General features: G+C 36.0%; 2 protein-coding genes and 1 long non-coding RNA gene across 4 annotated transcripts; all 3 read right to left on the bottom strand.

Annotated features, from left to right (window-relative positions):
• Positions 1-18,558: 18,558 nt before the first annotated feature.
• Positions 18,559-19,930, bottom strand: LOC110010679 (uncharacterized). Its single transcript, XR_002285670.3, has 2 exons — positions 18,857-19,930; positions 18,559-18,788 (listed from the first exon to the last, which is right to left on the bottom strand). It is a non-coding gene; the product is annotated as an uncharacterized LOC110010679 (long non-coding RNA).
• Positions 19,931-21,837: 1,907 nt separating this feature from the next.
• Positions 21,838-26,239, bottom strand: LOC105645357 (E3 ubiquitin-protein ligase SINAT5). The gene is made up of 3 exons (XM_037641249.2): positions 25,636-26,239; positions 23,402-23,788; positions 21,838-22,328 (listed from the first exon to the last, which is right to left on the bottom strand). Exons 1-3 carry the CDS (start codon positions 25,882-25,884, stop codon positions 21,966-21,968), a joined length of 999 nt encoding a protein of 332 aa, XP_037497177.1. The 5' UTR covers positions 25,885-26,239; the 3' UTR covers positions 21,838-21,965.
• A 2,586-nt stretch (positions 26,240-28,825) lies between these two features.
• CLPX (CLP protease regulatory subunit X) lies at positions 28,826-40,249 on the bottom strand. Of its 2 annotated transcripts, XM_089722111.1 has the most exons (16): positions 39,419-40,249; positions 38,625-38,686; positions 36,410-36,510; positions 35,769-35,852; positions 35,453-35,499; positions 33,361-33,378; positions 32,239-32,313; positions 32,038-32,115; positions 31,755-31,811; positions 31,427-31,497; positions 31,228-31,327; positions 30,992-31,096; positions 30,376-30,438; positions 30,063-30,185; positions 29,171-29,326; positions 28,826-29,082 (listed from the first exon to the last, which is right to left on the bottom strand). In XM_089722111.1, the coding sequence occupies exons 1-16, from the start codon at positions 39,965-39,967 to the stop codon at positions 29,011-29,013; spliced, it is 1,761 nt and encodes a 586-aa protein (XP_089578237.1). In that variant the 5' UTR covers positions 39,968-40,249; the 3' UTR covers positions 28,826-29,010. The 2 variants fall into 2 exon arrangements, with proteins under 2 accessions (XP_089578237.1, XP_089578238.1); XM_089722112.1 differs by lacking the exon at positions 33,361-33,378 and having other exon boundaries at positions 39,419-40,247.
• Between the last annotated feature and the right edge of the window lie 31,840 nt (positions 40,250-72,089).

Consider the following 72,089-nt stretch of genomic DNA (forward strand, 5'->3'; position numbering starts at 1 on the left):
TTTTTTTGCCCCAGTGTGTTATTTGGTTGCTTATTATCCATGCTTTACTACTGCAGCAGCAATGCAGCAAGCACGTTAGGAGGGGTTCTACATTTACTTTCTTATCTGCGAGTAAGGGACTGCCCGTGCAAGGCATGCAGGAGATGCACACAATGAGCCCATACCGGATGTTTCCATCTGGCTGCACTCACGTAAGTCTGATCTTCTTCTTTGGAAATTGTCGTTTTCCCTTTATTAGCTTTCGCTCTTGACGAATGTCCTTGTCTTATTTTTCAGATGTTTCTTAAAGACTATAATGAGGTAAGCCAGCTATTTAAAGCCACGAGGCTCAAGCTTGTTGTGGCGAGGCTATACGATGAGCATATATCTGTAAGAATAAATAAAATAGAAAAAGAATATGCCATGAATGTTATGTATTTGTGATATGCAATACGAATGAGCTTAAATGAATGCAGAGAGCTAGCATGACACCGAGAGCCAGGATCGGGATGACCGTGCAGGTGGAAGAGCTAGCTGCGGTGTCAGACGCAATCGCTGATCGGTTGTGATTGGAGAGGCCAGTGATGATGAGAGTGAGGAGTCGGAGGAGACGGCCTCATACATATTGTAGAGCGATAACGCTTTGTCTTCTCTTCTCTCACTTGTATTTTCCTTTTCCTTCTTCTTTTTTCTTTTTAGATAAGACATGGATTTGGAGTTTTGTTATTATTTTATAAAGAAATTCGCACATTCTTATTTCTATTAAAGTAGATATTGATTTTCCACTTAATAAATAATGTTGAAGTTGCTTATGAGCTTCGTGAATCAAAAATAGAGTAGAAATCCAAAAGCCATCATTGTCAAAACTGAAGTGGTGCATGCCACTATCACTGTGGCTAGCGCCATACGTAGTGGCGTGCACCACTATCAGTACATTGGTTAACAGTTGTCAATTTCGTCCTTTTTTTTTTTTGCTATAAAAGCCTATAAGGTACAAACATGATTTAAAATCCCATTTCTTTTAAGAAAACACAACTCTAACTCAGAAAATACCCCAAATACTCCATTTCTTCTTTGTTTCTTCATGGATCAGACTCTAGCACCCATGGACAAAGCATTGTTTAGTAGTTTCACTCGACGAGACTGGGATACACTCTCACCCTTTGAGTTGAATAGGTGGAGTTATTATCGAAATATTCGAGTCCAACCCGGATTATTGCAATGGTTAATTAACCATTTTGATTATTTAGACACCTTATTTAGGCATAATGACTTCAAGATCTGTCCATTATTTAAAGAGTTCAGCATTATTTTTGGGAGGATACTCGTGATTGAAGAAATTCCTGTGGTGCCTCGGCTCAATATTGACCCTTCTTCACTTATTCTTCCAGTATTTGGCTTCTCAGCTTACGAGATACCCACTTATGAGCTAGGAGATGATGTTGTGACCCTACGACCATTGGAGCGTGCTTTGGAGATGGACTGTGCTAATCCATACTAGCTCCTCTTGTCTATTTTTGCATTTTGAGCCAATATTTGTTGTTGAGTGGCATTAAGGGCTATGGCAGCCTTTGACTAGTTCTCGTAGTCGATAAAATGGCTAGGTGATGCACACCATTTCCACTTATTATTGTTGAGACGCTGACTTGGTTAAGAGACAGTGCTCGGCATCTAGACTCAGAGCTTGTTCCAATTGGGAGTCCGCTTGTACTACAGGTAAATTCATTTCCCTTTTTTCATGCTCTAACTTTTGTTTAGGTCACCCATGTGGGTTTTCAACTTAATGAGCTTTCCTTTTATTTTATTATATTATTATTTTTACTTACTCTAACTTTTTCTTAAGCCGCCCTTGTGAGTTTTCGACTTAACAATATTTTTCTTTTTCTTTTTGTTTGTTTTGTTTGTTTCTCTTCTTCTTTTTTTTATGCATTTGCAGTTATGAGCTTATGAGAAGCTTCAAGTGATGACCCACTATCAGACCATTTGATGTATGACTACAGGCCGAGGGTCTATGTTCGGCACCACCATCGCTTGACTGAAGATACCGTCAAGGACTGGACAGCCATTTTCCAAGATATCACAACTGAAGGCGTCAGATGATATTGCCCCTGGTGGTACACAGAGCGAGTCACGGTCTCTTCATATATGCTTTGCGTGCCCCTGTGTGGACTGACTATGGCAGTTGCTTATTACCCCAGTCGCGTGGCTAGGCATTATGGTTGTCACTAGGCTGTTCTTGATTACGCTTGGTTTGAGGGTGGACTAATTACCAGAGGTTTCTATCTCATTGTATTGCCACTTGGTCCAGCCATACCATTGTCCCCATTTCTTATGCATCTAACACTTCATCTTCTTCTCTGTACTGCTTGTGGCTGTAGGCATATTCTGACATTGGAGCTGATTCTGAGTCGACTGATCTTTTAACTACTAGATATTTATTAGGACCTGGCAAATAGGTGCCTTTATCCTTCTTTTCAATAATATGAAATAGACAGTTATTAATAGTGCAATTTATTCACAAATGTTTGCACTAAGTATGAATGAATGCCTTTTGCTTGAAAATGTTTGAAATATTTCCTTTTAGTCCATACCAGCTATGTAAATTAACATCATTTTCATGATGACTAAAACTTAGCACGACATGCTTTAAAGTTAATAAAAACACAAAAGGTGAATTTAATTAATTGGGCTTTGCCATAAATGTTTCATTTTACACATAAAATCTCTTCAACCTATCTAAATTGACTGGCTTTGTAAACTAATTGCCTTCTAAATTTGATAGCTTCACTGCACCTTTTGATAACATCTTCTTGATCATGAACAAACCTTCCTAGTTAGGCTTGAACTTTCCTCTCGGACCATGAATGTTTGGCCTCATCTGTTTCAGAACCAAAACCCCTACTCTCAATAGCTTTGGATTGACTCTTTTATTGAAGTGTTTAGCCATTCTCTTTTTATACAGCTAATACATAAATCTGGCGCTAAGCCACTTTTCCGTCTGGGAGAGCTAATTCTTAGTAAAGGCTTCGACACATTAAAATTCTAGAACTTTGGATTCCATCATTATATGCAAGGACTGCACTTGTATCTTGATCGGTAGCATGACTTCCATTCCATAACCAAAGAATAAGGAGTTGCTCCATTCGCGGACTTAGTGGTGGTCCTGTAGCCCCACAAAGCATACTGCAATTTCTCAACCCAATCCCGATGATTCTCGGCCATTTTCCTCAAAATTTTTTTGATATTGTTGTTTACCACTTCTACTATCCCATTCGCCTGTGGATGATATGGTATAGACTTATAATGTTCAATTCCATATTTTGCTAACAACGTTTTCACTTTTGCCTGAAACTAAACTCCATTATTGTGATTATATGATGGGGGATCCCGTATTTGCAACTATGATTCTTCTCAATGAATTCGACCATTAACTATGTTCTTAAAAGATTTTGCCTCAACCCATCTTGAGAAATAATCTACTGCCACCACTATGAATTCGTGTCTGTTGGACACAGGTGGTGAGATTTTGCCAAGGATGTCTATTTCTCAAGCTGCAAATGCCCATGGTGAAATAGAAGAATGTAATTCTGATGGTGGAATATGACTCAGGTCTCCATGAATTTGACACTCGAAGCACCTTTTCACGGAAGAAATACAATCCTTTTCTATTGTCAACCAGAAGAACCCTTACCTGAGAACCTTCTTTGCTAAAGCTTTTCCGCTCATGTGGGTGTCGTAAACTCCCGCGTGGATCTGTTCCATTATTTTCTAAGCTTCTTTCATCGATACACATCTCAACAATACCTCGTATAGGATTCTCTTATAGAGCTGGCCATTTAGTATTGAAAACTATAATGCCAAGCATTGTAAAGCTCGTTTGTCATCTCTAGTACTTGATTAAGGATAAACTCTTTTGGTCATTCATTGCAGAATATCATGAAATCATGGCTGATCATCTTCCTCAATATCCGTAATCCGTTCTCCTTCAAAACACAGGATGCTACCCGAACACATTTAAAAGGCTTCTTTGGCATAGACGATATCTCTTCCTAAGCTAATGCTAAATTTGACAAAGCATCTGTACCCCGACTCCAACCACCAGAGGAATTTTCCCCTTTGGATTAAGCCAAATCCATCCCATACTGAATTGGCAAGTCCTACAAGGTTTTGTCCAGCAGGTGAAGTGGAAAACTTCCCAGGAGGTCACCCATCCTAAGATTTTTGTTAAGCAAGCATGCTTAACCTTAGAGTTCTTTCAACTCTCCAATCCATTCCACCAAAAGGCGCCTCTGATGATTAGATTCCCCCTTTTTGATATATGATTCGATTCATTCCTGTGTCCCGCATTCCGCTACCCATAGCTATCCTGCCATCCTAGAAGCTTTCCAGGAGCTTTGCTCTACACGCCCTCTTTGGATTGCTTTGTCGGGTCAGGATGTCACAACATCTGGAACTTTGTTATTTACTCTGCTAGTATGTGTGAAGGTTACTTTCTTGAAGTTCTAAATAACAACATATAGGTAGTCAATGTATGGCTTCAACCTGTCTTCTTTACTTCCCAATTCCCATTAGCACGCTCGATTACCAACTTTGAATCACCAATGACTTCAACTTCTTTAGCCTTGATAGCAATCAGAGCTTCTAATCCAAACAGGTAAACTTCATTCTCTGCCATGTTATTCATAACTGCAAATCACAACATTTTTAACATCGGGATAACTTCACCCTATGGAGACTCTAGCAAGACGCCTACTCCTGCTCCCTTACTGTGAGCTGACCCATCAAAGTAGAGCTTCCATCCTTTTTTTCTATTAAGTTCAAATGTTCATCAGGAAATTCGATTTCCCATTATTCATCATCTTTGACTGGATGAGCTGCTAGAAAATCTACAACCACTCGTCCTTTGACAGTCTTTTTTGTAGCATACTCAATGTCAAATTCAGATAATAGGATTAACCACCTTGCTAATTTTTCCACCAATGCTGGTGTTCCATATAAATACTTGATCAGATTCATTTTAGAAACCGCTATAACCTTATAAGACTGAAAGTAACGATGAAGTTTTCTGGTTGCTCAAACCATATCTAAACAAGTTCTTTCAATCAAGTTATACTTCTGCTTATTACGAAGAAGCTTCTTGCTCAAATAATAGATTGCCTTTTCAAGACTTGCATCATCAGCTTGTACTGATATGGCGCCAATTTTAGCATCTTCCACTGTCAAGTATAGGAGTAATGGATTCCCTAGTTTTGGTGGGCACAAAACCGAGGACTTGTCATATAGTTCTTAATCTTATCGAAAGCTATTTGACAGTGATCATTCCATTTGACTAGCTGATCTTTCCTTAGTAGCTTGAAAATCGGGTCACAAATAATAGACAACTTTAATATGAACCTGCTGACATATTGAATCCTACTCAGAAAACACCTTACTTGCTTCTCTATCTTAGGAGGGTCCATTTCTTGAATTGTCTTTATCTTATCCTAATCAATTTCTAATCAATTTGAGAATGAAGACCAGCAAGCTGCTCAGAAAGAAGAGGGGGAGAATAAGAAGGAAAGCACTGTCGAAGAAGTTGAAGATCCTATAGATCAAGTCTTGAAGGCAATCAGGGCATCCATTGAGGAGAGCATTGAGGAGGCTGAGTTCCCGTCTTTTATTTTTATGTTTGATTTTGATTTTGATTATGACAATCGTAATGAACTAGCCATGCTTTTTAATGAAATGAAGGATCGAAGTTAGAGAACCTCCTTTGTTGCATATTTGCAACTTGCAAATCCAGAGTAGCCGTGGTAGCGGTCTTGTTAGAACTGGTAGACTTTTCGAAAGAACCCAATCCCTAGAACCCTGACCTATTAAAGTTTCTCGGTAAGGTGCCCTTTATGAAAATCTTGATTTGTTCCTTAGTGTCAGTTCTGCTTCTCATTTGAGTGACTTTGGCTCTCCATCTGGCCATATAATTAGAAAAGGACTCGTCACTCTTTTGCACAATGGTCTCAAGATCTCTTAAGTTGACACTCATTTGGAGGTTATAAGTATATTCCTTCAAGAACACAGTGTTGAGCTCATTCTAATCTTTCCTCACCCTCTTCTCCAAATTATAGAACCATGTCTGGGCTGACCCAGTTAGCGACATGGGGAACATCCTCAAGATTTCTTTGCACGGTAGGCCCACCAACTCCATAATAGCTTTGTGCTACATTACATGTAGTTTGGGATCACTGGTGCCATCATATTTGGAAACCTTAGGCATCTTGTAGGTCAGGGAATGGTGCTTTTCAACTCAAGCTCTTCGTCCTCATCGTCATTCATATCTAGATACTGGTCTAACCCCTTAGATTTCACAAAGACATTGATCTTCTTAATCTTCTTGTCCATCCTTTCCAACTTATCGAGTTCTCAAAAGGGACTGCCTCAAACTCGATTTTCTTGTCGGTCACCTTCTTGGCAAAGAACTCCTCGTTTTGCCATTTCTCATTAGCTTGTTCTTTCTTTTTTGACTCCCCTTTCTTCTCATTGTCTTCAACGTAACATGCTCTTTCCGCTTATCAGAGCAAAGGAGTTTCTCTAAACTGGCAGCAACTATCCTCTCAACCAGTTTCTCAAGTTCAAAAGCGGGAATACTTCATTACCCATTTTCTGGATAGACGAAGAATAAGTAGAAGAGAAATAGAATCAACAGTAGAGAGTCCTCTAATGCAGAACAGGAGCCTGAGAGACCAACAGAATTTGGTTCCCGCTGATTAGAAGGGATTGGAGTTTCTTCAATTCTAACCAATCTGCTATCCATCCTCAGCCAGTTGATGTCTTGAGGTGCTTTATCTTTTCTCAGCGCTATCTTGACTACAAAAAACAAAGGTTAGGAATGAAAGACATGATGCATGAATGCATGAAAATGGAAATGTCACGCAAAATGCAACACTCAACACAACATCGTGAAGTGCAATTAATGTTATATCTTGTCATAACTTGGTCAGGACTGTTAAATATGAAGACTAGAGAAAGACTTTTGAGAATTGTGGAAATCAAAACGTGTCTTATTTTGCAACCAAATATTTAAAATGTCTCTTTCTTTATTTTCTTTTATATCCCTTTTTTTTTTTACTCAAACAGAGTTTGAGCAGGGTCTTCTATTTATACACAGTTGAGATTTTTCTTTGTTTCTTCTTTTCTTTTTTTAAGGACATTAGAAATATTTGGTTCAAAATAGATAACTTCATATATTATTCCAAAGTTTGACTTTTTTAAAATAATTTTTAGGTCCTATCTAGATATTTACAATACTTAAAACTCAAGACCTAAGACCATTGATATGGTCTTATATCCTCTAAGATGAGGTACCCTATTTCCACAAGGAAGAAAGTCATGGCTTCAAGTTGTGCTTGTTTAATTTCGAACAAGAGTTGATGAGCCTCTTCTAGGGGATCTTCATTCATCGATGATTGAACCAGAGGAGTTTCATTCTTAGGCACTTGAATTTTGTCCTTGATAAGAGTGTAAGCATTAGAGAGAGCTCCTTTAGCTCGCTCTGATTCAAGTACTTCTCTTAAGTCTCTCGCTCTTCGACGTTTTGAACGGCGGTATCGAGACATGACATAATACTCATATATGGATTCAAAAGAAAACATGTTACATGATGTATGAAGAAAAGCATAAATCAATACAAATGTATACAAACAAGGGGATGAGAGTTGGGAAATGCATGAACTCTACCCTTATATCTCCCACACACGATTCATGGTAAAAAGTCTATCTAAAATCCTAGGACAAAAATGGTTGGGCCCATAAACCATGATGGGATTTTGGACCAATGTCTCTCGCATTTATTGGATAAATGACACATCATTATTTTATTACAGTAACCCTAAGGGAAGGAACTCGGTTTATTTAAATGAGCTTTGGTCAGTTTAAACAAGTCTTGGATTCCATAAGCGAGAATTGGTTTATTTCCTCCCATGTAGCTTTGGGTCTTATCCAATGGTGACATCGAATTGTGTCAATTCTTTTGATATACTAAAAGGTACAACGCTTACAGGTGGTGTATATTAGTGGCGGATCCCAACAGTCGAGTAGAGTAAAAGCCCCCAATATTACCTTTAGGGTTTTGGGTAGAAAAGAGATTAAGAAGAGAATAATGCATGAATGACATTTATATATATAGAAAATGTAAACTCAATTTCAAGTTAATAATGTTATCAACAAGTGTGAATAATAGGACAACACCGGAGTCAACTCCTTACTTGAACCCGAAATCGAAAAATCAGAGATTTTGTGTTCGATCCCCAACAGAGTTGCCAGACTAAGGATATGATTTTTTTTTTTTTTTTTTTTTTTTTGCAAATGAAAATATAAGATGGGCTTAGTTCATTTTATCTTATTAAATTGGTTTTCCTTTTTAGACCCATTTATTGATCCTTAGAAAGGCAACCCTTTTTCAAAACGGGTTTTTGTAAAATAGCTATTACTTTGATAAAATATTTTATTTGGAGTCACCATCCTCTTTAGGGAAAACATCACGAATTAATTATTTCCTTGGAAATAATTAACTCGGTTTTAACTAAAGATTGGATAAGGGAGTCAAGTACGATCTCAGGAAGGTGTTAGGCACCCGAACCGCCTGGTTAGAAACCAGCCTCCTTCATTGCGCATTCACTCACAATTATGACAAGATTACTAACTTTAATTAAGGTGTAAAACATTTGTGTGCAATTTTTAAAACCATGGCAAATGAGCACATTAATTATTCAAACATAACATGTCAAACAAATAAAGAAAAGGGGGGAGGAGGAGAAAAGAATACAATTTATCTCTTAATTATACAATCTACCCTTAATCCTTATATAATTTCCCAACACCTAATAATTATTATAAATAAGAAATTTGATAGGATCCATTAAGGTCCTTTACACAATGCCAATAATAAGAAAGTAATAAATGCTAAAAGAAACAAACACAAGTAAATATCCATATTCACAGAATACTAATAACAGCAACATTTAATGACAACTTTCAATATGATGAAAATGTAAACTTTAGGATAACTAACACTAGATTTAGGTGGGCTAGCATAGTAATAGTTAAGGAACATAAATGTAAAATGCACAAAAAGTAAAGAACATGAATTTAAAGAGCATAAAAGTAAAGACAGTAAATTAAAAGCATTTATTTAAAGATCATATCAAGATTTAGGTTCAAGACTTTGATGTTCATCATGAATGATGAAAAAATTTGTCTATCACCACCTATTTCTTGTTATTTATTTATTATTCAGGCAATAATGAGCCATTTATGTGATACCAAGCAAGATTGCTCAGTGCTTGACTCAAAAGAGATCATGAATCAGATAGTTTTATTCACTTTCATTTTCTGAGCTTCTAAACAAAGTCTTTGCGCCACTTCTAGTGGCATGCATTCCTTTCCCTGATTAGAAATCTCAGGATGAGATTACAAAGTTGTCTAACTTGGCATTGTGCCACTCCTCTATGGCGTGCGCCACTTCTTACACAATTAGAAGCTTTTGGTTGATCCCACATTTCTATCACAACCAATGCAACGGAGGTGTTTTTATACATCAAAAGAAAAAAAAAAGATGAAAAAGGTTAGGACTCTCAAGAGTTACCTTATTTTGAAGAAAATCCAAAGATTTTGGGGAAAATGAATCAAGAAACCCAAAAGCTTTGATCTTGGATGAACAATCCGACTTTAAGTTAAGTGAGTGTGTTTATGGATCTTTGATCACAAAGTTTACGGGCGTTTTTCTCAAATCAATGAATAAACTTCAAGATCTAAGTTAGCAACACAAGTTTTAACTTAACTTGAAGATTAAGTAGTAAAAAAGCCCATTAGCAATCAAAAACCTCCCCTCATCTCTTAAACCATTGCCCTAATTATAGGCAAATGGGGAGAAGAGGTGGGCCTTATCTAGGGCTTATTTAGCAAGTGTCGCTAGTGGGCCTAAAATTGGCTCGGGCCCATTTTCACTAAATCGGTTCGAGTAACATGCAAAACGAGGCGGCGCACTGAGATGCGCACCGAGCAAACCTAAGGGGCTTCTTGAGCCCCGTTTTATTGCGAAATCCTTGAAAACCCGAAGAAGTAAAAATATTCAAACAACTCAACTTTGTTAGACACGTACTATCAACCCGATAATTAGATGATCGGATGTCTCGATCCCATTTTATGCAAAGAAAAAAAAAAGATTATCATCACTAAATCCTTTAAAAGAAAAAATTGAGCATACCTCCCCTCATCTCTTAAACCATTGCCCTAATTATAGGCAAATGGGGAGAAGAGGTGGGCCTTATCTAGGGCTTATTTAGCAAGTGTCGCTAGTGGGCGTAAAATTGGCTCGGGCCCATTTTCACTAAATCGGTTCGAGTAACATGCAAAATGAGGCGGCGCACTGAGATGCGCACCGAGCAAACTTAAGGGGCTTCTTGAGCCCCGTTTTATTGCGAAATCCTTGAAAACCCGAAGAAGTAAAAATATTCAAACAACTCAACTTTGTTAGACACGTACTATCAGCCTGATAATTAGATGATCGGATGTCTCGATCCCATTTTATGCAAAGAAAAAAAAAAGATTATCATCACTAAATCCTTTAAAAGAAAAAATTGAGCATACCACCCCTCATCTCTTAAACCATTGCCCTAATTATAGGCAAATGGGGAGAAGAGGTGGGCCTTATCTAGGGCTTATTTAGCAAGTGTCGCTAGTGGGCCTAAAATTGGCTCGGGCCCATTTTCACTAAATCAGTTCGAGTAACATGCAAAATGAGGCGGCGCACTGAGATGCGCACCGAGCAAACCTAAGGGGCTTCTTGAGCCCCGTTTTATTGCGAAATCCTTGAAAACCCGAAGAAGTAAAAGTATTCAAACAACTCAACTTTGTTAGACACGTACTATCAGCCCAATAATTAGATGATTGGATGTCTCGATCCCATTTTATGCAAAGAAAAAAAAAAGATTATCATCACTAAATCCTTTAAAAGAAAAAATTGAGCGTACCTCCCCTCATCTCTTAAACCATTGCCCTAATTATAGGCAAATGGGGAGAAGAGGTGGGCCTTATCTAGGGCTTATTTAGCAAGTGTCGCTAGTGGGCCTAAAATTGGCTCGGGCCCATTTTCACTAAATCGGTTCGAGTAACATGCAAAACGAGGCGGCGCACTGAAATGCGCACTGACCAAACCTAAGGGGCTTCTTGAGCCTCGTTTTATTGCGAAATCCTTGAAAACCCGAAGAAGTAAAAATATTCAAACAACTCAACTTTGTTAGACACGTACTATCAGCCCGATAATTAGATGATCGGATGTCTCGATCCCATTTTATGCAAAGAAAAAAAAAAGATTATCATCACTAAATCCTTTAAAAGAAAAAATTGAGCGTACCTCCCCTCATCTCTTAAACCATTGCCCTAATTATAGGCAAATGGGGAGAAGAGGTGGGCCTTATCTAGGGCTTATTTAGCAAGTGTCGCTAGTGGGCCTAAAATTGGCTCAGGCCCATTTTCACTAAATCGGTTCGAGTAACATGCAAAACGAGGCGGCGCACTGAAATGCGCACTTAGCAAACCTAAGGGGCTTCTTGAGCCTCGTTTTATTGCGAAATCCTTGAAAACCCGAAGAAGTAAAAATATTCAAACAACTCAACTTTGTTAGACACGTACTATCAGCCCGATAATTAGATGATCGGATGTCTCGATCCCATTTTATGCAAAGAAAAAAAAAAGATTATCATCATTAAATCCTTTAAAAGAAAAAATTGAGCGTACCTCCCCTCATCTCTTAAACCATTGCCCTAATTATAGGCAAATGGGGAGAAGAGGTGGGCCTTATCTAGGGCTTATTTAGCAAGTGTTGCTGGTGGGCCTAAAATTGGCCCGGGCCCATTTTCACGAATTTTGTCCAAGAAACATGCAAAATGAGGTGGCGCACTTAGATGCGCACCGAGCGAACCTAAGGGGCTTCTTGAGCCCCGTTTTATTGCGAAATCCCTAAAACCCGAAGAAGTAAAAATATTCAAACAACTCAATTTTGTTAGACACGTACTATCAGTCCGATAATTAGATGATCGGATGTCTCGATCCCATTTTATGCAAAGGAAAAAAAAAAGATTATCATCACTAAATCCTTTAGGAGAAAAAATTGAGCATCTACACTTGATAATGTCTTAATAGCAACAATTAATCAAATTAAAGTAATTTATTTTGGATAATTTTGAATTTTTTATTAAATAATTATTATTTGTGAAAATTTTATTTTTAGTTGCCTTTTCTATAGTCATGTTGGTTGGCAATTGATAAGAGTACTGTTTTGTTTTCCTTTTTTATGATACGTCAAGAGTACTATTAGATTTGCAGAATTAAACCGTTATTGTCACAGTTAACATAAAAAATAGTTGTACAAAATAATAACAAAGGACAACTTAATAATCATATGATTTTGAGTAGCAATTCAACAGGAATATTAAGCATAAAATGGACCATAATTCTAGAAGATTACGCTTGGAAAAAGGAAACGAATAAATAAATTTATATATTATTTACTTTTATTTATTATTAATTAATTTTCCTTTCCATATATGAATTTTCAATTAAAAAATTCTTTTTGTATTGGTTTTAGCCTTTGCCTTTGCATGTGTGAATTCAAATTTTTGCTTCTATTATGGATGTTGTTTCTTGTTTGTAAGTGATAGTAACTCTTCTTTACTACTCCGAATGATTAAAATTATTATTTGGGAGATAAACAGTCCAAAAAACTCAATTTACACAATTAATTACTATTTTATATGTTATTTACCCTTTTAGTTAATTTTAATATTACTGGAATGTAATTTCAAATTATCTACCATATAGATATTTAATTAATATTTTTTTGCAGTTTATTGATGGATTTTGACGAAACATTTAGCCTTCATGAGTCCTTTGATGGATGTTCCTCTAAAGCAAATAAAGATTCTATACTAATCCAATAGACTAAACATCATTTGGAACTACCACTTCTAAATCAATTCAAGTATCTACATCTGTTGAGAGGTTTATTTCAAATATTGACTCAAATGTGAAGTAAAGAGAACAATGAAATGTATTTTGAACCATTTTACAAAAAAGAAAATTAATGGAGTAGATAAAGCAGAATGTAATTATTGTCATAAGTTTCTGGTAGGTTCTTCAAAGCATGGAACAAATCATTTACATCAACATCTGAAATCATGTCCAAATCAAGGAACAAAAAAGATATGAGGCAAATGTTGATCATACTGGGTTGTAAAAAGTTTGTCAACGCATTTCAACCAATTTTCAAATGCCCATCTCAAAATACAATAAAAGGTGATATTGTGAAGATATATGATTATAGAAGAAGTCAAATGATGAAAATATTAGAAAACAATGATAACAAAGTTGCCATAACAGCTGATATGTGGACATCATCAACTCAAAAGAAGGATTTTATGGCCATTACTACACATTTCATTGATAATTCATGCACTTTACGGAGCCAAATTTTAAGGTATTTACAAATGTTTTCTTATTATATCTTTCATAATTTTTTTCATAATTATATTATTGTAAGATATTTAGAGTCCGGATCTAGCTTCAGAGCCAAACACTTCATATCGGGGGGATATAGCTTATTTTGTTTTAGTGTATGTATTAGATATGTCATGTTCATATTAGAGATTATATCTAATTAGAGATTTATGTATTAACTTAAGTCTTAAGAAGATTATGTATTATGACTTAGAATCTTTTATGATAAATGTCTATCATATTATGGATTTCAATTAAGAATGTTGTATGGAATCATGTGTGGATATTATATAAGGCTTAATGTTAATGATGAGTTGTTATTGAAATATCTTGATCTAGATTTGATTACTGGAGTTGATGGATTGTTGAATTTGGTTTATACGTGTTTTCTTATTTCACAAGTTGTTAGTTAAGTAAAACTATGGACTTGTGAGACTCATATAAGATATAAATCTATATCTTAGAAAGGTGCCTTCAACATCGAATGTGGCATCCGCTATCTATTCCTCCGAGACTAGGCGATGGGTGTTACAAATTTACTATTTAATTACTCACTCATGCTCAAATACACTAAATAATCGAATATTTTAATTTAACCTCTATCTAGGATTTTGATTCATTATCTCAAACAATTTAAAATTCAAATTTTATTGCTGATTTTAGTCAAAGTATCATTATTTATTAGACTATTTTTTATAATGGAAGCCATTGGATAGGAAAAAGGTTGATTTTGCCCCTTCTACTTGGGCTAAAAATTAAAAATACCCATTTTTTAACTTTTTAGCCAAAAGACCCCATAACTTAATAAAAATAGTCCCAAAAGCCCATACATTGTGCTGGTCAGCTAGCATGCAGTTGTGAGAAGAGGGCACGCGAGTGAGATTATAGAATTGACTTCTTTTCCTCAATTGATTACTCTCTCTCTCACTTCGACGCAATTTTTTTTTTTTTTGTGTGTCTCTCATTCTTTCTTTGATCTCCAAATCCCTCTCAAGCTCATCTTCATCTTCATCACTGATCTCTCTCTGTCTCTCTTTGCTTTTCCTCATTTATGACTTTTGTGTTTAACAGAGTTTGCTATAGCATATTGTGCATAGATATCTAAAGTTAACTATGTCCTATGAAATCAATCCAAATTTAAGCCTTTTCTAATTCGAGTGCCCTAACCTGCAACTAAAGGTTTCGTTTATTTTTTATTTTTTAATTTTTAATTTCTGTTTATTAAATTTATCATATGTGTGGATAGCTAATTGATTTTAATAATTTTATCGATTTCTTTTTTAAGTTTACATTTTAATTAATTGAATAAACAAAACAAAATCTCAAAATAAGAAAATTGTTTTGAGCTTCTCTTTCTCTCTCAGTTTTAGCTTTTATGTAATTATTTATGGGTTCTAGGTATGTAATTGTTTGGGTAAAGTCTTAATTTCTTATGTAATTGATTTGGGTTTTATACCTGTATCTAACTACATTTTAACAAGAAAAAATAAATTCACCTCAATCCTGTAAAAAAAATATGGCATAGGCATCAAAACCAAGTTTATTGTTTAGTGAATGTTATAAACATGCACTAACGATCACGCCAAGATATAAAGATGCATACATTTTCATTCCCAAATCTGAAAGGTTCTGTAATTTGTTATGGCAATTTTTATCATCTCATCTTTGGACTATATCTAAGATATTTAATAGGTCATAGATATGTAATGTTGATGGGAACATGTCTTAATTTCTTATGTAATTAATTTAGATTTTATGTATAAGCTTCAGTGATTTTGCAAATTGTGAAAATTATTTTCTTATTCCCCATTTGTTTATTGAGTTTCAGATGGTTTTTGAGTGGCGGAGGCAGAAGGACCTCAAAGTAATGGTGTTTTTTTGTCCTTAACTTCACATTAATTTGAAAAAGGATTTTTTTTTTCTGTTGACTAAGTATGCTTCACGCATCTTCTTCGGTCCAACAAATGGGCTATTTGAACTATTTTTTAGAAATTATAAGGTTTTTGAGCAAAACAAAATTAAAAAATGAGTATTTTGAATTTCTAGTCGAAGTCAAGGGTTCAAAATGAACTTTCTTCCCCATTGAATATAATGTATTTAACGTTCCATTTTTAATATAATTATGAAACATAATTTTGAATCATATTTTTCTTTTACCATTTACTATACATAACTTATATATATAATTTAAAATTTGATAAATATCCAAATTGTTATAAATAATATATTATATAATGGATGTCTTCTACATAAGTTTTGTCCTTCGGAATATAGGCTATGTCCTTTGGAATGATTGGTTATTTCCTTTGCAATGTAAGGTTGTGTCCTTTAAACTGTATTTTGTATCTTATAAATAGTTTTTTAATTCTATGGATTGGGTAACCAAGATTCGAATACTAAAAACTCTCTTTCTCTCTACTATCTCTATATTCTCTCTATTTCTTATATATGATAATAAATTATCGGTACAAGACTCTATCATTTTGAGCATCTATTTTGAAATAACCTTAAGGTAAAATAAATTCCACTTCCTTCTTTCTTCTCTATGACAAACCTTGCAAAGCTTGAATTTATTGCCCTTGATATTTCGGGCAAAAATTATTTATCATGGATTTTGGATGCTGAAATTCACCTAGATGCAAATAATCTTGGAGACACCATCAAAAATGAAAATTGAGCATCAAAACAAGACCGTGTCAAAGCAATGACTTTCCTTCGCCACCACCTCGGTGAAGGATTGAAAATTGAATACTTAAATGTTAAGAATCATCTGTCCTATGGAATAATCTAAAGAGAGGTATGATCATCAAAAAATGGTTGTTCTTCCAAAAGCAAGGTACGACTGGATGCACTTAAGGCTACAAGATTGAATTCAAATCAATCAGTGAGTATAATTCTACTATATTTAGAATAGCTCTCAATTAAAACTATGCGGAGAAAATATTACTGATAAAGATATGTTCAAGAAAATGTTCTCCACTTTTCATGCCTCGAATTTGCTCTTGCTGCAACAATGGGGTAGTTTTTTTGAGATTGATATAACATATCTGGATGTGGCAAATTTTTTTGACATCCTAATGGCAAGATTGACCATTTAATTGAGGATAAAATTGCTAGTTAAAATTATTTAAATATTTTATGTGTGTTTAGCTTTTTGTTAATATTTTCAAGTTATTTCTCAAATTTCACTCTTATCATGTAGTATAAATAATGTTATATGTTTAATTTTATTATGTTAAATTTTGTATATAGTTTTACTTTATATAATTTTCATATTGTGTATCTTCTTTCTTTTGAAGATAATATGGATATTCCAAAATTTTCCTTTGTATTAAAATTCAATGATAAAAATGTGTCTAATTCATAATGCAACTATGCATACTATATTGAAAAATAGACAATATTTTCTCATTTGCTTATGAAAAAGTGAATGTTAATACAATATTTGGTAGTACAAATTTAATTAAAAGTCAGGAAGAGCCATCATATTTCTACCTGAGGGAACAATATTTGTTATACATAATGCATTGTTTTTTTTTTATATCTCGAAGAAATTTATTGAGTTTCAAAAATATCTGCTGAAATGGATACCATATTAAGACAACAAATGAAATGAATGTTGAATATTTTTACATTACTGGTAATGTCTCGGGAAAAAAAATATGTATTGAAAAAAACTACCAATTTTATCCTCTAGCTTGTATTATACAAAAAATTAGTGCAATTGAGATACATTCTATTGTAAACCAAAAGTTTACTGATCCGAACATGTTTATACTTTGGCATAATCAATTGGAACATCCCGAACCCATAATGATGAAAAGAATAATTAACAATTCATATGGTCATCGTTTAAAGAACTGGAATATTCTTACAAATGACAATTTTTCTTATGCTACTTGTTATCAAGGCAAATTAATCATTAGACCATCACCAACCAAGGTTGGAAAGCAATCACCTGCGTTTTCAGAACATATCCATGGGAATATTTGTGGACCTATACATCCACCTAGTGGACAATTCAGATACTTTATGGTCCTAATAAATGCATCTTCAATATGGTCACATGTGCTTATTATCAACTCGCAACCTGATGTTTGTGAGATTACTTACACAAATAATATGATTACGGGCTTAGTTTACAGATCATGTAATTAAATCTATTCGCCTTGAAAATGCTGCAAAATTCTCATCTTGTGCTTTTAATGAATGTTTTTATCAATTGGAATAACTATGAACATCTTGTAGCACATGTTCATACACAATGGTATAACAGAGTCATTTATTAAACGTCTCCAATTGATAGCAAGACCATTGCTTATGGTAACAAAGTTGCCACTTCTATTTGGGATTAGCTATTCTTCATGTAGTAACACTTGTTCATCTTAGGCCAAAAAATTATCATCAATTCTCCCCATTACAATTGGCTTTTGGTCATGAACCGAATGTCTCTCATCTAAGAATTTTTAAGTGTGTTGTATCTGTACCAATAGCATCACCACAACATACCAAAATGGATCCTCAGAGAATGTTAGGAACATATGTTGGGTATGAATCACACTCTATTATTCGTTACCTCGAATGGTTGATAAGAGATTTATTTACGGCTCATTTTGTATGAAACAATCTTTCTAGAATTAGGGGGAGAGAAAAAGGAAATGAAAAGGGAACTTGAATGGAAAACTTCATCCTTATATCATCTTGATCCTTGTGTAGCTATATGTGAGCAATAGGGATGGCAATGGGTAGGGTTCGGGTCGGGTAGTGCAATACCCATGTCCAAACCCAAACTCTATCCATATTCCCATACCTTACCTAAATATTCTATCGGGTAGAGAATATTATACCCATTCCCAAACCCAAAGGATTCGGGTACATGGGTATCTATTACCCCCAAGTACCCATTTACTCCATATATCCAAATTGTTTTAAAAAATTAATAAATAAAATAACTAAAAAAATAAAAGTTTCTATCCAAATGATTTGCACAATACATTAAAAATATGAAAATAAATTAATACATAAATAAGTATTCAAAAAAATGATAAATTAAAACTTTAAATACAAAGTTGCTCTTATTATCGTAATGCCTCACTCGAGGGTAATAGTAGTAGACTCTTCAGCATAATTATGATAAAAATAAATTAATAAAATAACTAAAAAATCTCATATTATAAAATCAATAAATATAAAAATATTATTACCTGAATATTCCAAATCACCATCATCATCATCATAAATAGTGGCATAACAATCTGTAGCTAATGATGCAAATCCATCTGTTTCAAAATAAGATAATTACATTAATACAATAAAATTAAATGAATCAATAAATAAATGAATATACCTTTGTTTTCATAAGTCTACACCAACTTTGAGCACACATTAAGGCCTCAATTGTTTTTGGATGAAGTCGACTCCAATGAGGACTAACAAGTGACATCCTGACCCTACAAAGCGATCCTAAGAGGGCGAGTAGAGCAAAGCTCTTGGCTAGTTTCTAGGATGGCAGGCTAACTATGGGTAGTGGAATGCGGGACACAAGAATGAATCGGATCATATATTGAAAATGGAGACGCTAATCATTAGAGACGTCTTTTGGTGGAATGACTTGGAGAGTTGGAAGAACTCTAGGGTTAAAAGTTGGAACGACTTAGATGATTAGTGTCTCTAATGGTGGAAGAACTTCAGCTGCGAGTGCTTGATGATCACTACCTTTGAGCGCATCCTTACTTTTTTTGGCCACTTTTTTCTCCAGCAGGTGTTTTAGGAATCTCAGAATACAGACCCTTTCCTTGCTGAAATTGCCTCAAATCAGCAACAAAAGACTGCAACTCTTCAAATTGTGCACTATTTATTTGTGTTTGCTCACTATTTTTATCTATCTTTTCCACCAATGTGGCCAAAAGACTAGTAATTGCATCCAATTTTTTTAGGATCTCAACATTATTTTCTGAAACTAAATGCACTCTTCCAGCCATGTATTTATGTGGCCAAATTTATAAAAAAATTACCACTATTACTATAAAACGAAATGAAAAAGTGAGTTGATAACTTGTCCTGTGAGACACTCATGCATTAAATGCTGAGAATATTTGTGTCTGTCACTTTCCTTGATCGTTGAGCTTCAATCTTAAAAAAAAACACATATACTCCAAGGGCTTTCTAGTCTTTTTAACTTCACTTGCATTCCAAAATTACTATTTAGAGTAACTTTCTCTATATAAAAAATACACCCAAAAAGAAAATTTTTTTTTAAATAAAAAAAACGAAAGGAGTAACAATTCTTGCAAAAAATTGTCAAGAACAAAACTTTATCTAGTCTTATTTTTTTCAGTAAAAATCAATGGATATAAAATCCATAAATCCAATTTTACATAAATCATCACAAATATAAAATAGAGAACTGTTTTTCTTCAAAAACCCACCTCCATCTATTGAAATCATTTTCTTCTTCACTATGAACTAACCGTTGAAACTCTACCACCACCGATGCATGGTCATGAAAGGAGTTCAATTGGTTTAAGGTATTGACAATGAAGCACAAAAGAGGGATTAAGAATATAAAGATGAGAAAAGAAGGATTTTTTATCGTTGGAAGAGAGGTAAAGGCAGAGAATGAATCCAAAAACCAATGATGAAAAAAGAAAAGGTTGGGTTAAGAGGGAGAGAGAGGTTGTTCATTGCTAAGAGAGAAAAGGGAAGAGAGAGGGAGATGGAGATGGAGATGGAGAGAGATAGAAAGTTGGAGTTTCAATTTGGGTTAAAGGGTATTTTAAGCAACAACATTTATCTCTCTCTTTTGTCCTTTGACTTATACTAAAAATTGAATAGAAAATGGAAGAAAAATAGAAGGACAAAAGTTTGTAAGATGAGATATCGGCCGAATGCATAATCCTATTCCTCAACTTTCTTATTTTAACTATTTGTCACCCTAAACTTTGCAAAAGAACTATAATACACTTTAACTTGCAGTTTTTTGTAACTATTATGCCCCTAACAGAACATTAAGAAGTGCATCATAGATAAGCGCAATGATGTGGCAATTAAAATAGACAGCTGGATGATGATTTTGAAACGTGGCCTCCAAATCAGCAATAAATCTCCCTTCATTCTTTTTATTTTTCTTTATCAAAATCCTCTACTTAATTGTTCTTCAAGAAAATAACAACTTCTTGTTTTTTCAGATTTCTTCATTTCTTCTATGCTCTCTCTCTCTTTGATCAAAGCCACAAATCTGTTTCTCTAACCTTTCTATATTTATAGAAACAACTCTCATAATTTATAACCATCTTTGTCCTAACACAAAAAAAAAATAAATAAATAATAAAAAAAAAACCCCAACCATCATAATTTAATTAAAGGAAGAACAATCGAAGTACTAAAATTCAAAAACCATTATATATTTATTTTACAAAAATATAAAAACATTATGAGCCTAGATTTATTTTATGCACTTAAATTTGTTTATATATTTTTGAAAATATTTTTAAATACAAAAGTAAATAAATAGTTTGAAAATATTTTTATGAATATAATTTTTCATTTAGTAAATATTTATTGAATTTAGTTATATATAATTAAATTAGAAGCAATATACCTTTAAATATTATTTTTCAAAAAAAAAAAAAAAACAGTGAAGTTAGAAAATGAAGCAATATCATAGTTTTCTAAAAGCGGCTTGATTCACTATTAATGGAGGCTGAGAACAAAGCAAAGTAACTAAAATCAAGAAAAACAAATAACACCTGCAAAAATTTTCTTATGTTTTTGGATCTAGTTGGATTGAATCGGGCTATTTTGAAATTCCATGATAAAAATTGCATGCAAAATTAAAGAAGACAATCTGCTCAAAAAAGATGAAACATTTGATAGGAATTTGAGCTAATTAATTAAGAGATCTAAGAGGCAAAAGAAAGAAAAAAAAGAGAAATTATGGGATCCGAGAGATTTGAAAGAAAGTAAATGATTTATAAAAAATTTAAGTTGAAAGGGGCAAAAAAAAAAAAAAAAAAAAAAAAAACAAACTTAGATTATATGGAATGGAGGATGTACAAGATGAGAATTTTGGTTTTGCTCTCTTTTTTGCTCAAGCCCGATTCAGGCCAACCTTTTCTAACTTTTGCAAACCGAACCGAGCTCAAACAGCTCACCAGTCAACTCGACTCATTTACTAACATTAGTTGGACTTATCGCATAGCAGAATCATAATACATAAATTGTATAGTATAATTTTCAAAATTGAAGTCGGTGTTAGTATCTTTGATAAAAAAAACTCGTGGAATATATACCAATTACCCCATTCAATGAATAAAGTAGCAAAACCCCTTTCAGAAAATCAAACATTAAGGCTTTTAAGGAACTTGCCATTTTGAAGATTCTAAACTTAGTGCTCGTGTTTTTACAATACAAAGAAATCCCAAACACAATCTTTAAAAATATTCTCAATAACAGTCTTAGGTACCGAGGTTTGGTATACACACACCAGCATCTGTATTTTGCTGTTCCTTCCATATCCTCCCAGTAACTCTAAGCTTCAGTTCTTTCCTATCCCCTCCAGAAAAGAAAAGTGCCATGTTTCGTTGAATAATGAGACCGTCATGACTGTCCCTGACCTTCCTGTGGCTATCTCGTATACTTCGTGGGGTACCCTCCCAAATGAGTTTCCTACCATTTCCTCCAACCTCAAGGCTGTAGTTATAGTTACGAGCCTCAGTCTCATCACCCATGAATCGAAGGAATGCCATGTAAACAGAGGCCATACCGAGTTGGAAGGCCTCAAAGTGAAGGCAAAAGTATTGACCATAGCAATGGAAGACCTGATAAAATTAAAAAAAAAGTCACCACCGTTCAACTAGTAACGATGCATTAAGAATTGTCAAAAAATCAAGAGACCATAAACCATAATGAATATGCAATGCAAGTCATAGTTGTTCGGGTAATATCCAAGCAATTGAGTCTTTCCTCATAGTATAATAGGTCAAAAGTTCAAACCCTTCCCACTGCCTTTCCTCTTAAGATTTTTTTTTTTATGCATCAAGAAAATATTTGGCAGTTTATCCATTTTAAAAGCTATGCGATTAACCAATTTTTCTTACATCCGCACAAATATATATCCTCAATGAACTCCCAAACCAATTATCAATTCGCATCCTTTCTTAAATCTTTGTCCCTAAGTGGGTAAGTTATTTCTATTGTTTAGTTGATCTACTAGGTCTTGCCAATTGTTTATATTCCAAAAGATGAAAAGATTGTTTATATTGGAAATGTCTTGCACCTAATTCAACATTTAACTCCAGTGTCCCATTAGGTTTCTTGTAATAAAAATGATCGTGCTTTCTATTTCAAAACGATGTAGTTTAGGTTATACACAATACCACATTCTAGAGTGTTTTGCAACATGGAAAGTCAAGAATTGTAAGTATAATAAAAATTTTAAAACTTTGATATATTTTTTATTTTTGTTAATTTAGTTTTGAATAGAGTTGAACATGGAAATGAATCCAATACCACTAAATTAAAACTCATAGGTAAACTCTGACAAAGTTTTAGCTAATTTATCCTAATATCATAGCGTTCTCCAATTTAAAAACCAGAAGAAAAAAGGATGTACAGCAGCATTCTATAATATCATCTACCAAGGACCATATTGTTCTCCTGTTAAAAAACCAGTGACTAAACCATACATTTTTTAAATCCAAGGAACTCAAGCAAATACTTTTGACATAATATGTTAGGTCATTTCGTATAAAATCTGGAAAATATTTTATCACTTAAGAACTTGATATATCTCAGAAACATAAAATCATACATGCATGCATGCATGGCATATCAAGGTATTATTGATTTTGCCATCATAGTTAAAGAATCCAAAAGGTAATACTAAAATTACCGTGAGCATCCAAGTTGCATTGTCCACTTCACGGGGATTTGACTTCACATAACGATGGTTGAAAGTGCATCCTGAGTGCATGTCCACCTTGTGATCATCCCTCAAATGAGCAACTAAGAAAGGAATATCTCCAACAGTACAGCATTCTGACCCAGCATAAGGGCAATTATACGGCCTAAAGTTGCAAATTGCTTCATGCTTGAGTTTACTGTAATATGGAAATATCTCCGGACATCCCAAGTTGTAGTATTTGCAGGACAATTCAAGTGACTCTGCCACCTTCTCCAATGCTAAACACCTAATATCTCCAAGCTCCTGTCTACAAGTGGGGCACCTATTTTGCACCCTTGTTTTACAAGTTGAACAAAGTGTGTGTCCATTATGACACTGTGAGAGAAATAGTTAAACTTTAGATCTAGCATAAGTACATATGAAGGCATGCTTTATTCTAGTCAAACTCACATTTGCATTCGATAGTTATTATAATATTATTACAAGCATTTTCAGAAGAGACCAAGATACGAAGAAGGATACTTAAATAAGTAGGTCATAAGTTACTCATGACAGAGCAACATGGTGTAGCAAGTTAACTTCTTAAATATTTCCGACAAATAAGACAAACATCTTTGTTTTATATTTATCTTGAACTTCAATCAAAGCCACATATGAACCTTTTGTGCAAACAAAATAGTATATAACTATGGAAAAGACTAAATGCAGGGAAGCACATATTTAATGAGCATACATAAATAAGTGAATAACAACTTGTTGATTGCCTGATTTTTGATGGAAAGAAAACCTATTGAAATATTACTCAACTCATGTATCTATGAAACCAGATAATTTGGCTTCATTAATTTCCAAGCAGCACAACTAAATATGATATTCCTATCAATTATGCACTTTGTAGAATATGTTCTTTTAATTTATGCAATATCATTATTAATATTACAAAAATAAATGACATTGGTACATTTAAAAAATAAAAAAAAATTCACTAGAGGAATAGCATACTGAGCCAAAAGCATAATCCATTGAAAAATAGGACAAGAATCTTGTGAGGTTAACTAGTCTAACAATTGTAGGGGTCATAGAGAAGAAATATTTGAATGCATGGAACTGAAATATTTGTTATGGTTTCTTATAAATTGGTTCAACTCAATCTATAGATCAGTATATAGAATTTACTAGGACCATATAAGGAAATGGTTTGTAACGGTAAAATAAGCAATTTCAAGATATATAAGGGACATCCCTAGAAAAAATGGCGATGACTATGTAATTAAATGGTTATTAATGGTAATACAACCAATTTTAAGATATATAGGAGACATTTTCCTTCATAAAAATAGCAAAGCTACCAATCTATGCTCCTATTGCTACACAAACAATCACATTATAAGTTAAAATTATCTAGTTATACCTTTGAAATCTCCTTTCACAAGCCATATGAGACAAGCGTCCAGCGATAAGGAGAATTCCAAAGTCAAAATTCCTTAAGGAAAACAATCCTCCATTGTTTTCAAGTCAAAATATGGAATTTATAATGCTCATGATGGTATACTATTCATGGAATCCTATCCAAATGATAGATAAACTATATTGATCAGTTGATGGAAATATCCACTAAAATTGGATAATCTTTTGCAGAACTTTCCCCACAAACAAGAAAGACAAATCTAAAACTATAATTAAATTAATATGCAATATCAAAGGCTCATCTCTATTTATTAGCAAGCATAATATTGGCAACAAGAACGATCTCAAGCCCTAACTCAACTTTACAATTTACCATACCAATAGTTATACATCTGCTCCATCATATCTCCTTAAATTCAAATAACTGCATAAGCACATAATTTGAAAGCCACAAGATACCTTAAAAATTGATCAATTGACAAAACTCCTATACCAGTGTATCCAAAAATGGTCGTTTAAACCGTTATTCAGAATTAAGCTAGTAATGCTTCAAAATTCAAACAACTCCATGAACAGACCTCCAAAACAAAAAAGTAACCATTAATCAAACAATTATCCTACACATATACACATAAGAATCACCATTCGTGCCTTTGAAACCCAATTATAAAAACCCATTAAAGATTCACCAAATTCAACAAAAATAGCCTAAATACAACGGAAAAACAAAACCTAATATGCAAACAACATTATATATATATATATATATATATATATATATATATATATATATATATATATATATCAGAGAATACCTGATGGATAGGTGGGTACATAGAATTGGTGCAAACAGGGCATTCTAACAATTCATGGACACTAGTGGCAGGAGCGATCGCAGTTGCGGTTGGACCAATAACATTGTTGATGCCGTTATTGTTATTTCCGGTGGCACTATGAGGCTTTGATGGAGAAAATTGATGGTGATTATACAAATAGGAGTCTTGAATCTCATCCTCTTCCAATCCATCGGAGGCTGACACACACTCAATATTATCAAACTCCATTGTTTTAAATCTGAGATTCGTCTTTCTTCTGTCTCTCTCTCTCTCTTTTTTATCTTTCTTCGCTTTTCCTTGGTTTTTTCTCGGGAAAATTTTATGATTTACTTTTCTTTCGTTTTTTCTTGAGAAAATTTTAAGAAAAGAAAGAGAGGAGGAAGAGAGATAGATTCCAAGGAACCAAACAACTCCTTCCACTCCTCTCTCTCTCTCTCTCACTCCCTCTCTCTCTCTCCTTTTCCACCAAAAAGAGGTTCTTTTCTTCGTTGGATCCTTTTTCTTTTTTTTTTCTTTTTCTTTTTCTTCCCTTTTCTCTTATTTGTCCATCTATTTTCTCTCTCTTCAAGGACTTTGCGAAGAGAAGAATGAGGGTGGAGAGATATAAGGCTAACCATCCAATCGAATTTGCATTTTAAATCCTTTGAGTTTGACTGTTATAGTTTCAACAATAAATTAAAATTTGACGCATTAGTTATGCTTAAATACATTAATTATTTTAAAAAAATACAGTGAAATTAACAAAATGATTAATTAAATAGTAGTTTTATAAAGATAAAATTGAGGAATTAAGTAATTAAATTTTGAAAATACGTATTCTGATTATAATTCAAGAATTAAATAGCAACTGAGACAAACTAGTTAATATAATGAAACTATATTCTTTATTTGGCTTTTTTTTCAAAAATATCCCCTTATAAATTAAACGATGTATGTAATATATGATTGAGAATATGAAATTAGAGATATATTAAGAAATTAAATAATGAATGATTTTTTAAAAAAGAAAATAAAACTATTTTTGAGACAGACCAATTCTATATAATATATATATATATATAGAAATGAGAAAATAATAGTTTAAAGTTTAAATTTTATTCTCCAAGCATGAAAACTATGTAAAAAGAGATTCTTGGCTTGATTGTTTGGATGAAAAGGGGTAAGATAAGGTAAGAGAACATAAAGTTATGGTAAGGTCAGAAAACGTAAAGTTATGTTTTTTAAATTGTTTGAAAAATTGATTATTTTATAGGGTTTGGAAAACCTAAAAAATCTCCCTTTTCTCAACCCACCAATTTGGGGTGTTGGAGAGAATTTTAATTTGTAATTTCTTATATTGTTACTATTAATTTTTAAAAACTCTAAATTTTGTCCACTCATATCTTTTTTTTTTAATGTTTTTTCTTCTCTTTTTCTATTCACAATCTTATTTGAAAAATATTTTTTTAAATCCATGAATTAATATCCTATTAAAAATAATTTCACTTAATCCAAAAAGTTTAAATAGTAGTTTTCATCAAAATGATATTTATCACCATACATTCCAATACCTCAACTTATTGAACCTTTCTTTGTTTACCCTTGTCCATAATATTAAAAAGACTTACTCTACCTTATCAAACGTCTGCATATACAATATAGCCCCTGAAATTTAACAAAGAAAACATTTTGTGGCACCCTGAGTTTCATTTTTTTTTTTTTTTAATAACATCACACCTCGTTAAGTTAGTAACCACAACTTTTTTTATTTTTGACTTTTATATATAAAACATTGATTTGATAATTGGTTAATATAGCTCTTATATCTTTCAAATATTCAACACTTGTTTAATTTATCTAATTTTATAAGTGGAGATATTCGATAGGTTAATTTAAATATTTAATAGATATAATTTTATAATTTGAAGTATTTAATAAATTAAAGTGAAATTTTATAAATTACGAAATTTTTAATTAAAAAATAGGAGTAAATGTATAAATTAAACCCTTATCAAATCTTGTCGTACTTAATATTATTCAATATACATTCCTTCACCTATCAAAACAAAGTGTTGTGTAGTATTTAGTTACAAAAAAAGGAAAAAATTCCACCATTCAAAAGCTTCTCACCTTCATTTTTTAAATTTTGTAAAATATACACTTTTTTTAGACTCTAAAATATTTAACTCTTAAAATTAAAGGCTAATTTGATATGATTAAAAGTGATTTAAGCCCCGTTTATTTCTATAAAATAACTTTGAGAAAAATATTTTCCATATTTTTATATTCTTTGGAACATTAAAAGAAATATAAGTCAAGAAAATTAAGTTGTTGGTCAATTGAAAATAAATTAGCAATTAAGGAAAATAATTTACCCTTATTTATATGGAAAATATTTTTATACTTATTTCATAATTCAAAACTAGTCTTTTTAGTCCACCAAGGAACACTCCACCTATTGCAAAGATACAATTGTGGGCCAGCAATATCTTCAGAAGTGCCAAATGACTTTTTTTTTTTTCTGAAAAAAATGTTTAAAATAATTTATTGATAAGTCCATAAAATTTAAAATATATTTTATATGGTACTTTTTGTAACATGATTATTTTAAAATAATCACAATATAGTTTTTAAAATATGTTAAAGCCCATACCATTTTAAATATATATTTTAGCAATATATTTTACAGTAATTATAGCACTTATATATTGTTAAATTATCTTAACATGATATACACTATATTAAAAAAATTAAATTATATTGTTAGATTAAATTAATCATCATTATAGTATTTATACCATTAGAATACATTTTAAATAAAAAAAAAATCTAATTGTTAGATATATCTTTAATATAGATTGCTTATAAATAATATAATAGGTGCAAATGGATTATTTATATGATGAAAAATTAAATTTTTTAATGTTTATCAAATGTTCAAAAATTTTTTCCAAAAATTTTTTATGTAAAGCTAACCGTTGAAAAATAATGCAGTTTCCTACAAAATATTTTTCATGGAAATATTTTCCAAACAAGTTATTTCCTATAAAATATTTTTCATATTTTCCTGCAAGTTAATTTTCAAAAAGTTATTTCCCGTGAGCAAACGTAGCCTGAGTCTAGAAAAAAAATAACTAATTATTTAATCTCCTCAGATTTGGCCTATTTAATTTTCAGTTCACTAAACAACTTACGAGAAATAAGCTCATTCGTTGGCAATTAATTTAATACTACAATTAGGAGTCAAGATTCTGACCCAACAGAATCCAATTCTGCACATTTTAACTGCATCTACAAATTTAGTTTCTTAAATTCGCAGAGAACCTATTATGTACAAACAAGGATAAGGGTACAACACAAATTGAGATCAATCAATTACATGCTGGCAACTATGGAAGAAAGCTCTGTTTCCACCTCCGGTTCTCCATCGCACCCATCCAAACTTGTCTACAAAACCAATAAAATCTGTGTTAGCCACCAACCATGTGTTCAACATTGATTTTAGTCATCAAAGATACATTCGACCAATACGCACCTCTGTGTCTTTCAATTTGTGTTTCGACAGATACCGATCGAATGCACCCTTACCATAGAGGATCTTGGCTCCAGTTCCACGTCCCTCAGTTCCTACTGCCTCTTCATCAACTACAACAGCATCTAAAATATCTTCACCTGTTCTGACATCGGGAATCTACAGAGAGAGAAAAAAAAAAAAAGACGAAAACTCAATTATCTGAAAGTGGTGATCTGGATATCATTTTGTTAACTGATAAAATCAGAAATTAAAAAAAAAAAAAAGTGAATTGTCAGATGGATAAGGATAAAAGATCATAACCAGGATGAAACTAAAAGAGCACCAAATAATTGTGCACAGGTTGTCAGCGGATGAGATTAACAGGCTTGGAGAAAGTAACAGAGAAAAGCTATTGACAACTATTAACACAACAATGCACAACTCCTATGTCAAAAGTGGGAACCACGCATAGTCTCTTTGGCAGTAGAAGCTGCTTGAACTAACAAGACAAATTAGATGGTGAGCCCCAATGGTTCAGATGGTTTATAAAGTGGTATTTACGCGCAAAGAAGGGAGACATCAAAGTTTTACCCTGTGACTACTGTAGAGAATATGATGGTATTTGAATTGACATGCATATAACAGGATCTATGACACCGGATAATGTAACAAAGAGTTTGTTATCTGGAGAATGTTAATGCTTTTACTGAAAAACATCTATGAAGTCCACTCTAGAATATGTTCCGACTTGTAATCAAATCAGGAATCAAACAAACATAAATGTATCAGTTCTGTTATTATCCTAACCCCTAATCCATAAAAAAAAATAAATAAAAACCTCTTGTACCTGTTATTCGACAGGCACATCTTTGCACCAGAATTAGGAAAGTAAAACACACAAGGAGCAGCATACCTCATACATGGAATCCATCAAGATATTTTCCAGTATGGCCCGCAATCCACGAGCCCCAGTATTTTTGGTTATAGCTTTCTTAGCAATTAATCTCAAAGCATTTTCTGTGAAATGTAACTTTACCTGCAAAAATGACAAGTAAACTTGACTCAAAATAAAATAACATTTTAGGGACAAGCATAAAAAGGAGAATTGACAAATAATCCATCGGAACTCACATAAATATGTAAACATATAAGCATGAAAGTAAGTATTTGCTACTGATTTTGATATAGATTTCCCAAAACCTATCTATGAAGAGGAGGACACTTACACCATTCAATTGAAACATTTTCTTGTATTGCTTCCCAAGGGCATTTTTTGGCTCTGTCAGAACCTGAATAACATTATAGCAGTCAATAACACCACATAAACATTACATTAATTAGACTTCATACACCAAGACAATTTTCAAATTTCCACGAATACAAATAAATAGTGCCAAGTACATCAATTGCATGATTGTCATAAAAAAATAATTCCATGGTAACACAATTAAGCCTTAGTCCCAAGTTAGTTAGTGGTTAGATATATGTATCATTCCACCCCGTTTGAGCTATAGTTTCATGAAGGTCTAGGTCCTCTAGATCCTATATACTATTGCCTCCATGTCTTTTGAGATCTAGCCCTCTCTCTGAAAAATAATTCCATGCAAGAGAAAAAAAAAATAATTAACACTTTCAGCAAGTTCTATCTAGACTTGTTATCAGTATGAAACAAATATATGGGTGCAAAACAGTTATTGAGATGTCTATTATCATGATGTATGTTTAATAAATTATGTTACTAATTAATTTACTTCCTCCATGATTGCATCAAGAACATATAGTATCATAGAAAAAGGTGCATAAATTATATCTATTTGCAAGAAAATCGTTTCAAAATGTTACCTGCACAAGTTGATTCTCAGTAAGAGCTGACAAACTCACAAGGACAGGAAATCTTCCAACAAATTCTGGTATCAAACCATATGATATAAGATCACTACTTTCAGCCTGTCAAACAGAAGAGTCCATGCAGTAAATGAATAACAGAAAGCTGAGAGGGAGGGGGAGGAAAGAGGGAAAAAGAAAAGCTATCAGCTATTACTTATGGATCAAAGACTCAATCTGAAGTGTGAACTTACAGTCTCCAATAAAGATGATGTTACAGCAGCACTAGTAACACTTCCTGTCCTCATGTTTGCACGTACAGGTGCACCAAACCCAATGGAAGAATCTTGGCGCCTGTAACAAATGCAATACATTTACCATTATCATTTATCCTTCAAAGATGAGTTACACTATTTTCAAACACAAAAATCATTTTCTGTACGGTGGAAAAACCTTTCTGAAATGGTCTTCTCCAAGTCAATAAAAGCGCCCCCACATATGAAAAGAATATCCTTTGTATCAATCTGTGGGGAAAAGCCAAAAATCAAGAACAAGAAAAAAGGCATAAGATACAAACAGTATGAAGGAGAATAACTAAGAAATGTTGTAGACAAGTGCTAACAGAAGTTCAATAATCATAGTTGTAAGACTGGGCTTATGGACAAAGTCTTCCTCATCCCTTAATATAGCAAAATTTTATCATCTATATAAAGTTGCAACCTGATGACTATAATCCATCAAACAGCCAGAATCAAGTATTACAAACCATCCTTCACCTTACCTGAATATTGTCACCTCTTGGATGCTTTCTTGCTCCCTTCTCTGGAACATTGACAACCTAAATAAAGCAATGAATCAAGATAATAAACATCTGATTCATAAATTAAACTTCAACTAAATAAACAGTAATGATTCAATAATCTAATTTGTTTATCCGTGATTAAAGATCAAAATTTCGTCCGACCTGCTATACTCTACACAAAAACTACAAGAGTGATATGATGGCTTCAGTTTCATCGATTTCAGCTCAAAGTATCAACAGCTTATGCAAAACAACCACATACCGTTCCTTCGAGCATTTTTAACAGTGCCTGCTGAACACCCTCACCTGATACATCCCTGCTTACATTAACACTCTCGGCCTGCAATTAAAAGAAAAAAATGGAATGTTAAAGATTTTTCTCCCAAAAAATAAAGAAAGAAAGGATTTAATTTTGAACAAAGGTAAAAGAATATAAGATTAGAAGATAAAATGTGCAAGAAACCTTTTTGGTGATCTTGTCAACTTCATCTATGTATACAATGCCCTGTTGGGCAGCAGCCACATTATAATCAGCAGACTGACATAGCAAGAAAGACATAAAAATGTTAGAACCACTCATGCAGAGTATTAATCAATGAATAGTTAAACAAATTACAGAGAAGAATACAATTATATCAATGCTTTAATAGCAAGAGCAACAGCCTTGCTAAGATTTCACATGCTACTTAAAGTCAGTGGATAATGGGTCACTGTGAGTCAAATAAGTCCCTGAATTAGTGTTGTAAGTTATATAGCTGCATAAACAAAAAAACTTCCATTAACAATACATTATACTCTAACGACCAAACAAATGTAGTTCTATAGGAATTACAAATTCTGAAACCTGACAATAGACGAATTGAATCAATACTCGTAAATAGATAATTTGGGTAAAAAAAACAAGTACCCTTGCTAGTTTTTTATTAAGTTAGTAGAACTTATGGATGTTTTCACTTGTAGCAAACTAGGCTATTTTCTAGCAAATTTTTCCAAGAAAAAAAAAAAATAGAAAAGAGTCATACGTTAAAATGTAATTTTTCCAAATGGAGAACTGAAAACTAATTTTCGAATTTTCTAGAAAACAATAAACATTCAGAAAAACTTATTGATTTTACAAAATTTTCCTGTTATAGGAATTTCTCTTTTCCCTGCTTTCAACCAAATAGTCACATCATAGTCAACATTGCGTAACACTGTGGCATAACTACAATTTACACCATTGTTGTAGCAATGAACAAGTTTTTTTTTTATTATTATTAGGAAAAATAATTATTTCGTCCCTGACGTTTGCGATAATTATCTAAATAGTCCAAAATTTTGTACAAATATTTAACACGTCCCTGTGGTTTGCCTTCGACTCATTAAATAGTCCTTTCATCCATTTTCTTGTGTTTTTGCCGTTAAAATATAAAAAAAAGAGTGAAATACCCTTAAACACCATCCGTTCTTCCATTTAGAACTCAACTGAAGACTCAACTGAACTCAACCGAAGACAGTTCAAGAAAAGGATGTGAGAGAGAGAGAGAGAGAGAGAGAGAGAGAGAGAGAGAGAGAGAGAGAGAGAGAGAGAGAGAGAGAGTGATACATTGGGTCTTCCTGAAGCCTGCAAACCAAACAGACAGAGATGCAATCTTTAATGATAAATAAAACGATATTGAAAGAGAAAAATGACAACTGTTAATTACTTGTGCATATGCAATATATGGTAATGGAGCCACTATTGACATCACCAACATCACATGTTATATTATCTACGGCTTGCTCTCAGGAGTGTGGTTTGGCATGGACAATCATGAGAACACAATTATATATGGATGTGTTTTGCTATAAGATGAAGGTTATCATTCTTTTCGCATAAAGCCAAAGCAGATAACTACTGCAAATCTAATAAAGACCACATTATCCAAATTGAAAACACACTTTACATAAAAACAAACTACAAAACCCAATTGGCAAAAAGCATAAAAAAGAAGATTGATAACAAAATAAAAAATCAAATAAAGACCTCATTACCTAAATTGAAAACCCAATTCACAAGAAAACAAGAGCGGCAAAATCAATTGGCAAAGAACATAAATAAAGAGACTAATAACAGAATCAAACGAAAGATTACAAATAAGGCAATTGAAACAATTTCAATTCAAAAGCTCACCTTTAAAGAGAAAGATTGAGAATCCAAATGAAAAGAGCGAGTGAGGGTTGAAATCGTTTTAGAAAGATGATGAGAGAGACAAAGGAAACATGAGAATTAGAAAGACTTGTCTCTGTTATGGCAAGATTCGAGCTTTTTTTGGAATGATTCTGAGAAAAACAATCTAATGGAGGTTCCACCATGTGAATGAGAAGTTTTCATTTGGAGAAGAAAGTGGTCCACATCATCATAAGGGTGTTTTCGTCTTTTTCCCCCATTTTAGCATCTAAAACCATTAAAACTGGACAGAAGGACCTTTTAATTAGACAGAGGCAAATGTGAGGGATGAGATAAATATCATATAAAATGTCGGGGACTACTTAGATAATACGGTAAACTGGAAGGACTAAATAATTATTTTCCCTTATTATTATTATTATTTTGGATTGTTCAACTAGTGTGTTAAACGGATAGAAGCAACATATTGATTTCTTGGACTATGACCTAATGACTTTTAGGTAAATAAAAGGATTCTGAAGTTTTCTTTTTCGGAAACAGAATATTTTCCATTCAACAGGCTTAGTGATTTTTTAAAATAATTTCGGCTTCTTTAATTAGGTTTTAAACAACAGTTATGATCAATCATTTGCTAGAACTAGGACTTCATAGGTCCATAAGATGTTCCAATAATCTCTTTTTATGATTTCACCGTAATAAAAAAGTAAAAAATTGCAATGGATCACCAAAAACGCAAACTTAAACATTTTGTTATTTCAGTGCCAAACTAAATAATATGAGGTTAGCAAAATATGAGCAGAGACTAGGGTGACAGATGATAGTGAGGCCAGCCAAATTACAATATGATGGTGTAGTAGGATAATAAAGAAATGGAGTTACTAAAGTAAGACATGCCTTCAACAAACCAAATCAGAGTACCTGTTAAATTGTTGCTTAAATTAACATAATATATCAATAGCTAGGCAACTCCAATGCAGATAACCAAATACAGTCATGAGCCTTTCACATAGAGGTCGAATTTTTACTGCCTATCCATACAACAAAAAGGCAGGAAGCTTGATGCCAATACCTTTGGTTGGGATGGTATTAGAAACAATAATTTTTCCACAGGTCAAGGTGGCAAAATGAACTGGCACAATTGCTCATTTGAAGAGTACTTGAGTTTCCTTCTCATGTAACTAATCAAATGATATACGGAATAAGAAATACTCAATATAAAAGGCTCCCCACTTTGCCAAGGTTGGGCAAACATACCCGCCTACCCTCTGCTTTTAGCAAAGGTTATGAAAATTGAATTTTCCTTCTTTTTTTTTTTTCCATGCAAGACCAAAATTGAAACAGTAATCAGCTTGCCATAGAAATTTAGTTGCTAAGTTTACAACGAACATACAGTGATCCAACAAACAATCAACAAGACAAATAATACAACATAAATAGAACAGGATATATGTCACTGTCAACAGACGCAAGTTTTTGACCATTAAGTAGGGCTTGAAACAAGAGGAAACTTAGGGCTTTATGAACTTACCAAAAGTAGCTTGTACAATATGGACTCCACATCTTCCCCCACATATCCTGCCTGCGCATAGCATTTCATGTAACATGAAAAATTACTTACTATAGTATATGTTATAATTCACAATGCTTAGCAGCCAAAGCTCACAAGAAGTTTAGAGGAAATGCCATCGTAAGGCACAATCATCAAAAATATTCTAGTTAAAGAACTCTACAATCTTTTAACAAAGTCCACAAAAAAAAAAAAAAAAAAAAAAAAAAGATGAGAGCAAAGCATAAAAGGTACAGATCATAAAGATCACAAAAATGAAGAAATTAAAACCATTAACTTGCCTGAGTTAACGTAGTTGCATCTGCAATAACAAAGGGGACATTCACAAACCGAGCCAAGGTTTTGGCAAGTAAAGTCTTCCCTGTCCTTGAAATGGCGTTAGAAACAGCAAAAAAGTTAGACCAATAGACAACAGCATAAATAATAACCGGTCAACAAATAACGTATCTGAACTTTGTGACGCCACAATTTAGAGACCAAAAAAAAAAAAAAAAAAGGTGCATCACCACGCATAAAGCATTAAAGGAAACACCCATCAGATATACAAGAAATAAAAATAGGAGATAGCACGATATGGGTTTAACCCTTCATAGAATGTCCACAATTATTATTTGATATTAGTTAAGCCAAAAATTATTATTATTATTATTATACCATTAACAAAAAAAGCAGCAAAATCGAAATCTTGATCCTAAATTTCAAGAGTCAGAGTGATCAAAGACAGCAAGCAACATATATTGATCCACCAACAGCCTAACCACAGATGTTCTCCATCAATACAGCATCTAAAGAGGGGTATGGACACAACTCAATTGACAAGATACCTCCAGGCTTCCAGATTTCAGGAAATAACATAATTCAAGTTCTGAAGTTCTATTATAAAAGGAAAAGGATACAATAGGGATAACGACAAATTACCTGAGCCTGTTGGCCCCATTAGAAGAATGTTACTTTTCTCAAGTTCTACCCCATCATCATTCATAGCTTCTGCTTTGCTGTCCCCTGAATCTCCTGCAGACCTAACTTACCAAGTTGTAATAAACATGTTAGAAGTCAACAATTCTTGTGATGAACGCAATGAATGGCAATATTGTGACTCGAAAGTGTGCATGCAAATCCTAGTTAGTGACCTCTAATCCAACAATAATATGTGCACCCTCTCAATGATACAATGAAAAGGGCACAGCTGAGTGAGCCTATTTGCTCTTATCAGAAGAGAAAGGACTGCCACTGGGGGCAGATGCATGAAACAATCATCTAAATTTAGCAAATAGCAAAGCAGAAGCAAAGAAAATGCAGTCAATCTGTCAATGTTAGTTTTGTAGTCGTCAAACTTTATCTGCAGTTGTCATCGTTGCTAAAAGCACAAGGCACACACCTTTTAGAGAAGCACAATAGAAATAGAGTTTTCTAGAAAATGCATTCTTACATTTGTAGGACAATTACTATGCAGTCAATACTCCTTCCTTTGGCATTTAACAGAGAATGTTAATACAATATGGAATACTACTGCCAGAACTATAAGAATCTAGATCCCGTGACAAGAGAAATTGCTAAAATAATAAAGGAAGACCAAAAAATTAGAATCCATGTTTGATACAAAAAGAATATAAATGCCTACATTCTTATGAGTGCAGAACAACAGTATTCTAGATTTCTTAGAAAGCAACTGAAAGAAATAAGGTGAAAAAATGAAATAGGGAAATAAAGGGAAAGAGAAGGAGGGGGGAGCAGAAAAAGGGAAAGCAAAATACAGAGGATCCTAATTGAAGAGCAGAAGATAATCAGGAGAGAGAGAGAGAGAGAGAGAGAGAGAGAGAGAGAGAGAGAGAGAGAGTGGTGAACATGGACTTTGGAAACACTATCTACAACACTGTCTTTTTCTTTCTCTTGTTTATTTGGTCTAATTCTTTTTCTTTTTCTTTTTCTTTTCTCTCTCTCTCTCTCTCTCTCTCTCTCTCTTCCCTTCTTTGGCACCATCTTCAATTAGAAATGCCATGATACCTAGTGGTCCTTTTCCTTGTCCTTCACTATCACTTCCCGTTTAATTTGGAGTATCATAATACACCACAAACTAGTATAGTAAACCTTATATCCATGATATATAAATAAGAAAAAAAAAAAAAAAAGAAAATTGGAAGAATAGATGGTGGCAGGAGAAATATAATACAGGCATTCCTATATTCTGTCTTGAGCCTAGAGAAAGTAGTGCACCTATGCAATAACACACCTCAATTAGGTCACCTCTTGATCATAATAGGGAGCTGGACCTGGCTCTTGGTGAGCATTGAGCCTACAGCACACCTCTAACAACTATGGAAATCACCAAGTCAGGTACTATTACAGCTCAAAGACATACTAACCCTACCAAAATGTTAAATCTTGTTAACAAGAAGGTTAAGGGATAGATATCCTACTTTTGTCAATGAATGGCTCTACAATTTATTGCGGGCACAAGCATCCTAGTTAATTCTGGCCCTGTTTGCAACAACTTTTAATGTAACGTTTAGCATTTTAACTACAGTTAAAACACTATCATACTGTTCGGTAACGTAATATTTATAGTAGCATTTAGGGGTAAAGGGAATGTTCACGAAATGTTATTTCCTTAACGTTTTGGGTTCACAACAATTAATTGAACTTTTTAAAATTGTTTTACATTTGAAAAAACTAATCAAACAGCTATTTTTATCAAACGACTTATGCTTTAAACCATTGGCAACTAATATTTAGCTACTACAATAGCTAACAACTACTATAATAACTAATATCACCTTCTCTCTATTCCTTTTTCAAATTAAATAAGATAAAGATTTAGTTGCTAACAAAAAAATGCATTATTCTCTATCCCTAGGCCAGCCATGAGAAAGCATAAGGCAAAAACTAAAAACTAGCAATTTAAGTGCCATCGAAAATAAACTTTATTAATGTGAATTGTTGTCATTCAGCTAACAAAAAGTGAGTTTCAAAGGATGGCAAAATCTGGCACATGTTGGTCACAAACAGCCAAACAATGTTAGATAGTCCTCATGCCTAACTGACAATTAACTTACATCTTCTCTAATTGTACACATATGACAAAGGAGAAAAACAATGGACTAAGTTATGCATGTAGTAAAGGTATATAACTGACCACTTTTGAATCGAATCATGATATATTCTCTTATAATGATTGTAAACTGCAACGGAAAGCACCTGTTTAGGAAGTTATACAATTAGAAATAATGCGGGCATGTAACGTGGGAACAGATTTTAAAAAATGATACTGATAATTCTGCAAATATGTAGTTAAGGATTGCATGATGTGCTAACGTACGTATCTAAAACCCTATAGATTAGGAACAACAAGATTTAAATATAGATTAAAAAAATTGATATGATTGCAATTTGCACATTGTGTACAATTATAATACTAATCTAATGCGGAGGAGGTTCCATTCCTCATTTATTATAAAAAATAAAAATAAAAAAAAAGTTACAAAGAAAGGAAGGAAAACCTGTAACTTTCATATGCACATTGGCATTCAAAGCCTTCTTCACTGACAGAAGTTTCAATGAAAACTAAAGAAGCACATTTTCATAACTATATTAAGAAATCCAGTATAACCAAAAAGTTTAAATAAAAACAAATAAAGGTAAACAACAAACTCACTAAAAAAACGTAATTAAGTAAAGAACTTAACGAATTAATCTAAAAAGAGCCATATTCTTCCCATGCTACTTTACTTTCAAACTCCATGACCTTTTGTGCTAAAACATGAAAAAAAAAAAAAAAAAAAAAAAAAAAAAAAAAAAGAGAGAAAGAATCCTCCAATTAAACCAAACATATATGTGCTACCACTGTAAGCATTTAAGAGACAAAAAACAATGCATTTTTTCGAAAACTCCAGGTAACCAATAAGGCCACTAAGCCACGAGAACACTCACCTTTTTTGCTCTTTCTTGTCCAATTACAAACTTATCCAGTCCCTTACAAATCTCCTTTGGTGTTGGAAAATTCTGCCCCAAATTGGATCCACCCCAGCACTCATCCTTGGAATTGGACCCAGACCCATTTCTACCTCCACCGCCACGGACTACATTCGCGCCGGATTCGCTTACCCTAATCGTTGTAATCCCATCCCCAGGAGGTTGCCATACCTCTGGTGGGTCACCATAATTGGACCCATTATTACTACTACAATTCGATCTCTGGTTCCAATTCCCACCAAAATCCTTACTTGAATACCTTCTACTTTTCCTATTATCCAAAAATTGAGTACCCTTATCGACGAATTCACCGCGCAACGAGACGGGCTTCAAAGAACTGAAGTGATAGGGAGTATTGGAAGAATGATCGTCCCATTTATCCCAGTGCGTAGAGTAAGAGCTAGACATGCTACCGGTGTGCACGCAATTGAATAAGAAGTACCTGAATTGGGAAGTTGTGAAAGAAGCCGCTTCCTTTGCAGGTTTGGATCTAAGAACTGCAGCCATGGTGTCCAAATTATCGCGGGAAAGTAACCGAAAGTAAGATAACAAGGAACGTAAAATTAAGGGCTCATTAATGGGTCAAAATGAAAATTTGTCGAGGGTTTCGCAACAACTGGAAGTGAAATTATGAGGGTGTGTAGATTTTATGATTATCATGTAAGGGTCAAGGGTGGAGAATTTTTGTTGATAGAAATGAAAGACAAATCAGAAATTTCAGGCAGAGGGAATATAGAACAGAGAAATATCTGACCGATATGGCGTGGCGAGAGAGGTTTCGAGAAAATGAAAAAAGAGAAAAATTCTACTGTTTCGAGTGCAATGAAAAAACGACGCCGCTGTGTTAAGTGAATTCATGAACCAATCGAGGGCGGATGCGGCTAAATCATTAGAAAATCCCTAACCCTTACCCGTGGTCTTAACTGTAGACCTAAATCTAATTTTATTCTCTTACAGCTAGGTATGGACCAGCGGTTCTTTTTAAACTGAAACTAAATCGGAATCGATTGCACTACAGATGAATTGTAACTGAATCCGAACTGTTAGTTCGAAATTTTGAACTAAACATGTCGGTTCAAAAATTTGAACCGAAATCAACGGTTCAAAAACCAGTTAAGGTTCATGTGAATGTTAAAATCTGAACTTAAACCAATCCAAAACCGGTACTTTTGATCCGATTCGAACCGTAAATTTTCTATTTTTTATTTTTAAAATAATAATCACTTAGCCTATTCTATACACTTCTAAAAGTCTAAATAATATTTTAATATATGATACATTTTACTTGAGATTTTTTTCTTTTTGAAAATACACTTTACTTGAAAAGTTAAAATTTTAAAAAAGTAAAATGATAAAAAAGTGAAATATTTAGCCTAAAATTATTTTATTTTTATTTTTTTTCCTTTTAAATTATTTACTTAGTTCAAAATTAATTGTTTAAAGCACTTTTCAAAATTTTCTAACAATTTATTTAATTAATAACATTTAGACAAAATAAAATGATAATTTATTTAATTATTTTGTAAAATTAATTAATTTTATTTTTATGAGTATGAACATTCTAAATTTTAGTTAAAATAAAATTTACCAATATTTTTTAAACTCATAATTTTTTCGAAAGAAAGATGTAACATTAGAATTGAATTTTTTTAAAAAAAAATAGTACTTGTATCGCCGGGAACCATGATTGGAATCGTTGGTTTATCGAAAGCGCACTGGAACCAGTTGGAACCAGAACCGGTAGTTCAAAAGCCGGTTCAGGTTCAACATTTTAAAAATTTTGAACCGCCGGTTCAATGAACTGGCGATGCCTATTTACAGCCCTTTTTGAACAAATGAATTATGATTCTAGAATTCATTTGCAAATAAATTTATCATGTTTAGTATGCTACAATTTAAAATAAAGAATTCAATTGCATTCCACAAAATTGTATTTAGAATAAATTCTTAAATGAAAATTCATTTGTCTTTATTTCTTACAACACCATTGACATAACAATTTAACAAAAATAAATAACAAACACCAATTATATTTATTATGTACAATATAATAATTTGTCATTTTTTATTAGAATATAAATAATAAATTTCATATAAATAAGTACACTATTATTCCACACTAATTAATTAATTATATAAGCAATAACATTCATCATAATAATTATTTTTAATTGATGTAAAATTTTTTGTTGATTTAAGTAATTAATTTGGAAACTAAACAAAAATATTAAGAATGTTATTATTGTTATTAATTACATTTGAAAACAATTGTTGATACTCAGTTTTTATAGTAATATTAACTAACTAACGTTATTATTAAACTTTAAAAAAATTCAAGAAATTTTCCAAAAAATAAACAAAAAGAAAAAAAATATAAATATAAACTGCGTCATTATTGGATAAAAACAAGTAACATTGTTATAGTTTGAAATTTTCAAAAGAAAATACACAAAAAGGAAAAAAAGTAAAAATAGTTGAATTTACAGTGGAGGGTAATTTTATTAATAAATATTTTAATGGTCAATTTTGTGGAATTCATTTACAAATTCCATCAATTTTAGCAAAATTTGAGTTAGGCATACCCAATATCATAGAATTCAAATCAGTATTTTTTTTTTTCATTACAAACACAACATTTTGGATTTCTAAATGAATTCCACAAAATTCTGTGAAATTCATTTGTTCCAAACGAGCTCATGGTTAGGCTAACACTTAATTAGTATTCTAAATTCTAATTTTAATTACAAGAACATTCTAATTTCAAATTGTATCCGATTTAATGAATAAAATATTATTTTCATTGAACCTATATTCTCTCTTATGGTTAGGTTAACCAAAAACTCACCATTTATCGACACCCTAACTAATCTTAGTTAGAAATTTAAATTCATAAAAGACTAAGTAAAATAATAAATTTTAGTTAGTTATAAGCATAAATTATTAGTTTAGGTTTTCTTTTTTTTTTTTTAACATTTTTAAGCATGAAATTTTAGTTACGATTTATTGAAATTTTAATTAAATTAGATATGGTAACATCCTGGACCTGAAACACCATATCATGATCATACGTCTATATTTATGAAAATGACACATGAATGTGTGTGTGTGTATATATATACATATAACTTGTCATAATATTGGGCAATGATATACCTAAGCATGACCATGCATATAAGCATCTGACAATAATGTGAATATGCAAATGTATGAATCTGAATAAGCTCTGAACCCAGAAAGCTTAACACTCTATCTTAGACTCAAAAGGTGTATATTATACATGTGTGTGTTCTTTAAAGCCTCTAAGTGCACCTATATATAGTGTTTATGAATAAGTTAACTCAAATGGGAATAGTGAGATTATTATAGAAAATTATGTCTATTTTGATAATTAAGTTGATTAAGATTGCCTTAATATACTAGTAAGAGATTGTTAATCACAAAATCATAAGTTAATGAAAGTAGAAAATGATTATGGAGATTAATTAGAAGGTTAAATGTGCTCAAGTTACAGTAATGAGAAACTAACACAAGAAGCACCTCAATTAGTGTTTTGATTAAGTACTTAATGACTTGATGTTAAATCATGTAAGATGTGTAGTTAAAGCCTAAATGAGATTAATTAAGTGTTAATGGAGGATTATAGATTTGATTAACATAAAGAATAGTTACAATTACAAATGTGGGTAAATATAAGAATACATGAGAATTTGAGGAGTTAAAGGGAGATTAATAAGTCATGTGACTTGCACATGACTTGTTAGTTTATGAAAGGCTAAGTAATAGCAAAAATCAAAGAACAAAAAGGAAATAGAAAAGAGAGAAGGAGAGGCCGACACATAAAGAGAGAAGAAGGATAAGAAGAAGAAGGAGAAGAAAGTTTAAGGTGCGAAGGAGAAGAAAGTTTAAGGTGCTAAGGATTCAGCTTGATTTTTAAAAGGTTTTTATTGGAAATCATCTAAGGTAACTTAATCTCTATTTAGTTTATGTTATTTTTATGATTTGGAGAAGTTTGAGCTAGGGTTTCAAGTAGATATTTTTAACGAGAGATTGATTTTGATGTTAATAAGTGAAATAAACATGATTTAAAGTGTTAATTAGTTAGTACTGATTATATAAACCATGATTTAAGCTTTAATTTGATTAAATTGAGAAAATCTCACCTAAGGCCAAAGATAGAAATTCTGCCAACTCGAAATGACCCTGGAAATGATAATTTCGTTTTGAATTGATGAGTTTAATTAGTTGTTTAAACATTCTAATGATGTTATCAAGTGTTAGTTTGAAAAGAATGATGTTTAAATTGAAGTTACCATATTTATATGATTATGGAAGTTTAAAGAGCTTAAGAAATATTCATTGAATGGTGATATCATGGTGAATTTTAAGACTATTAATTGATGAGTAATTAATTGAATTGAGATTTCAGAATTATCTAATGATTGTTGGAGAATGCATAGAATTCTTTGGGAGTTCAAAAATACAAATAGGAATAAAAATGTTAAGCACTTAAATCATGCACACCAAGTTTGATTAAATGTTTAAACGAGTATTAAGGTGCTTGCTTATCCATTTAGGTAAAAGGATCCTAGAAGAAGGTGAAAGAGGAGGCTCTTCCAGGCCTTGATACTATTGCACTATATACTATGAGTAAAAGCTTATGATGGTTATTTGTATGTGATGAATGTTTTGTTTGATATATCAATTACGATATTATTCAATACTTGATATTATGATCTGAAAAAGAAATGATTTGTCTGAAAAGAGGCAAGTAAGCAAAATATATGTGTTATTCCGAGACCAATGAGCCTAACCTGTGAATGTAATAAAGCATATGATTCATTCTGAAAAGGGGTAGGTTCAGCGAAAAGGTATGTGTTATTCTGAGGCCAATGAACCTAATCTATGAATGCAATTCTATCATATTTGCATATGAGATAAAAGGAAGTTATGACCATCATTACCAACTCGTGAATCTGATCTATATCTGGAGCTGTATGCTCATAAATTTGTTATCTGGAGCTGCATGCTCATAAATCTGTTATTTAGAGCTGCGTGCTCAAAATATCTGATCTAAAAGCTAGCCAGCTAAATTTGATATCTAAAATCTGTTATTTGATACCTGAGGTGAGTTTGGTTTGACAGATCATAACAAAAATAATCTAACAATCATCTGCATTATACTTTTGAAATATAGCTCTATAGCATCATATCTGTGATGCCTTGAATGACTATGATCTAAATTTCTGTCAATGAGAATGATATTATATCTGCACACTATTGCTGTGAATGACTTGATGAATGGCTATTATTATCTAATAATCGTTGATGCCGGCATTGATGGCCCGAGGAGTTTGAAATGTTCTGAAATATTGGGAGTGTATTGTGTGCCCTTGATTGAGATGCTTGATATTTGTTGTATAGTTAATAATCAGTATAATGTTTTTTACTCAATGAGTAGCATCTCATATAAAATGCTAATGTTTTGTCAGATTTTGGCATTAGGAGGCATTAGCAGTTAGCACTCCATCTATTCAGACTAACAGAAATGGAACAAAGGTCGGGATCAATCGTGTTTACATATGTCACCTCCTCAGTTTGTAAATATGCTTGTAGGAGTTTAAAACTCCTTAATGTCCACCGTGTATTAAGTAATTTTAAATTTTATTTGGTTATGTATATATATTTATATATGACTGTTGTGAAAAGTAAAAAAATTTTTTATACTAATTTTTATTATTAAACACATGGTGCGACTTATATTTCTGTTAATGGATCTGTATGATATGTTATGTAGCATCTTAGCACTACTTAGCCTTGGATACATGGTGTTAGGGTGTTACAGATATCTTATAAAAATAGAATTTATTCATTACGACGTCATTTTTATTTTTAGAAAATCATTACTTGTTGTCAAGATTATATAAATAAATATTATTTTAATTTTAAGATGAATAAATTATTTTCATTTTAATATTTACCCCATGAAAATAATATTTTATGCATTAAATTGAGTACAATTTGAAATTAGGGTAATATTATAACTAAACTTCAAATTCAGGATACTAGGAGAAGAAAATAGAATTTATGGTACAATTAAAACTATCCGCAAAGTTTGAAATTTTTTAATAATTTACGTGTGGATGCATAAACATTCGCCTATCGAGGATATAGTACTTATTAGCCATGTGGTTTGATCCAATTTATTAATTCATCCTTTAATTTTAGTAAACCTAATCAATAGTTCTCAGGATTTATTCGCATCTCATAATTTGGTCCTTCTGTCCATTTTCAATTATGCGAAACCAAATGCAGCAAAAGGAAAATAACTCCAACATGGCCTCCATTAAATCAATCTCAATCTCGAGGGTTAATTTCATTGGAAATAGCTGAACTATTGGATAATCACTTAATGGGGGTACCAATTTCAGTTTGTAACTTAAAAATACCTAACTATCCATCTTCAACCTATCGGTTACACATTTCACTTTTATAGTCATAGTAAGTTACTTTAGGTCATAGACCTTTCAATCACATTAATGACTCTTAAAGGTTTAACCAAGCATGCAAACTCATAAATATTCACCTTGACTTGACAAATCATCATAAATGTAAGTTTAGTAACTAAGACATTCCACTTTAACTAAACCATGTTTAACTTCTAAAGTCTTGTCATAATAGCTTAATTATTCATTTCCGTTCATAAAATTAAGGCCAAAAGGTTATTCATGTTTATATATACTTACACACAAATACACACTCATACAAAGACATATAATCATAGATTATGCAAATTTTTCACATATACTTTATAGCGATACTAAAGTTCCTAAGATTATCATAGCACAATGTTTAAGTATCATAAAGGATTATAGCCCACTTACCTTTGCATAGCCATATCATGCCTCATTTGTCCGATACATGGACTTACCATGAGAATAAATTATTTAGAATGAGTTTTCAAGACATGTAATATATCTCATTCATTATCATGTTCACCTAACTCATTCAATCAACTCATGACAAGTTCATTTATCATAAGACATTCCATTCTTGCATGCATTCTCTTACTATATGCTAAAACCATGCATCAGTTTTCCTTTTTCAAGGTCACAATGTGAGTCATACATGATTCGTTTCTTTAATCATATATACACCTATACTTTTTATACTCACAAAATATAAAGCATAATCAAATTGTTCAATATGCATCATAAGGGCCTTTACTTTACCATCATCATTGCATACTCATGTTTATTCTTTACTCAACAATTAGGTTTCATAGGATATTTTAGACTCATTTTGAAGAGGTTTAAGTGAGGATTACATCATAGACATATTAAGTATGCATTATAGGGGGGTTTAGGTATCATTTAGAGGGCAAAAACATGCATTTTTAAGGAGTGATAGAATGTAATAGGACCTGGGTGTGTCAGGTGACAATTTTGTGTTAGTTTGGCCATTTTAACACTTAAAAACACAACATTCAAAAGGTTACACGGTCAGCTCATGTCAAGGAACATGATTATGTGTTTCTGGGCAGGTTTTTACAGGATTTTCTCCCCTTTTGAGCTTTAAACATACCATAATTTCAACTCATCATAAAATCATGCATTAGCATTCAATTCCTAGTATTATCACATTATAAAGAAGCTAAAATATCCAATAAATAATTGAGATTTGATACAAAACCTTAAACCATATTTGGTATGCTGTAATCAACCATGTAATTGAATTGGAATTACATTACATGACTAATTACATTGTTTGGTCAGACTGTTTTTAACACAATAATATAATTGAGATTACATTTGAAATATTCGTTACTTAAATTGATATAATATTAATTACACCAAAAAACACATGTATTGTCCATTCCATTAAGCACATGTAATTCCAATTACATCAAGTCTTCTCGATCAAAACTCTATCACTATCACCATCACTCAACCACCACTACCACCATCACTCGACCACCACCCCACCATCACTGTCACCATCACTGGACCACCACTACCACCATCGCTCGACCACCACCCCACCATCACCACCACCACAACTAGTATCATCACCACCATTCCTCCACCACTAGCACCATTGTCGCTACCGCTCCTCCACCACACTCCACCACTATCTCCCCCACTTCCAGCACCATTACTCCACTACCACCTCCACCACCATCACTCCACCACCACCACCATTGCCGCCCCTCCTCCACCACCACCACTGCCACTACCTCAACCACTCTACCACCACCACTACCACATAACAAAAATTGTATTTTAGTGTTTAATAAGCAAAACAAAATAAAAATTTTTATTTTATTCTTTTAGTTTATTTTAGGAATGGAAAGAATATAATGAAAAAACACCAAAAATAACAAAAAGTCCATAATTTTATATTGTAATTTAATTTATTTAATGAAAATATAAAAAAATTATTTTCTCATGACTTTAACTTGTATTTTGTTATATTACATTTTTCTGGGCTTACCTTTTAATTTTTTTAGTTCAAATAAATTTATAAATCTAAATGGTCTTTAATAGCTTAATACAGGGAATAGCTTTTGGTTCAAATATTTCTTTTATATTAATAATAATGTGATAGTGGTGGTGTTGGAGTAGTGTCTGAGGTGGTTTTTGTGGTGGAATGGTGGTTATGGGTGGTGATGGTGGCAGAGTGGTAGTTGTGGTGGTGATGGTATGCTAATTACATTAGATACTTACAAATAAATTTTACAAATTTTCTCAATTACATTACCAAACATAGTAATGGCAATCAATTTCTAACTATTTATGTTATGCCACATCTCTACACCAATATTTAGAATAATGCCATTAACGTACATTCACATCAATTTCAATAATTTCATATATGCCCTTACCCCGGTTAGAAACATGGGTTCTTAATTTTCTAAATCAATTTACTTTACCATCAAATTTAACATATTCTCATAAATTAAATAACATGGGTTAAAATTATCAGCACTCCCTGAGACCACTGTTCATGACCTGAGAATTCCATTACTATTGACCCGAGATTTGGGGTGTTACACTCACCTTGTTTGAGCATATATATTTCTTCTTGTAATTCTGAGATGTGAAACATATCTTCTTGAGAAACCTCTCATTTAAATCCACCCAAACGTCCACAGCTTTATCAATCCATAAGATACTCTGTATGATCGATGGAGATAATGAGTGAATGATCCATGAGAGAACCTTAGTATTACATCTCTCCCACAAAGAATATATTAGATCAGTAACAAATGGTATAATAAGAGAACCATAAATGAAATTGAGTTTTTTTTTTAGAAACTAATTCCATTCTCATAGCCCTTTATCATGATTAATAGTTTGTCCCACATAAAGGTGGACAAATCAGTACTAATGCTCGATTTTCATTTGGATGCAAAAAATAAGGACTAGAAGGATCAACAACCATTTAAAAAAAAATTGCGAAAGAAGAAGAAGAAGAAGAAGAAGATGATGATATGATGAAGCTGAAGTCGTTAAGAAAATAGGGACTTTAGATGTGCTCTGGCACAATGTGAGATTATAGAAAATTGGATAAAAATCTCATTAAAAATTAAAGAGTTACAAGTGTTGCTGTGAATACTCAAATTTTAACCTTGCTACAGTAAATTTGACTTTTCTACAGTAACTTTGACTTCACCACAGTGTCAGTGCCGGACTGCAAACAGTCCGGCCGGACCGGAGGCCATTTTGGACATTTACTGGAAGTATGCCAATATGGTACTTAAAACGTCCGGAATATCGTGAGGATCGCAAAACTGGTCCCGAAATAATTTTTGGAGGTCCGAAACTCCCGGAAAAGCCCCCGGAGCGAGATAAGGGGGGGGACCACCGCACACAGCAGCTCCGGCGGCAGCGGCCGCCCTGGACGGCGGCAGCGGCCGCCCTGGGCAGCCGCCGTGCCTCCTGGGCGGCAGCTACCGCCCAGCCAGGCGGCAGCAGCCGCTGCGCCTCCTGGGCTGCAGCTGCCGCCCAGCCAGGCGGCCCCCTGCCGCCCCGCCAGGCGGCAGCAGCCGCCGCGCCTCCAGGGCGGCAGCTGCCGCCCAGCCCGGCGGCACCTGCCGCCCTGGGTCCGATTTTGGCCTATAAATAGGCCATTTTCAGCCTAATTTTGACACCCCTGTCTGTGTTGACGGACGATCTTTCTCCCTCCCACGCTCCTTGCGATTTCTTTACCGCTTTTTGCATTTAATTTAATTTTTATTACATTTTTATTGTGATAATTGGACACTAAAATTAAACAAATTAAAATTAATTAATATTCCCCAAGCAAGGAGCTTAAATCTGGAATTAAGAAGCGGTCGTCGATTAAATCAGGTATGTAAACGAAACTCTACCTATTTAATTTTAGCACTTCATGCATGTTTCTTTTCTACTCCTAACAATTCTATAATCGCATAAATGCATTCACATCATCATTTAGACAAATAAACTGTCTCAATTAAACATGATTAAACTTAAATGCCCGGTTAATTAATAATCGTGGTATTAAAAGTTTAAATCCGACAATATTGGCTAAAATGCCTAGTTAATCAATAACTACGGTATAATTGCCTTTATTTCGAACACTTTGCCTAAAAGTCCAATTAATCAATAATTGTGACTAACGGCCTCGTTCAATCACGTTTTTTCGGCAACAAAATTGCCTACATTTAATCAATCAATTTTGGCAAATAATTGCCTACGGTCTAATCGATTTTTAGCAAACAAATTGCTTATAAATGAGATTAACCGTTTTTTAGCGATAAATCGCTTAAAATCAACACTTTTGGCAACAAATGCCTAATCAAATCAATCAACAATTTTGGCGACAAATCGCTTAAATGAACCATTTTAGCACAAATGCCTTAAAATCAACAATTTTGGCGACAAATCGCTTAAATGAACCATTTTGGCCAAAGCCTTAAAATCAATCATTTTGGCGACAATCGCCCAATCAACATTTTGGCAAATAAATCGCCTAAATCAACCAATTTTGGCCAAAAGCCTTCAAAAAACACTTTTTGGCAATAATAAGCCCGAACATCAATTTTGGCAATAATAAGCCCAAATATCAATTTTGGCGACAAATCGCCCAACAACCATTTTTGGCACAAATGCCTTAAAACCAACATTTTTGGCGACGAACGCCTAATCGAATCAATCGATCTTTTTGGCAAAATGCCTAAACACTCATGCACAAAGCATACACACTCATGCACAAAGCATACACACTCATGCATTAAGCATACACCTTCAAAGCCCTTCAAAGAAGGCCTATCGAACTACGTTGACTTTGATCTTCCATTCAAACGGAAGTACGTAGGCACGTTCGGGATTTCACCCCGGGCGGCAAGTCGAAATCACTTAAAACATTCATTCATCGGTTAGTTTATCAGCATGACATAGTCTCGGGATCCATCTCGGGTTCGTAGATTGTGCCTTAATCATTGGGATAATTAATCTAGTAACTAGGTTAATTAAAATTGGAGTCACTCAGAGTTTTTTCCTAGTTTACCCTAAAATAATTAAACAAGGTGGCGACTCACACTCACGTGCATTTCTTCTCATTCATCATATGCATCACATGCCTATGTGTTTTCGGGGGGAGGGGTTCACAGTTTGGCGACTTCACTGGGGATTATTGTAATCATTTTGCATAAAGTGGACTACAATTGCTGCATCAACTAACTTGCCCTTCTTTAGGGTATTATTTTGTTGTGCCTTGTTTTGCAGGATATCCTAGCATGAATCAAGTGTTCTTTCTTTAAGAATACTTGATAAGGAAATTTGGACTTAATTTTAAAATATGATTAAGACATTAAAACTTGTTGATTTATTTGCACGATTGAGAATCCTTTTCTCCATTGCATAAAAAATGAATTTCAAATGAATTTCTTCTCTCTCTGTTCAAATTTCTGAGTCTGGATAGCAAGTAGCGCTGATCGGCAGGTCTCTTTGATTATGTCGACGGACAGCCAAAGCGTCCTCCCTGTTACCGCAAACCGTCCCTAATCCTTTTGGGGGTGGCCCATGAGTATGCGTACCGTTGGACCCACGCGAAACTCTTTGTTTCACATGTGGTTAGGTATATCCTTACTCAAGGTTCAAGGGTCCCTTAGTAAGCCGATTCTCTATTTGTGTCATAGCCTATCGAACCTATCCTTTAGGACTGTATGCACCCAATGATGTGAATCATATCATTAAACAGATTATGACGTGATGTTGTGCGCATTCACGCATTCATCCCATACTTCACAAAAAAAAACTCATTCCATTTCAAAGCTGAAAAATCACATTTTGGTCCCTAAGATCTGCAAAATCACATTTTGGTCCCTAAGACCTGAAAAATCACATTTTTGGTCCCTGGGACCTGAAAAATCACATTTTTGGTCCCTGAGACCTGAAAAATCACATTTTTGGTCCTTAGGCACCAAAAATTCTCAATTTGGCCACAGAAGCCCAAAAATTTCCAATTTGGCCCCGAAGGCCCAAAAATTCACATCTTGGCCCCAAAGGCCCAAAAATTCTCAATTTGGCCCCATAAAGGCCCAAAAATTTCCAATTTGGTCCCGAAGGCCCCAAAATTCACATCTTGGCCCCAAAAGCCCAAAAATTCTCAATTTGGCCCCATAAAGGCCCAAAAATTTCCAATTTGGCCCATAAGGCCCAAAAATTGACATTTTGGCCACAAAGGCCCAAAAATTCACAATTTGGCCCCTAAGGCCCAAAAATTCGCCACTTGGCCCCAAAGGCTCAAAAATTCACAATTTGGCCCCTAAGGCCCTAAAATTCCCAATTTGGCCACAAAGGCCTAAAAATTCACAATTTGGCCACTAAGGCCCAAGAATTCACATTTCGGCCCCAAAGGCCCAAAAATTTTCGATTTGGGCCCCAAAGGCCCAAAAATTTCCAATTTGGCCCCGAAGGCCCAAGAATTCACATCTTGGCCCCAAAGGCCCGAAAATTCACAATTTGGCCTAAGGCCTAAAAATTCACAATTTGGCCACTAAGGCCCAAAAATTCTCAATTTGGCCACTAAGGCCCAAGAATTCACATTTCGGCCCCAAAGGCCCAAAAATTTTCGATTTGGGCCTAAAGGCCCAAAAGTTCCCAATTTGGCCCCAAAGGCCCAAGAATTCACATCTTGGCCCCGAAGGCCCAAAAATTTCCAATTTGGCCCCAAAGGCCCAAAAATTTCCAATTTGGCCCCGAAGGCCCAAAAATTCACAATTTGGCCCCAAAGGCCCAAAAGTTCCCAATTTGGCCACAAAGGCCCACGAATTCCCAGTTTGGCCCCAAAGGCTCAAAAACTCACATGTTGGCCTCAAAGGCCAAAAATTCACATTTTGGCCCCTAAGGCCCAAAAAAAAAATTTTTTTTCTTTGAGAACTTGGGGCCTTTCGAAAAGTCGAGGTGTCCAGCCCTAAGCACTCTACCTTACATATCACATCCCATTGGGTCCTATCCTAGGTGTCCTAGCATACCAACATTACCCTACCTCACACTATCTCACATACCCTATGAAAACACCTTATATAGGATAGTCTAATCATTTTGACTATGTCCTTTCACAGGTACCCTTCCAAAGACCACCTGTACCCGAAACACCAACTGAGCTCTCACCCACAAGTCCAACAACCCCAACTGCACCAATGGCATCACTGTCTGACATTCAAAACCTTATGGAACAAATGGAAGCCAGGATGGAGGCCAGAATGAATGACGCCTTAGCTGCACAGAGGACTGCCCTAATAGTTGAGCTGGGTAATGGAAATGGGGCTTCTCCTGGGGGAAGTGGACCTTCTGCCTCCAATCAGGGACCTGCTGCAGAACCGACAAGCCCTACCCTTAACTTGGATGACATGCCCTCCAGAACTGCCTCTGAGCTGGAACTTTAGAAAATGAGAGAGAAGCTGGAACTCTTGGAAAGGTCAATCACTGCCCTTAAAACACACAAGGAAGTGGTGGACATGGACTCCTTGTCCTTGTTCCCCGAAGCGAGACTGCCAACAAAATTCAAAATGCCCAACATGGATAAGTTTGACAGAATCACTTGTCCCAAAACGCACCTGAGAATGTATGTGGGTGCCCTCAACCCCTTTGGCCTGAACAGCGAGCTCCTTGCTCAGTTGTTTCAACAATCTTTGACTGGTGCTGCATTAAGATGGTTTGTAAGCTTGGATCGTTCCAAAATGAAGAATTGGGAGGACATATGCAATGCTTTCAACACGCAATACCATTATAATGTCGAAGTGGATGTTACCCGGAGGGAGCTAGAAACCACTAAACAAAAGAACAATGAGCCCTTCTCCTCGTTCCTTTCGAGGTGGAGAGCCAAAGCTGCTCAAATGATCAACCGACCCTCTGAACAGGAACAAGTTGACATAATAATCAAGAATTTACTGCCTGTCTACCAGTCACAGCTTCAAACACAGTACTTGCCTACGTTCCAATCGCTCATTGCGACTGCAACTAAGGTGGAAGACTTAATCCAGTTGGGTCAGCTCAAAGAAGACTCATACAAGAAGCAGAATCATGCTGGGTCCAGTGAGACAAATGAAATAGCCAGTATAATCCCCACGAATCCTTTACGTGTTGGGAATTTGGGAAACAATCAGCCAAGGAGGCAATATACTGATCTCGGCATGCCAATCCTTTTGGTGTTCCGAGAAGCAGTGAAAGCAAATTTACTGAAGCCCTTAGAAGCAAGGCCATTACCAAACCCCCTGCCCCGGAATTTCAAAGCCAATGAATACTGTGAGTACCATCAAGGACATGGGCATAAGACCGAATCATGCTGGACTTTGAAAAATCGTCTACAAGACCTGGTTGACAATGGGTCCATCATCCCCAAGAGCAAGCTGAACATCAACCAATCCCTTGCCTAACCAGGGGATTAATGCAAAAAAAAATGCTGAACAAGAATCGTTCGATCCTTTCGAACTTTTTCTTAGAAATGAATGAAGTTTGTGTCTGAGAAGATTGATATCAAACCTCCAAAAGAACAAAGGAATTGTTCAAGACCAACAACCACATGTCTGATCGATTGAAGCATCGAGAAGAACAAAGTCGCTACAATCAATCCAATCCTAGTCCATCACAGAGTCTATCTTTTAGGGTCTAGTTTTTTTTCATTTTCATTTCCATTCAAGTTTTCATTCAATTCAAATTTGTAAATCTAAGAGTCTTTGTACATAAATTTTGTCTTATCAATAAAAGGGATCAGTTTATGTTCCAATCATGTTTATACTCTTTCCCTATCCTTCCCTATGAAAGTAAAAAAAAAAAAAAAAAAATAATAATAAAAAAAATTGAAAAAAAATGAATGATGACAAAAAAAAAAGGATAATAAAAATTGGCAAAGCAAAATGCATTCATCCTTTCATCTGCTCTGCATCAATCAAAGCTGGGGGCATCCTAAGAAGCACCATCAAAGGGGAAGTTTTGAAGGGTAATCATGGAAAGGATCCAGCAAAGGGTACGCAAGACTTCAAGTAGTACCGAGGCAAAGCCGATTGAAGGGGTTAGGGCCAGAATGGTTTCTCCGAAAACCCAAGAATGGAAGATGCTCCGACAGAGAGGTGTCTGAATTTTGAGCTTAAAAGCTACAGAATAAAGAAGTTATGTTTGGAATTGGGTTGGGTCTGCATGAAGTCGCAATGCCATCCATACACTACTCAAGTCATCTCAGAATCAAGTTGCCTCGAAATTCTTTATGGAGAGGCTGCTTCCAAGCAAGCCAAAGAAAAAAAAAATGGGTCAAAGGGAATTTCTGCACAAAAGAAAGAAATCAAGGACAAAGCTCCAGGAAATCAAGTTGTCAAAAACGGGTCAACTGCGAGCTCCCTGTTAAATTCAAGCCCATCAAGGGTAGATGACAAATCATTTCAGCCATAAGGACAAAGACCAAGCGGCTACTCACATTTTGAAAAAGCAAGTTAAAAGAAGCAGTCATTTTCGTAAATTGGATGACAACAAACACCTTGAAAATCAAGCGCCAGGCATGGCACAAGTACAAGTGTCCTTATAAACAAGGATCATTTCTCAAAACAAGGAAAAGGAAGAGTCTTCTCAAAATTCCTTATGGAGAGGAGAACCATTGAGGAAATAAGTTTCAAGTTCAGAGGAAGATAAAGTTCAAGAAAAGGAACCAAATCAACCTCAAGAATTCAAACATGGCGAAGCCTCAAACTCAAAGCATAAAAGCTTCTTCAACACTCAAGCCACTCAAGTTACCACCGCAATGTGGGTATTCAAAACTCTTTGTGATGAATACAAGTCATATTTCAGTCAACCAGTGGTGAAACCACTACAACAACAAAGTCAGATTCGCCTAGGGTCATCACTATCATACGAGCTCGAGTCAATAAGTTGATTCAACATCCAGCCGGGAAGGAATCCCGCAAAGACATCAAGCCGGGAAGGAATCTCGCAAAGACATCAAGCCGGGAAGGAATCCCGCGAAAAAAATCAAGTCAAAAATGAATTCTGCATCAACATCAAGTCGGGAATGAATCCCATGAAGACATCCAGTCGGGAAGGAATCCCGCGAAGACATCAAGCCGGGAAGGAATCTTGCGAAGAAATCAAGTCAGGAATGAATTCTGCATCAACATCCAGCCGGGAAGGAATCCCGCAAAGACATCAAGCCGGGAAGGAATCCTGCGAAGAAATAAAAAAAGAAATGAATTCTGTATCCAGCCGGGAAGGAATCCCGCAAAGACATCAAGCCGGGAAGGAAACCCACGAAGAAATCAAGTCAGAAATGAATCCCGCAAAGACATCAAGCCGGGAAGGAATCCCGCAAATACATCAAGCTGGGAAGGAATCCCGCAAATACATCAAGCCGGGAAGGAATCCTGCGAAGAAATCAAAACAGAAATGAATTCTGCATCGACATCAAGCCGGGAAGGAATCCCGCAAATACATCAAGCCGGGAAGGAATCCTGCGAAGAAATCAAAACATAAATGAATTCTGCATCAACATCCAGCTGGGAAGGAATCCCGCAAAGACATCAAGCCGGGAAGGAAACCCGTGAAGAAATCAAGTCAGAAATGAATTCTGCATCAACATCAAGTCGGGAAGGAATCCCGCAAAGACATCAAGTCGGGAAGGAATCCCGCAAAGACATCCAGCCGGGAAGGAATCCCGCAAAGACATCAAGCTGGGAAGGAATCCCGCGAAGAAATCGAGTCAGAAATGAATTCTGTATCAAGACGGGAAGGAATCCCGAAGAAATCAAATCGGAAATGAATTCCACAATCAGCATTAAGGCGGAATTGAATTTTGCCCCAACAGCAAGTCGAAAATAAAGTCCGCACCAAGACGGAAAGGAATTCCGCACTAACATCAAGCCGGAGATGAATTCCACACCAGCCGAGCACGAAGTTCGCATCCCGGAAGGAACTACGAGAGACCTGATTCTCCCCATCCCCCGAAGAGTCCTTGGAGATACGTAGGCAGCCACAAAGGCGCGGTCACAAACATAAGTTTGCATCATAAAAAGCATTTTCTCTTTGCCAATATAATAAAAAATAAAAAATAAAAAAGAGAAGAAAAGAAAAATAAAAGCTGGAGTTGAAAACCCGAAAGGGCGGCTTCAGGCAAGAATTGAGCCCGCTAGACTGAAAACCCGAAAGGGCGGTCTAGGCAAAAGTTAGGGCAAAAAGCCTGCTAGAGTCGAAAACCCGAAAGGGCGGCTACTAGGCAAAAGTTAAGGCGAAAAGAAAAACAAAAAGTGCTTTCAAAGGTCTCCTTGGGAGTATATAAATCATTTTTTCCAAGAATCACTGAGTTCCTTCGAGTCAAAATTCATTACAAGAAAAATTTGAGTCTCTAAATCGAGTCTCCAATGAGTCTCTAAAATCAAGTCTCCATCACCAGTGGTCGTTCCACAACGAGTCACAAAAAATCGAGTCATTCTCAAGAGTTCGTTTTGAAAGCATCACTCTTTAAGTCATTCCTCGAAAAAAAAAAAAAAAAAAAAGAGAGAGAGAGAGAGGAAAATGTCAATTCAATCCCCGGGGTTTCCAAAACAACCCTAAAAAAATGTCAAACACAATCGTTGAGAGGTAATTCTTTAATACCTCGTCTCCACTCGGACCATCGTTTCTTCGATCCTTTCAGACGAGCGATGTCATCCACATTGTCTGTTTCCTCGAGTCATATAAGTGACTTTGTTTTCTTTGATTCCTCAATCGATTGAACAAGTACAACACCAAGGTTTTGAAGTATTCCATGGTCAGCACCATTCTGGGGGCAAGAAGTGATAAGAACCTTCACCATTCTCCCATCACAGAAATAATCACAGAATTTTTGGTCTTTCATTAAGAAGAAAACTCTATTTCAGCTAATGAGGGCATCAATTCTCTCAAGCAGGGGGCAAAATCCTCCAAATCGGATTCAGGGGCAAGTGTTAACACACACAACCCAGGGTGGAACCCAACTATCGTCAACCTCTTTTTACATAAAACCTAGGGTGAAACCCTAACCAATAGCCAACCATTTTTCATCCAAAACCAAGCCATTTGATCATTTCGACTTTAGGTGGACCCTTGGTTCTCAAAGAAAAAAAAAAAAAAACAAAAATAAAACAAATCTCTTTTCAAGCCCTCTAAGAGGCAAAACATCTCTTCAAGCCCTCTAAGAGGCAAAATCTCATTTCAAGCCCTCATTAAGAGGCAAAACATCATTTCAAGTCCTCTAAGAGGCAAAATCTCATTTCAAGCCCTCATTAAGAGGCAAAACATCAAAATCTCATTTGAAGCCCTCATTAAGAGGCAAAACATCTTTTCAAGTCCTATTAGAGGCAAAATCTCTTTTCAAGCCCTCATTAAGAGGCAAAACATTTTTTCAAGTCCTCTAAGAGGCAACATCCTCAAAATTTGCTCCTTCAGACAGCCACTGGCTCTCATAAATCATTTTTATGATAGCCAGTGGGGGGCAACTGTGAATACTCAAATTTTGACCTTGCTACAGTGTCAGTGTCGGACTGCAAACAGTCCGGCCGGACCGGAGGCCATTTTGGACATTTACTGGAAGTATGCCAATATGGTACTTAAAACGTCCGGAATATCGCGAGGATCGCAAAACTAGTCCCGGAATAATTTTTGGAGGTCCGAAACTCCCGGAAAAGCCCCCGGAGCGAGATAAGGGGGGGGGACCACCGCACACAGCAGCTCCGGCGGCAGCAGCCGCCCTGGACGGCGGCAACGGCCGCCCTGGGCAGCCGCCGCGCCTCCTGGGCGGCAGCTACCGCCCAGCCAGGCGGCAGCAGCCGCCGCGCCTCCTGGGCGGCAGCTGCCGCCCAGCCAGGCGGCCCCCTCCCGCCCCGCCAGGCGGCAGCAGCCGCCGCGCCTCCTGGGCGGCAGCTGCCGCCCAGCCGGCGGCCCCCTGCCGCCCAGCCAGGCGACAGCAGCCGCCGCGCCTCCTGGCCGGCAGCTGTCGCCTAGCCAGGCGGCCACCTGCCGCCCAGCCAGGCGGCACCTGCCGCCGAGCCTCCTGGGCGGCAGCTGCCGCCCAGCCCGGCGGCACCTGCCGCCCTGGGTCCGATTTTGGCCTATAAATAGGTTATTTTCAGCCTAATTTTGACACCCCTGTCTGTGTTGACGGACGATCTTTCTCCCTCCCACGCTCCTTGCGATTTCTTTACCGCTTTTTGCATTTAATTTAATTTTTATTACATTTTTATTGTGATAATTGGACACTAAAATTAAACAAATTAAAATTAATTAATATTCCACAAGCAAGGAGCTTAAATCTGGAATTAAGAAGCGGTCGTCGATGAAATCAGGTATGTAAACGAAACTCTGCCTATTTAATTTTAGCACTTCATGCATGTTTCTTTTCTACTCCTAACAATTCTATAATCGCATAAATGCATTCACATCATCATTTAGACAAATAAACTGTCTCAATTAAACATGATTAAACTTAAATGCCCGGTTAATTAATAATCGTGGTATTAAAAGTTTAAATCCGACAATATTGGCTAAAATGCCTAGTTAATCAATAACTACGGTATAATTGCCTTTATTTCGAACACTTTGCCTAAAAGTCCAATTAATCAATAATTGTGACTAACGGCCTCGTTCAATCACATTTTTTCGGCAACAAAATTGCCTACATTTAATCAATCAATTTTGGCAAATAATTGCCTACGGTCTAATCGATTTTTAGGAAACAAATTGCTTATAAATGAGATTAACCGTTTTTTAGCGATAAATAGCTTAAAATCAACACTTTTGGCAACAAATGCCTAATCAAATCAATCAACAATTTTGGCGACAAATCGCTTAAATGAACCATTTTAGCACAAATGCCTTAAAATCAACAATTTTGGCGACAAATCGCTTAAATGAACCATTTTGGCCAAAGCCTTAAAATCAATCATTTTGGCGACAATCGCCCAATCAACATTTTGGCAAATAAATCGCCTAAATCAACCAATTTTGGCCAAAAGCCTTCAAAAAACACTTTTCGGCAATAATAAGCCCGAACATCAATTTTGGCAATAATAAGCCCAAATATCAATTTTGGCGACAAATCGCCCAACAACCATTTTTGGCACAAATGCCTTAAAACCAACATTTTTGGCGACGAACGCCTAATCGAATCAATCGATCTTTTTGGCAAAATGCCTAAACACTCATGCACAAAGCATACACACTCATGCACAAAGCATACACTCATGCACAAAGCATACACACTCATGCATTAAGCATACACCTTCAAAGCCCTTCAAAGAAGGCCTATCGAACTACGTTGACTTTGATCTTCCATTCAAACGGAAGTACGTAGGCACGTTCGGGATTTCACCCCTGGCGGCAAGTCGAAATCACTTAAAACATTCATTCATCGGTTAGTTTATCAGCATGACATAGTCTCGGGATCCATCTCGGGTTCGTAGATTGTGCCTTAATCATTGGGATAATTAATCTAGTAACTAGGTTAATTAAAATTGGAGTCACTCAGGGTTTTTTCCTAGTTTACCCTAAAATAATTAAACAAGGTGGCGACTCACACTCACGTGCATTTCTTCTCATTCATCATATGCATCACATGCCTATGTGTTTTCGGGGGGAGGGGTTCACAGTTGCTCATATAAAGTTCTAATCATAAATATTTGGCTTACTTCTATCTTGCCAACTAAGAAAGGAAGTTACAACAACTAACTAACTTGAAACTAATTTTGTCGCTCATTTTCAGTTTTTCTTCTAACTATTTTTGTGTTTCTAATAGCTTCCATATCATCCAAGACACACCTAAATTATTGGGTTAAATATGACTTATTAATTAATTAGATGATGTCAATGAGCCATCTGGATATATTATTTTCTCAAATGCTTCTCTATTAATGAAACTTGCAGGCATATGCATGTCCTTTGAAATCACATTCCCTCCTTATCCAATGAAAGCAAAAAGTAGAGCTTGAGTTACTTTATTTCCACATATAGGTTTAGACGACTAATTTAAAACCTCAATAAAAATTTGCACCTAAGCACTTGGAAATAAATTTTTATTTTTCAAATTTGCATTCTCTATTTGAAAAAAAAATCTAAATTATGTATGCTTATTTTTTTTATTGCATGTGGTTAACCATGTCTAGTCATTCTTTTTAGATAAAATGTTTGTTTAGATTTCTTTAGTTGGGATTTTACATTTTGTGATTTTTTTGGAGCTAGTTTGCATGATTAAAAGTAACAAATTTTATATTGCAATTGTTATTTAATTGTTATACATGAAAATATTTCTATTATGTTTAATGATTTTTTGCTTATTATTTTCATTATATGCAATAATAAAATAGTGAAAAATATGCGGTATTTTGAATTTTGGACTTGAGTAAATTTAATATTAATCTTGGTGATAGTCTCAAGAATATATATTGATAATTGTTTTTGAACATTCAATGATAAGGAGGAGAGAATACTAAGTGAATATTGAGAGCCATTTTGTGAATTATTTGTGATCCTTCTGAGTTATCTAGCTCCTCTATTATAATGGTAAGTTAGGGGGTTTAGGGAGATCAAATAGTGGAGACATATCCTCCATTATTTAGGTAGTTAGAGAGATTAGGGGGGATATGGTGGTTATTTGCGATATTTTGTATATTATAATATTATCAATAGTTCCCCCAAAAGTCTTTGGTCATTTATGTCCAAATATATATGATTATTTATTATTTAAAAGTTTGATGCTTTATTTAAAATTTTTCAGACCACAGCCTTGTCATGCATTGAGCCGCCTTCGAGCCTAATATACTAACGACTAGTCCTGTCAATGGGTGTCGTCATTTGAGTCCTTGAGGAGAGGTTCAAGAGTCATGTCATTTATTGTGGAGACCTTTCGGGTGCTGCTTTTTCTCCTATATAATGGTTCGATTAGTGGATAATGGTTCGATTATTCCACGAAGCAAACCAAACATTAGCACTAACCCTTTACCAAATCACGGGGTAAATGCTATTGTTTCTGACCAAGAATTGATCGATCCTTTCGAGCTATTCTTGGAAATGAATGAAATCTGTGTCCTAGATCTGAATGACCTATCTGAGGAGGTCGATGCTATAACCAGAAGCGGGAGACAGTACGAACCTTTAGTCTTGGACAAAATTCCAAATAATCCCTACCAAAGAACAGAGGAGAAGGAGGATCCGGTCCTATCACAATTAAAAAAGACACAAGCTAAGGTGTCAATCTGGGAACTTTTAGCATCATCTTTTCCTCATCGCCAAGCTCTTTGCAAGGCTTTGAGCCAACTTCAGACATCGGTAGAGGTTAGCCCTGAAGTGCTAGTGTCCACCCTCACTCAATCATCTAAAATGCAAAGCATCGGGTTCTCTGATGATGACCTACCTAAGGAGGGAAGCAGTCACAACAATGCTCTTTATGTCACCATTCAGACTAGAGACAAAACTGTGCCCATGGTTCTCATTGACAATGGGTCAGCATTGAACGTTTGCCCACTAAGGGTAGCCAGCTGTTTGGGGTTAGAGGAGACAGATTTCATTCCATCTGACCAGATAGTGAAAGCCTATGATAGTACCCGAAGGGAAGTGTTGGGGGTTGCTATGCTAAAATTGACAGTCGGGCCAGCTGTGATGGAAGTCCCGTTCCAGGTAATTGATGTACCGACCAGCTTTAATCTGCTTTTGGGTCGACCATGGATCCACCATGCCAAGGCAATACCCTCGTCCTTACACCAAAAAGTCAAGTTTCCTTATGAGGACAAGGTTATTACTATCCAGGGAGATGACTACAATCAGTTGAAAAAGCCGAAAGGCGAGCCTCTCTTTGAGGTCAACCCTGAGATTACCAACTTGCCCCTTTCGGGATTTCAATTTGACACTGTGCAGTTCATAGAAGGGAAGACTACGAACTCCCGAATTCTCTTTGATTTCGGGACGGTGCAGATAAATTGCATAGTTCCTTTAATGCTGAAGATGTCCTATCTGCCAGGAATGAATATGGCAAGGTCCGGAAAGACATATCCCGCATTGCAAGCCTGGGAATGTCCAGTGAATGAAGGGACTTTTGGGCTGGGTTATCAGCCTACTGATGAAGACCGTGCTGAGAAAACCAGAAAAGGAAAGAAGAAAGGCATACAGATGCCGTCACGCTTCTTGACTTTAAATAGTCATTTCCGCAAATCGGGAGAGACAATTCCTTATCGTAACTTCCGAGAACCATTCTACTGCCCGACTGCTAAGAAGATGCTGCCTGGGTTAGAAATATTCTCTGATGTATGGGGTAACAAGCCTGAAACAAGGACCAATCCGGAAGTGGAAGACTTCATGCAGCCTAGTCTCTTTGATGAGGTTGCAGTCATTACAGGAAACGGTGAAGACCAAGATCTGCTGAGCCTAATCAAGCCGAATGAAGGGCCTCTCACCAACTGGTACACCGAGGAGGAGCATGCTGCTTATGAACCCCCTCCCGAGTCGAACCTAGAGTCAAAAGTTGTAATCAAGTCCTGTATTGAGTTTGAGTCTGACCCCGAGTATGAAACTGAGCCAGAGTCCAGTCCCAATTCTGAGTCGTCTGTGTCGGATTTTGAAAATCCAGATTTCAAATTTGATGTAATCTTTAGAGACGATTCCGTCATAATCAATAAAGGTTTGCAGATTCTTGATTACCCCGCGTGTCTATCTTTCCAAGCATTTCCAAGCAAAAATAAAGAAAAAGAAATAAACGAAATAAAAAATGAAAAAGAAAAAATAATAATTGGCAAAGAAGAAAATGAACATACATACATTGCATTTGATTGTGCTAACAGGAAACAAGTCATTGAATGCTTGAAGAAGTTCGCCGATTGCTTCATGTGGAAGGCAAGCGACATCACGGGAATCGACCCAGCAATAGCGGTACACAAAATCCCAGTATACCCCGAGGCTAAGCCAGTAAAACAGAAGCTAAGAAGGCTGAAGACAGAATGGTCTTTGAAGATCAAGGAAGAAGTGGCCAAGCAACTGGAAAACAAGTTCATAGAACCCATCGCCTACCCAACATGGTTAGCAAATATTGTGCCAGTGCCGAAGAAAGATGGTAAGGTCAGAATGTGTGTTGATTATAGGGATTTGAATAAGGCGTGCCCGAAGGATGACTTCCCCCTACCGCATATTGACTTATTAGTAGACCGAATGGCGGGACACGAGATGGTCTCCTTGACCGATCTTGCTGTCGGATACAACCAAATAATGATGCATGCGCCAGACAAAGAGAAAACGGCATTCATCACGGAATGGGGAACTTATTGCTATAGAGTTATGCCTTTTGGGCTCAAAAATGCGGGGGCAACCTATCAAAGAATGGCGACAGCCGTCTTCCATGACATGATTCATGAAGAAGTAGAAGTGTACGTGGACGATATGGTTATTAAATCAAAAACAGCTGAAGAGCATACAATAGCACTTGAGAAGTTCTTCCTTAGACTTCGAAAGTATAATTTGAAGCTTAACCCAGCAAAGTGTCTGTTCGGAGCTACATCCGGAGTATTTCTGGGGCATATGGTCAGTCGGAAGGGCATAGAGATTGACCCTTCAAAAGCCAAAGCCATCCTGGAAATGCCAGCTCCAAGAACGGAAAAAGAAGTCCGGGGTTTCCTAGGAAGACTACAGTATATCAGCCGGTTCATCAATCAACTGGCAGACACTTGTGGCCCTATGTTCAAGTTACTTAGGAAAGGAGTAGCAGTCAAGTGGAATGAGGATTGTCAGGAAGCTTTCGACCAAGTCAAACAATATCTGCTATCCCTGCCGGTTTTACAGCCACCAAGGCTAGGAAAGCCTTTGCTGTTGTACCTATCAGTGACAGAAGAAGCGATGGGTGCGATGCTAGCTCAACAAGCAGAGGATACGAGGGTAGAAAATGCCGTGTATTACCTTAGTAAGAGGATGCTAGAATATGAGCTAAAATACAATAAGATAGAGAAGTTGTGTTTGGCTCTGGTATGGGCCTGTACCAAGCTACAGCACTACCTCTCGTCTTACACTACATACGTTATTTCTGAGTCAAACCCCTTGAAATTCCTTATGGAGAGGCCGGTTCTTGACTGTAAGATGGCAAAGTGGGTATCAGTACTTGCAGCTTATGACCTAAAGTTTGTACAACGGAAGGCCGTAAAAGGCGGTGCTTTAGCTGACCAATTAGCTGAATTACCGGTCGGAGACCAAATGCTGGAAGTGGAATTTCCTGACGAAGACTTGTTAAGCTTAGAAAGTGAAGTCTGGGAGATGTACTTCGATGGAGCTTCGAATTATCATGGAAATGGGGTTGGAGTTGTATTCAAAACTCCTTGTGGAGAATACATCCCAATCGCAGTCAAATTGGATTTCACCTGCACTAACAATGAGGCCGAGTATGAAGCTTGCATAAGAGGGTTAGAAGCAGCCTTGGAAAAGGAGATAAAGGTCCTCAAGGTTTTCGGAGATTCCAACTTGATAGTCTCCCAGGCTTTAAGGAAATGGAAAATTAAAGAAGAGCGTTTGGTTCCTTACCTACAACGCTTGGATGAATTGGCTCAGCAATTTGACGGTTTAATCTTCCATTACTTGCCACGAGCCAAAAATCAGTTCGCAGATGCTCTAGCCACCCTAGCCTCCATGGTCAATGTAGGAGAGGACCGAGTCATTCGACCCTTGACGGTGCGGCTACAGAAACAGCCAGCACATATCATGAATTTGGTCGACGATAAGCCCTGGTATTGGGATATACAGAATTATCTTCAGAGTGAAGTGTACCCGGAGGGATCCACCAAAACTGATCAACGGACATTGAGACAACTAGCATCCGGATATTTCCTTACTGGGGGAATTCTGTACAAAAGAAGTTGGAATGGCCTGCACCTAAGGTGCGTTGATGAGGAAGAAGCTCAAACCATCATGGATTCCTTACATAATGGGGAGTCTGGCCCACACATGCACGGGATAGCCTTGGCTCGAAAAATCATGAACCTTGGTTATTACTGGTCAACCATGAAGGCAGATTGTGTGAGGCATGCGCAGAAGTGCCACGAATGTCAAATTTTTGCTAAATTGCAAAAACAGCCTCCGGTCAATCTGAATCCTATCACTTCACCTTGGCCCTTCTCAACCTGGGGCATAGACGTGATCGGAAAAATCCACCCGAAGGCTTCAAACGGCCACCAGTTCATTTTGGTTGCTATAGATTATTTCACTAAGTGGATCGAGGCAGCCTCTTATTCGATTCTGAATGCCAAGAAGGCAGCACAGTTCGTTCGTACCAACATCCTTTGCAGGTACGGAACACCATTCGAGATCACCACGGATAATGGAGCTCACTTCCAGGGTGAATTCGCTAATTTGTTGAAAGAGATGAGAATTCAACATCATAAATCCTCGCCCTATCGTCCGCAAACGAACGGGGCTGTGGAAGTTGCAAATAAAGCCATAAAAGTTATTTTGCAAAAGACAGTTAAAAAGCACAAAGCTTGGCACGAACAGTTACCGAATGCTTTATGGGGATATAGGACTTCGATTAGAACACCCACCGGAGCAACTCCATATTCTTTAGTATATGGTATGGAAGCAGTGTTGCCTATTGAGCTGGAAGTTCAATCGGCAAGGATTATCCAGGAAAGCCAGATTAGCGAAGCAGATTGGGCAAAGAATTATCATTTACAGCTCTTGAGTATGGATGAAAAGCGACTACAAGCAGTCCACCAAACTCAAGTGTACCAAAGAAGGATGGCACGACACTTCAATAAGAAGGTCAAAGACCGGAAGCTGGAAGAAGGTTGTTTGGTCCTGAAGGAGATTAGACAGCAAATCATAGACCCACGTGGGAAGTTCCCTCCTCATTGGGCTGGACCCTATGTATTGAAGAAAGTATTGTCCGGCGGAGCCGTCATCTTGACTGATTTAGATGGTTTGGAATTCACGAATCCATGTAATTTAGATCAGTTAAAAAGATATTTTGTGTAATAAGCATTGCATAATGTAAAATGAACTACATTAGACCTGATTCTCTTCGGAAAAAAGAAATTATATATCGGAGATATGTAGGCAGCCCTCATTGGGTACGGTCTAAACATTAATAAAAACCCTCATTGGGTACGGTCTAAACATTAATAAAAAAAAACATACCATTTCATAATTCTTTCTTTTTGCCGATAATAAAAAAAAAAAAAGAAAAACCCGCTAAGTTGAAAACCCGAAAGGGCGACTTAGGCAAAAATCGGGGCCCGCTAAGTTGAAAACCCGAAAAGGGCGGCTTAGGCAAAAAAATGGGTAGCTCGCTAAGCTGAAAACTCGAAAGGGCGGCTTAGGCAAAAAATTAGAGCTTAAATAAATAAAAGTTGGAAAGTGCTTGGAAAGCTTAAAAGACAAGTGGCATGCCCGATAAAAGCAATAAAGGCAAACGATCTAAAATCAAGCAGAAAACTAAAGACAATAAAATCCAAGTCCAAATAAAACATACATCCAAAGTCCAAAGCCAAAATACCGAAAAGAGTCAAAAAAAAAAAAAAACAAAAAACCAGAAAGCCCATAAAAGTCTAAGTGCCCCGTCGTCTCCGTGGGGCAACGTCTTCTGAGTCATCTTTAGCTCCCGAACTCTCTCCGACATTTCCTATCTGGGGAGCCAATAGAATCTCCTCATCAGTCCCAGCCTCATTACCAGCGTCAGCCTGAGTCCAACCTTCAAGTACACTCAGCAGTGCGTTCCTCCTCAGCTTCTCAACTGGCCAGACAACGGTCATAAACCAAGACCGGTATTCAGGAGAGGTCTGAATACCAGCAGGATTAGGTGAAGGTCTAACCATATGATGGTCCCTAACCTAGGCCCTAAGGACGGCTCGAGTAACTCCCGGAGTGATGGCTGAATCAGCTAGGGAATCATCCATGGTCGGAACAGTCTGATCTATCCCCATCTGTCTCAGAACATGCGAAACGCAGTACCAGGTGCAATGTGTAAGGCCCAACAGGTAAACCTGAGTATGGCGGAAGCTAACCTGAATAAACCGGTTGATGTCATACCAAGGCACAAACCACAGTACCTCATCTGGACCCAATTCAATCAGCCATGAGGTCCATGCATCAACAGACGGGTATGTGATCAAAATCCTCCGCATGCGGTACTGAACGGGGTTATAAGGCAATGAAGTAGGAGCAGCAACCACTTGAAGATGATCCTTCAACCAAACCTGAGTAATGGATCCTTTCTATTACAAAGGAACAAAAAAAAATGATAAAAAAAAGAGGAGGAAGAAGAGAGGAGAAGTACCTGGAGAATAATCGGGGAAACCGTCCAGTCCTCGAAGCCTAAAGCAGCTCTATCAAGGCTCCTGATAGTTTCTGCTAGCACAATGCCACCAATACAACCCATATCCTCCATTTGTCGAATCATAGGACAAAATCGCAGATCCCCGAAGCCTGGATCCTTGTTAAACAAGAAACCAGATAATAAGCAAAATACAAAGGCCCGCATCCTCAGCCTCATCCGGTCTGGGTCATCCAAATCGACCCCTGAAAATTCATCAATCAGGGGCATTAGAATTGCCTTCTGGTCGTCAACAATCATGGCCTTAGCTTGCGGCCGGCTGAATTGAAATAAATTTTCAAATGACCGAATATACCCAACTTTAACCTCATGCCTGACTAAAGGGGCATTAGGGTCACACCCTATGATAGCACAAAACTCCTCGAAAAGAGGACACATTTCTTCCATCATGGCCCCGAACCGAAAAACATGGGCCTCAGGGTCCCAGAATCTGATACAGGCCCATAAAAAGTTCCAGTCGATCACTACCCCCCTGAGAGTAATGATAGGAGAGAGGCCATACCTCTTCAAGTTGATCTTTTCAACTTTGGAGAGACTCCTAACCCAGCTGTGCATGCTATGATTGAAAGAAGGATTCATTCTTTGGAAAAGATAAATACAGAGAGAAAAGAAGAAGATAGAAAATGAGGAATGAGTGAAGAGCCAAAACAAAGAACAAGCTTTTATAGGAGAAGATGCACCGAATGAAGGCGGCAGCAGTCGCCGAATGATGGCGGCAGCAGCCGCCGAATTGCCACCGAATGACGGCGGCAGCGGCCGCCAAATTGCCACCGAATGATGGCGGTAGCGACCGCCACGCATAAGAAAAAAAAAATATATATATATATATAATAAAAATAAGAAAAAATAATAATCATAAAAATAAAAAAATAACCATAATAATAAACTCATTTTGTTTCATGCATACATATATTTCAATACTAACCAAGTGCAGGTACAAAATAAAACTCAGCACAAAGATACAGTACAGAAGCACGGTCAAAGTTTAGTACAGTAGTCAGATAAGAAAGAAAGAAAGAGGAACAGAAAAATTCGGCAACCATGACTTCAGCGACGGGGCCTCTGCCTTCTCTGATCACTGTAAGCCTCACGAGTCCAGGACGAAGACAGTTCTTGTTGCATCCCGAGCATCAATTCCATCATTTGATTGATCAATCCGACAGGAACCTACAAAAAAAAAAAAATGATGAATGATGAAAATGAATGCAAATCAACATCAAATCTCTTATGAATCATTTTTGTGAGAGATTTAGCAGTTTTTACTTACCTCGGTAATGTCCTCAGAAGGCAGAGCCAAGCGATCCACATTGTTCAGCGAGACTTCTCGAAAGGCTAAAGGAGCGTCAGGAGTATGGTAGGAAATGCTGTACGGAAGACGTAAATTGGCCAAGTCTGAATGAAGTGACCCGGTAGCCTCTGTCACAGCCCGGGAAGCCCTGGAATGGCCGGCCGAGTGGCTAGGGCCGGCTTGAGATGAACCTTCAGCCCGAGTAGAAGAAGACGGATCAGTCGTAGGCCTCCTCTTTGGAGTCCTACTCGAAGAACCAGCGGCCCGAGAAGAGCGGGTAGCGGGCGGATGGAAAGGAGCTGATCTCTGAAAACTATCAAGCCGCGATCCAATAGGCTGCATCAGAAAGAGTCTGCAGAACTCAGCATAATCCCCCTCCAAGATGAACTCTCCATACGGAATACCCTCAGTATGCGCATCAGTGAGAGTCATCTGCCTGCCCGTTCGCATGTCCCCGGGAGGAGGATAAGGGATGGAACGACAGCTTCTTATCTGAAAGCCTACTCTCTCGCCCAGGTAATATCGTCTCAGGACGGGATGCGACAGGATCACCCTCCGCCGAGACAAGTCGTCCTACCGCTGAAAATGAGGATCAACCTGGATCCAGCTCTGTAGGCGAATGGCCATAGCCCCCACTTCAACCTATAAAAGACACCAATATGTTGATAAATCTTTTTTATTCAACGTATTCGAGAATTACTGAATACATACCTGCGCCGGGCTACACGTATCAAAAAAGGTTCTCAGGTCTTTTAGCGAGTGTTTGTGCCGACTGGTATGAAGGTTAGTTCGATACCATCTCCAAGCCAAAGGTACCAGCCCTAATCCGAGATCTGCATGAATCTGCTCCGGGCGAGTGTAAGGAAAATATTCAAATGCCCAAATCTGCAACAAAGAAGAAACAAAAGTCAAAAGAGGGCTAATAAAACAGAAAAATATACAGAATGTTCTTCGCATTACCTCCCAGAAGTAGTAGGTCCCGCTAAGTTTACAGTGGCTCCGACTCAGATCGCACATGTCATCATACATACGGCTCAGAATAGCGCCGGCCCAGTCGTACTCTGTGAGATGGGCTAGGTTTTCTAAACTCTTCAAGATAGAAGGATTAAACCTTTCCTTCCTGTTGGACCAAAAGGTCGAAGCAAACATCAGCAACAAGGTGAACCTGGCAACCTGAGTAGCCGTCAGCTCTCCCCGCCTGTGTCTAGCATAAATGCCGGGGGCTTGGAGATATAGCCAGCGCCTAGAAACACTCAAAGCTGGAGTAGCGGAGCCTGGCCCGACAATCCGAGGCAGGTCTGTACCAATTAATTCCACCATCCGATCAGGGGAAAACTCTGTCCTCCAGTCATCATATAATTCGATCGTCCGAATACCGAAAGGGATTCCGGTAATCACAGAAAAATCCACAGGGGTCATTGTCATCTCGCCCCAAGAAAAATGAAAAGTGTTAGTAGTGTCCCACCATCTCTCGGCTAAAGCACCCAGCAACTCCTTGTGGCTATTTCGGCCAGCATCAAATTGCCTCAGGTAACCCAGACGGGACGGATAGATGATTGCCCCGACCGGGTGGCTCGGATCCAATATCTCGATCGGGATTTCGGACATAGAGGTCTCAGCCACATCCAATCTAATGTAAGGATCCTAAAGGTAAAGCAATATAAGAATTGTTCCTTGGTTCTTTACTAAGGATAATATCTTAGCATGCATACTAATAAGACAAACTGAAAAATCACATTCAGGCCACAGAGGCCCAAAAAATCACTTTCAGGCCACAGAGGCCCAAAAAAAAAACCACTTTCAGGCCACAGAGGCCCGAAAAATCACTTTCAGGCCACAGAGGCCCGAAAAATCACTTTCAGGCCACAGAGGCCCAAAAAAAATCACTTTCAGGCCACAGAGGCCCGAAAAATCACTTTCAGGCCACAGAGGCCCGAAAATCACGTTCTGGCCACAGAGGCCCAAAAAAATAATAATAATAATAATAATAATAATAATAATAATAATAATAATAATAATAATAATAAAAAGATAATAATAAAATAAAAAGAGGCGTACCTGAGCGAAGATGCCTGTTATGGAGGCGTGAGTGCTAGCGTCCGCCGTAAGATTGACGTCGTCTAGCGAGATCCCCAGAGACCCCAGGTATTCCTCACCGCTCAGGTCAGAGGAAGCCATGAAAGAAACCTTAAAACCTAGAAAGTTGAGGGAATTTGAGAGAGTTCCTTAACTTAGAAAGTTTAGAATGATTGAAAATGAGTTTTTCAAGCTATTTATAAGCAAATAGCCAAGAGGCGGGTCTTCCGGACGCGTCCAATTTTCGCCTACAAAATTTGCGTTTCAGACAACCACCGACTCCCATAAATCATATTTTATGGTCGACGGTGGGGGGCAACTGTGAACACCCAAATTGTGAGGCTCAGAAAGCCTGTTTTCCCGGACTGCAAACAGTCCGGCCGGACCGGAGGCTATTTCGGAAGTTCACCGAAAATATGTCAATATGGTACTTAAAATGTCCGGAATGTTGCG

Source organism: Jatropha curcas, chromosome 5, assembly GCF_041381405.1.
Source record: "Jatropha curcas cultivar XTBG-Jc1 chromosome 5, XTBG_Jcur_1.0, whole genome shotgun sequence".
Classification (NCBI taxonomy): domain Eukaryota; kingdom Viridiplantae; phylum Streptophyta; class Magnoliopsida; order Malpighiales; family Euphorbiaceae; genus Jatropha; species Jatropha curcas.

What these genes read in the sequence shown, in the direction of transcription:
- LOC105645357 (XM_037641249.2), bottom strand. Translation starts at nt 25,884, where the DNA reads ATGGAGTTTGATAATATTGAGTGTGTGTCAGCCTCCGATGGATTGGAA. An exon ending in TGTACCCACCTATCCATCAG is followed by an intron (nt 23,789 to 25,635) that starts GTATTCTCTGAT and finishes TTTCTCTCACAG; the next exon opens with TGTCATAATGGACACACACT. An exon ending in ATGCAACTTGGATGCTCACG is followed by an intron (nt 22,329 to 23,401) that starts GTAATTTTAGTA and finishes TAATTTTATCAG; the next exon opens with GTCTTCCATTGCTATGGTCA.
- CLPX (XM_089722111.1), bottom strand. Translation starts at nt 39,967, where the DNA reads ATGGCTGCAGTTCTTAGATCCAAACCTGCAAAGGAAGCGGCTTCTTTC. An exon ending in GACAAGAAAGAGCAAAAAAG is followed by an intron (nt 38,687 to 39,418) that starts GTGAGTGTTCTC and finishes CTTCCTAAACAG; the next exon opens with GTGCTTTCCGTTGCAGTTTA. An exon ending in CAAGAGGTGACAATATTCAG is followed by an intron (nt 31,498 to 31,754) that starts GTAAGGTGAAGG and finishes TTTTCCCCACAG; the next exon opens with ATTGATACAAAGGATATTCT.